Source organism: Triticum aestivum, chromosome 4B, assembly GCF_018294505.1.
Source record: "Triticum aestivum cultivar Chinese Spring chromosome 4B, IWGSC CS RefSeq v2.1, whole genome shotgun sequence".
In the NCBI taxonomy this organism is placed as follows: Eukaryota; Viridiplantae; Streptophyta; class Magnoliopsida; order Poales; family Poaceae; genus Triticum; species Triticum aestivum.
Genome location: NC_057804.1, coordinates 27,390,854 through 27,462,765, shown reverse-complemented (window position 1 = coordinate 27,462,765; position 71,912 = coordinate 27,390,854). Strand labels below are relative to the sequence as shown.

Here is a 71,912-nt window from a genome sequence, read left to right as displayed (position 1 = left end):
GAGTTTTCTGGGCCTCGGCAATGATGGCAAGGACACGTGCAACTTTGCGCATCAGGTGGCCATGGCAGATCGTCCGGTGTCCACAAAGCAGCAAGGGCACACCCAGTCCTACTTTGTTGATCCTCACTGGTATATGGACTCTGGGGCAACGGAGCACCGGCGAGTGAGATGGGAAAGCTCCATACTCGCGAACCCTACCATGGCTCTGACAAGATACACACCGCCAATGGAGCAGGTATGCATATATCTCATATTGGTCAAGCATCTCTTCTCACTAGGCATGCAAATAGGAGTCTTCAGCTTCGTAATGTGCTTAGAGTTCCCTCTGTGACACGTAATCTTCTTTCTGTTCCTAAACTCACACGTGATAATAATGTGCTTTGTGAATTTCATCCTTTTGATCTTTTTATTAAGGATCGCGGCACGAGGAACATTCTTCTTAGCGGGCGGTTGTGCCAGGGCCTCTATCGTCTGGAGCATCCTGGTGTCGCTCGTGTGTTCAGTGGAGTTCGGGTATCTCCGTCACAGTGGCATGCTCGTCTTGGTCACCCGACCACACCTATCGTTCGTCATGTTTTGCGCCGTCATGAGCTTCCTAGCATGTCTAGTAATAAAGATGTAGCAGTGTGTGATGCTTGTCAGCAGGGGAAGAGTCATCAACTTCCTTTTTCGGAGTCCAGTCGTGAGATGAAACATCCTTTAGAACTTGTTTTTTCAGATGTATGGGGTCCTGCTCAGACTTCTGTCAGTGGTCACAATTATTATATCAGTTTCGTTGATGCTTATAGTCGCTTTACCTGGCTTTATCTTATTAAACACAAATTTGATGTGTTTGACATAGTTGTTCAGTTTCAAAAACATGTTGAACGCCTTCTCAAGCACAAAATTGTTCATGTCCAGCCGGACTGTGGGGGGGGGGGGCGAGTATCACAACCTCAACTCCTTCTTTCAGTCGCTTGGGATCACTCACCGTTTAGCATGTCCACATACACATCAACAGAATGGTTCTGTGGAACGTAAGCATCGTCACATTGTTGAAACTGGTCTTACTCTTTTGGCCCATGCATCGGTTTCGTTTCGGTACTAGAGTGATGCTCTTACCACTGCATGTTTTCTCATAAACCGCACTCCCACTCGTGTTTTGAATATGAAGACTCCCATTGAAGTTCTCCTTAATGAACAACCTGATTATACCTTTTTTAAGGTTTTTGGGTGTGCTTGCTGGCCGCATCTCCGCCCATATAACAAGCGCAAGCTTGAGTTTCGTTCAAAGAACTGTGTCTTTCTTGGCTATAGCTCTCTTCATAAAGGCTACAAATGTCTTCATGTTCCCACAAATCGTGTCTATATATCTCGAGATGTCGTTTTTGATGATCATGTTTTTCCCTTTGCCAAGCTTCCTGTGTTGTCCACTGCTGAACCACCATCTTTGCATTCATCCTCCGTTGCATCTGACCAATTTGATGATGTTGCATACTCTCCTATATTGTTGCCTAACCATGATGTAGGCACTGGACGTGGGACTCGGTTGGAGATTTTGGAGGCGCCATCGTCTCCCTCGTCGGTCTTACCAGCGGTTCACGACGATCACGGCGTGCCCCTGCATGGACTCGGCCCTCATGCCCATGCATGTCGGACCGAATCTCCTGCCACACCGTGTGCTTCGGCGCCCCCGGCCTCTGGACCGGCGCCCTTGGTCTCTGGGCCGCCTTCGTCGGTGCCTGGGTCGACCGGCTCGGCGCCCCTGGCCCCTGAGCCGGCCTCGCCGCTTCGCCTGGCCACGCCGGCCCCGTCACCCTCTCGGCCTGCCACGCCGCCTGGGCCGTGCTCACCTGGGCTGTGTTCGCCTGGGCCGAGCTCACCTGCCCCCGGTGCACTCTCGCGGTGCTCACTGAGGCATCTCCGTTGATGGCTGAGGCGTCGTCCTCGCCGTCGCCTCCTTCATCACCTGAGCCCTCTCTGGCTCATGTGGCTCCTGTGGCTCCTCAACGACCACACACGCGGAGTCGCAGTGGTGTGTTTCAGCCCAAACTGCGCACTGATGGTACTGTTGCTTGGTTGGCTGCATGCCTGGCTGCTGCCCGTGCGGATCCTACCTCTGAGCCTCGTACGTACCAAGCTGCTCTCAGTATACCTCATTGGCGAGAGGCCATGGAGCAGGAGTACCATGCTCTTCTTCGTAACAAGACATGGACCCTTGTTCGACCACCACCCCGTGTTAATGTCATCGATTCTAAATGGGTTTTCAAAGTGAAGAAGCATTCTGATGGTTCTAATGTGCGCTACAAGGCGCGGCTGGTTGCTCGAGGTTTTCGGCAGCGTTATGGTCTTGATTATGAAGACACCTTCAGTCTAGTGGTTAAACCTACTACTATCAGGCTTCTTCTTTCTCTTGTAGTTACTCGGGGTTGGTCTGTTTGTCAGCTTGATGTGCAAAATGCCTTTCTCCATGGTGTTCTGGAGGAGGAGGTCTATATGCGGCAGCCCCCAGGGTTCTCTGATCCTGATCGTCCTGATTATCTGTGTCGTCTCACTAAAGCACTCTATGGTCTGAAGCAGGCTCCCCGTGCTTGGCATGCTCGTCTTGCGACAGTCCTTCGTGCTCATGGTTTTGCATCATCGGCTGCTGACTCTTCGTTATTTCTTCTACAAAGGTCCGAAGTTACCATGTATCTGCTGGTCTATGTGGATGATATTATACTTGTCAGTTCTTCTCAGTCGGCTGCTGCTGCTCTTGTTCGGTCTCTTGGTGCTGACTTTGCGGTCAAAGATCTTGGGAAGCTTCACTATTTCCTTGGTGTGGAAGTTGCTTCTCTCTCTGGTGGTCTTGTTATGACGCAGAAGAAGTACTCTTTGAACTTGTTGCAGCGGGCTGGAATGCTTAAGTGCAAACCAACTACTACACCTATGTCTGCTACTAACAGGATCACTGCTGTAGATGGCGAGCTCCTTCCCTCTGCTAATGCGACACAGTACAGGAGTATTGTTGGTGGGTTGCAGTACTTGACGATCACCCGTCCAGATATCTCCTTTGCCGTCAACAGAGTATGTCAGTATCTCCAGGCACCTCGTGACACTCATTGGTCCGCGGTTAAGCGCATCTTGCGCTACATTCACTTCACGTTGTCCTATGGTTTGCACATTCGACCGAACCCCTCTGGGGTCATTTCAGCGTATTCTGATGCGGATTGGGCTGGCAGTCCGGATGACAGGCGATCCATCGGGGGCTATGCTGTGTTTTTTGGTTCTACTTTGATCGCCTGGAGTGCTCGGAAACAAGCTACTGTTTCACGTAGCAGTACTGAAGCTGAGTATAAGGCTGTGGCTAATGCAACTGCAGAAATTATCTGGGTACAGTCTTTGCTTCAGGAGTTGGGTATATCTCAATCACAGTCTCCTATTCTTTGGTGTGATAACATCGATGCTACATACCTATCTGCTAATCCGGTATTTCATGCCCGAACGAAACACATCGAAGTGGACTATCATTTTGTACGGGAACGGGTATCTCAGAAGCAACTACAGATCAAGTCCATCTCTTCTAAGGATCAACTTGCAGACATCTTCACCAAGCCATTACCTCTACCACAGTTTGAGAATTGTCGGCGCAATCTTACCCTTCTAGATTCTTTAGGAAGTGGCTAAGATTGAGAGAGGGTGTTAGATTGTATAACTTATATATATGTGTACGTATGTGTACGTATGATGTAACGTAGTACCCCTTCATTATATAAAGGGTTGAGCCGGTTCCCCCAAACCTATTGTCTCACACTAGGCGTGGCCCTTGTGTCCATGGTTGGACTTGGGCGACTGCGACGCTGCATCAGAAACGGGACGGGAGGCTTCTTGCCGCGGCGTACCTAACCTACCGTGAACCTGACCTGAACCTGCTCTCAAATATAGTGTCTTGTTTTGTTTCTCTTCGATCGATCGACGACTTGCCAATAATAGCACGTTCCAGCAGAGAGCGGATTCTCATTGGCTACGTGCGAGCCTGATGAGTGAGCAAATCAATGGCAGATCGATATCTCAACACAGTTTAAATATTCGCGAGACGCCAGCGAAGCAACGAAAACATGCATTGTTGTCAGTGACAATCAACGGACCTGTTGTGCCGAAGAGTCAGACTTTCTGACCGTGATCCATCCAGCGCATGCACCGGCCCGCCTCTCCCTTTCTCCAGGTCTCCCGAGTACCCGGCCGGCTGGCCCCTCCACCAGTTCACGTCCCAGCAAGCACCCGACCATGTGCCGTGTCAACTCGAAAGGAACAACATTTTTAGGGAGTGCTGTTGCAAGGCACCCTGTTACAATTTTACTAGCTCGTACTTTGACTAGCATATGAACATTGTAATAGAGGTTGCGTTAATTAATACGGATCGAATGGAGTGTTAAATTTGTGTTCAAAAGGAAGATTTTTTAATTTGACTCATACTTCATTTTATTAGCCAAAGTTCGACCTAAAATACTACCATGCCTTACAAACCATGAGGGAGGGAGCATATGTCATGTAGGCCTGAGTGCATTTTACTCGCAAAAATCGCTAAAAACTAAACTGGAGCACGGCCATTGCCCATGGCTTTTACACATCTAACCTAAACGTCATTATGTTTGGTGTTTAGCAAATGCGCCGATCATGCTGAAATTTAGAACACATTTTCATGTTTACAAATTTCAAATTTTAGGCTACACATTGCTATTGTTTCAAACACCAATGGCTAGCCCTTATTCAGTTTTCATCCTTTAAACAGAACTGGCTCACGCCCTGGCCCGTCGAGCTATCTCTATCCCTTCTTAGAGCATCTCCAACAGAGGCGCAAAAATATCAAGCGCTAAAATAGTTTTACAGTGCAACTGTAGCACTTTTAGCGTGCCACAGCCAACCTTAATTTTCCACATGCCCAAAAACGCGCGCCCAAATATACACACAGTGCGAATTATGAAGTGCGCATAGTCCGGCGTCCAACATTTGCAGTGTGCAATAGCGCTTTTAAGCGCATGCGTTAAATTCTTTTGCGCGTGCACTATTTTGCAGCAGCTGCTGGAGCATCTCCGGCGTCCAAAAAATAGTTTTTAGCGCGCAGAGCTGTTTTTGTGTGCCCGTTGAAGATGCTCTACACCCTAGAACCAACACGTGGTTGTATTTCTGTTCCACCAGTGACCGCGTCGATAGCGAAATCCTTGCTGACTTTGCCATTCTTGAAGCTCTTAAGACTAGAATCATTGCACGCTTACACCCTCACTTATCCTACCCACCTTGCCATTTTTCAAACATATTGCCGACCTCTCCAAGGACCTCTCTTAATCTTCATAAAACACTAACCAAATATTTATAATATCTGCACAAAGATTGCTCGAACTGATATTTGTGCGTGACTCCCTCCGTTTTCAAAGTACAGGTGTGCTAGGCTTTTGAAAACTCAAACTTCTTAATCTTTGACAAAGTTTATTTTGTTATTTTCTAAAAGGTGCATTAATCTTTTGAAAAGTTAACAAAATACTATAAAGTGTATTGATTTTTCTAAAAGTCAAACCTCTTAACCTTTCTTAAAAATAAAGTATCTTCAATATTTTGAAACGGAGGGAGTATGAATTAATAGTTGTGGGTGCTGATGTGACATTTTTTTTTTGAAAAGGGGGACTCCCCGGCCTTTGCATCAGAACGATGCATACAACCAACTTTATAAATAAGCAAATAAGTTCAACAAGGTCTTAATGTCTGAAACCAAAGAAACGGCAAGCTCACAAAGAGCCACAATGCCAAAATACATAAGCCAAAAGGCAACAACCGACTGGCATCACAAAGACAGAAAAACTAATTGCCTATCCTATTACATGACCGCCATCCAAACCAGTTGAAGATATCCCGTGCTACCATCTCCCACCGGATAGATCCAGTAACCAAACGCTTCCTGGCCTCCATTGGAGTGAGTAACGACCACATACAGATCAGCGCAATGGCTCGGAAGATAACCTGCAAAAAAGAATATGTATTGTTCTGTTAAAAACTAAATCATTTCTGCAGTAATAATATGATTTTTTTGCATGAGTACTTATATGAACTAATGCCATTTTTGCCTGAATTTTCGAATCCTAGACAAAATCAAGATCATCGTTATGTTGAGTAGAGGTGTGCACGAATCTTGTGAACATCTGTTTCCAAGCGCAATAATCCATTGAGATAAACGTCCTCATTGTCTCTGTTCGCAGGTCCCATTTTCCTTAGCAGTCTGTATGGCCTTGACTTCATTTACATCACAAGGTGAGATCTAGACGCCAATAATATCAGTACTATACTATATCCTCAGCAAAATAACTATGCTTCCAGTGTTCACACATGTGGCATATGCATGCGGTGACGACATGCACAACTAGCACCATGCATGCACTGATCACGTCCCTATATAAAAGACTCCATATGTGTTGGGATATCCTTCTCATATGGGCTGTAAGGAGATGACCATTTGAGGCCTTTTAGCCAGGCCAAAGAGGTGCAGAAGCCCACTACCCATTAGGGTTATGACTTAGGGTCATTTTGGACTTTGCACATGAGTGGATGGGGATGCTTTACCCTCCATCCAGCAGCCACCACCAAGGGTGACGAAAATCAGTTCATCCTCCAAGAGAGAAGAGAGAAAACCAAGAGAGCAAGGGAAGAAGAGAAAGATTGAAGGAAGAAGAAAAGGGAGCTCCTCCCCAGGGTTGTTATGGTCCAGATCCACTACCTTGTCTCCTTCAAGCTTCGGTTCCACCATCTTTGGTGAGATTGTTCTAATCCCTAGTTCTTGAGCCCCAAATCTTGTTGTGTTCATTCAAGATTCAGAAATCTTTATGTATGAGATCCTCTAGTGCTGTCTAGAGAAGAATTTGTTGTATCCCACATTTGATAATAGTGAAAGAGGATTTGGGTGGCTTCGGCCCGTGGTTTTTCCCTTCAAGTTGAGGGGTTTTCCACGTAAAATCTGGTGTCTCTTTGTTGATGCTTGGTGCTGTTCAAAAACTTACTCCTACCACAATCTCACCATATATGTTGCTTAACATTTTGTCTTGTCTGCTGCTTAACATTTTCTGCCTCCATATATGTTGTTGCATATGTTTCCTTCCATGCTAAGCAACAATCCTTGAGTTAGTACATGATGTAGTGCTGAGATTATTTTTGTTTCCACTGCAGTTATCAGTTAACCACAAGTGCATTTGTGTGCTAATTCCCAACAGAGTGGCATCAGAGCCTTGGTTGCTTAGAAGGTTGCAAATCCCAGTTGCTTGATTGTTGCTGGAAGTGCTGCTCACAATGGCTTTGGAAGAAAGCGCTACTGTGGCATGATAAAACTTGATTCTTCCAATTACTCATTATGGAAGCCCATGACGGAAGACATCCTTTATTGCAAGGATTTTTATGAGCCAATTGTGAAAGACAAGATACCCACAGGTGTCACGGAAGAAGAAGAATGGAGAGTGTTGCACAGAAAGGCAGTATGTATGATTCGGTTGTATATCAACCACAATATTTTCCACCATGTTGCAAATGACACAAATGCTTATGAGATGTGGCAGAAGTTGGAGTCTATGTATGAGAGGAAGACATCAAAGCCTCGATGATAAAAAGACTTGCAAAGCTTGAGTACCGAGATGACACAAGTGTGATTGAGCACTTGAATGTCTTCCAATGCCATATAAATCAACTTTCAGCCATGAAGATCAACTTTGAGGATGAGGTGCAAGCATTGTTGCTGCTGAGTTCCATGCCTGATAGTTGGAACACGCTTGTTGTGTCACTTAGCAATTCAGCTCCGGATGGGAAGTTGACTTTGGAGATGGTGAAGAACAGTATGCTGAATGAAGAAGCCAGAAAGAAGGAAAAGGGCGATGCCTCTTCTTCTTATGCGTATGTGGCTGAAACCCATGGGAAGAATGAGAACCGTGAACGCAGCAATACAAGATTTCAACAAGGCAAAAACAAATCCAGGGATAGATCAAAGTCAAAACAAAGAAAAGATATTACTTGCTTTCATTGTGGCAATCCGGACACATAAAGAGCGAGTGCAGGAAGTACAAAAAAAGAGCTTGCAGAGGGGAAACTCACAAAGAAAACCGAGCAAAAGGCTGAGAGCAGTTTATCCATGACCGTAACAGATGAGGACTATCTAGTCATTAAAGATGAAGATTGCTATGGTGATGTTCGTGATGATGCCATGAGTTGGGTTGTGGATTCAGGTGCGTCCTTCCACATCACATAACACAAGGAGTATTTCACATCTTACACTAGTGGTGTTACTGGACAAGTGAGGATGAGAAATAGTGGTTCGTCAGCAATTGTTGGCAAGGGCTCTATATGCATTGAAACAAACATAGGTTGCAGATTGGTGCTCGATGATGTGAGGCATGTTCCCGACATAAGGCTGAATTTGTTGTCAGTGGGCAAGCTTGATGATATCAAACCCTAGTTATTTTGGTGAAGGAAAATGGAAGCTCACCAAAGGCTCTTTGATTGTGGCTCGAGGAAGTAAGCAAGGTAATCTCTATGTGACTAAAACCAAGTTGTGCAATAAGGTGTTGAACATTGTTGAAAAAGACACTTCGGTTGAGTTGTGGCACAAGAGGCTTGGGCATATGAGTGAGAAGGGCATGCACGCTCTTGCTCGCATGGAGTACCTTCCTGAGTTGAAAGGTATATCCTTGACACTTTGTGCACATTGTTTTGCTGGCAAACAACATAGGGCTGCATTCCGTACACTCCCTTCACATCGTGTAGAAAATGTTCTTGATATTGTGCACACTGATGTTTGCTCCATGACTAAAAAATCTCATGGTGGAGCATTATACTTTGTGACTTTTATTGATGACCATTCTAGAAAGGTTTTTGTGTATGTGCTGAAACACAAATACCAGACGCTTGAAGCCTTCAAGGAGTTCCATGCCAAGGTTGAAAGAGAAACTGGCAGGAAATTGAAGTGCGTGAGATCGTACAATGGTGGTGAATACCGAGGTCCGTTTGAAAGGTATTGCAGAAATTTTGGCATCGGGCTTGAGAAGAGTCCACCAAAGACACCTCAGCTCAATGGTCTTGCAGAGAGAATGAACAGGACACTCACAGAGAGGGTCATAGCTATGCTCTCTCATGCTCATTTACCTAATTCATTTTGGGCTGAAGCATTGATGAATGCTATGTATGTGGTTAACCTATCTCCCTCAGTTCCTCTTGCAGGTGATATTCCTCAGAGAGTTTGGTCAGGGAAGGAGGTATCATACAAGCACTTGAAGGTCTTTGGTTGCAGGGCATTTGTACATGTTCCAAGGGACGAGAGATCCAAGCTTGATAGCAAGACAAAGCAGTGCATCTACCTCAGCCAACCAAGTGAAGAGTTTGGCTACAGGTTGTGGGATCCAGCCAATAGAAAGATTGTGAGAAGCCGAGATGTGGTGTTCATTGAAGATGAAACAATAAAAGATATTGGGAAACCAGAGAAGCCAATGACCAGCACACCTCAGGTTGATATGGATCCAATCCGTCCTCCTCTCGTGCATGACAATCATGGGGGAGATGATGACACTGAAGACAGTGGAGATGCAACTGATCAAGGCAGTACAAGTCAAAGTGACGAGCAGCCATCAAGTGATGATAATGATGAAGTTGGTAATGATGATGCCAACGAAAATCCACCTGATTCACCACCAGTGCAGCAGCAAAGATGAAGTGAAAGAGTTCGCATTCCTTCTTCTAAGTATCCACCACATCAATATGTGTTGATGACAGATGCAGGTGAGCCCTCATGCTATGAGGAGGCAATGTCTGATGAGAACAAAGAAGAATGGTCAGAAGCCATGCAGGATGAGATGAATTCCCTGTATGAGAATGATACTTTTGAGTTGGTGAATCTGCCAAAAGGCAAGAAAGCACTCAAGAACAAGTGGGTGTACAGAGTGAAGACTGAAGAAAACACCTCACATCCAAGGTACAAGGCCAGATTGGTTGTGAAAGGATTCAGTCAGAAAAAGGGCATTGATTATAGTGAGATATTCTCTCCAGTGGTCAAGATGTCTTCGATCCGAGTTGTGCTTGGCATGGCTGCCACCATGGACTTGAAAATTGAACAACTTGATGTGAAGACAACATTCTTACATGGTGACCTAGAGGAGGAGATATACATGGAGCAGCCAGAGGGATTCATGGTTGCAGGCAAGGAGCACTTAGTTTGCAAATTGAAAAAGAGCTTGTATGGCTTGAAGCAAGCTCCTCGGCAGTGGAACAAGAAGTGTGAGTCTTTTATGACTGGACTTGGTTACCATAAAGCACAACTTGACCATTGTGTCTTTATGAAGAGGTACGCCGAGGGTGACTTCATTATTCTCTTGTTTTATGTTGATGATATGCTGATTGTTGGAAATGGCACAAAGAGGATTGCTCTCCTCAAGAAGGCATTGAGTAAATCATTTGCCATGAAGGATTTAGGACCAGCTAAGCAAATACTTGGCATGAAGATCTCCCGTGATAGATCAAAGAAGCTGCTTTGTCTCTCACAGGAAAGATACATTGAGAAGGTACTTGAAAGGTTTAATATGAAAGATGCAAAATCTGTTATCTCTCCGCTTGCAGGCCATCACAAACTAAATTCAAAACAATGTCCTACAAGCAAGAAGGAGAAAGAAGAAATGAGGAAAGTACCTTACCAATCCGTTGTGGGCAGTTTGATGTATGCCATGGTATGCACTAGGCCTGACATTGCCTATGCAGTTGGAGTTGTTAGCCGGTTCATGTCAAATCCAGGTAAAGCTCACTGGGAAGCAGTGAAGTGGATTCTCAGGTATCTCAAGGGTACTTCTACATCTTGGCTATGCTTTCAAAATGGTGATTCTGTGTTGCAGGGCTATACAGATGCAGATTACGCAGGTGACAAGGATCATAGGAAGTCCACATACGGATACCTGATGACTTATGCAGGGGAAGCAGTGTCATGGCAATCAAGATTGCAGAAATGTGTTTCTACATCAACTATAGAAGCTGAGTACATTGCAGCAGTTGATGCTGGCAAGGAAGTTTTGTGGATGAAGAACTTCTTGCAAGAGCTCGGCATGAAGCAAGAGAAGTATGTTCTGTTTTGTGACAGTCAGAGTGCTATTCATCTTGCCAAGAATTCAAGCTATCACTCTCGAACCAAGCACATTGATGTAAGGTATCATTGGATTCCAGATGTCGTGAGTTCCAAGTTGCTGAAACTTGAGAAGATCCATACCGACGACAATGGTTCAGATATGATGACCAAGATATTGCGAAATAAGAAGCTACAAGCATGTTGCAAGGTAGCGGGCATGGCGGTGCCCCCATCATGAGTCGGAGGGGGAGATTTGTTGGGATATCCTCCTCATGTGGGTTCTGAGGAGATGACCATTTGAGGCCTTTTAGCCAGCCCAAAGAGGTGCAGAAGCCCACTACCCATTAGGGTTATGACCTAGGGTCATTTTGGACTTTGCACATGAGTGGATGGGGATGCTTTACCCTCCATCCAGCAGCCACCACCAAGGGTGACGAAAATCAGTTCATCCTCCAAGAGAGAAGAAGAGAGAAAACCAAGAGAGCAAGGGAAGAAGAGGAAGATTGAAGGAAGAAGAAAAGGGAGCTCCTCCCCAAGGTTGTGATGGTCCATATCCACTATCTTGTCTCCTTCAAACTTCGGTTCCACCATCTTTGGTAAGATTGTTCTAATCCCTAGTTCTTGAGCCCCAAATCTTGTTGTGTTCATCCAAGATTCAGAAATCTTGATGTATGAGATCCTCTAGTGCTGTCTAGAGAAGAATTTGTTGTATCCCACATTTGATAATAGTGGAAGAGGATTTGGGTGGCTTCGGCCCATGGTTTTTCCCCTCAAGTTGAGGGGTTTTCCACGTAAAATCTGGTGTCTCTTTGTTGATGCTTGGTGTTGTCCAGAAACTTACTCCTACCACAAGACACTAGGGGCCAGTTCTTTTGGGAAATTCTCCCAGAATTGACCCTCTCCCCAGCTTCTCCCAGAATTGTCACTCCATTTTTCTTTACAATTCCTAGCTAGTTAAGGTCTAATTAGTTAGGAATTGTAAAAAAATATCAAGTGGCAATTCTGGGAGAAGCTGGGGAGGGGGTCAATTCTGGAAGAATTGCCCAAAAGAACTGGCCCTAGGCTGAGGAGTGTCTTGCCTGCTGCTTAACATTTTCTGCCTCCATATATGTTGTTGCATATGTTTCCTTCCGTGCTAAGCAACGATCCTTGAGTTAGTACATGATGTGGTGCTGAGATTACTTTGTTTTCGCTGCAGTTATCAGTTAACCACAAGTGCATTTGCGTGCTAATTCCCAACAATATGCCACCCGCAACTCATCCACCATAGCTCAGCAGCAACCACCAATGCCATAGACACTCTCGGTAAACAACCTGTAGCTTATCAGTCTAGCTAAGCGTGCTGCATAGCAAGCAATGGGGTACTCTAAAAACATAGCGTCCGGCATGTTTGCCATGCTGCTCCTTGCTTCAGCCGTCCTGTCCTCCAACCCTCACCCTCTCCAGGACTTCTGTGTCGCCGACCTCGATGGCAAGGCGGTCTCGGTGAACGGGCACATGTGCAAGCCCATGTCGGAGGCCGGCGACGACTTCCTCTTCTCTTCCAAGCTTGCCAAGGCCGGCAACACATCCACCCCGAACGGCTCCGCTGTGACGGATCTCAACGTGGCCGAGTGGCCTGGTACGAACACACTGGGTGTGTCCATGAACCGTGTGGACTTTGCACCAGGGGGCACCAACCCACCGCACATCCACCCGCGCGCCACTGAGATCGGCATCGTGATGAAAGGTGAGCTCCTCGTTGGTATCCTCGGCAGCCTCGACTCTGGGAACAAGCTCTACTCCAGGGTGGTGCGCGCTGGAGAGACGTTCCTCATCCCGCGCGGGCTCATGCACTTCCAGTTCAACGTCGGTAAGACGGAGGCCTCCATGGTCGTCTTCTTCAACAGCCAGAGCCCCAGCGTCGTCTTCGTGCCACTCACGCTCTTCGGCTCCAACCCGCCCATCCCCAAACCGGTGCTCACCAAGGCTCTCCGGGTGGAGGCTGGGGTCGTGGAACTTCTCAAATCCAAGTTCGCTGGTGGGTCTTAATTCCTGGGAGCCAGCCCTGAAATGATCAATATATAATTCGATATATGCATGCTAGCAAAAATTAATGATTCTCCACAGAAGACATGTATTCAAGCTTCTGGTTAAGCTCCATGCAGTTGTAATAAGATTGAATAAGTTAACCTCGCAGTTCAGCCTTCGGAACCAATACGATGAATTGAAATGTACTGCTTTTTATTTTTGTCTTTGTTATTTTCATTGAACGGAATATATAATTATCATTTTTGCAAGTTTTTCATGTTGCCTTTTTACAAGTCAAACATGCTCTCAAGTTTACGCCGCGACGGCGTGGTGCGCAATCTCCAAACCATTTAGTAAACATGTTCTCAAGTTACAGAAATATATTGTCAAAATGTAAAATGTGTCGGTTCAAATTTGAACTAAAACCACGACGAGTAAATTGGAACGGAGGGAGTAGCAATCTAGAAAATGTACGAAAATATGAGAGTGGGGTTTTCTACCATGCACGGGGTATCACGTATATATTGGTCCATCATCCGTTGTTGCTTTGAGATTCGGGCTACTTTTTTGGTTGTTGTCAAATTAATCTTGTTTCATAATGTTTTGTTTAGGTTTCTTTTTCTTGTTTCAAAGTGTATCACCCTACCTCAGTATGTACCAATAATAAAATGCACTTGTCTTAGATTAGATTTGCTGATAAACGGCGATACACAACAAACCATTATGGTACACTTCTGAACAAGAGGAAAAACCTAATGCAACACTTTGAAAGAAGATAAATTTTAACAACAACCAAAAAGGTAGCATGAATCTCAAAGCAATCATTGATGGTGGATCCATGCATGGTAGAACATCATTTCTTGAAAAAGCATGCTCTCAACTTATTGAAATGCACTACAAATATATCGATTCAAGCTTTGCGCATATATGTAAATGCATCCACCTCTTTCTTTCATTGTTTCATATTGAAAAATACCAATTTCCCGGACAAGGCGCTAGTGGCAGAGGGCATTTTTTCACGCTTTTATCAGATTTGTAGGTCTATTATCAAGGATGCACTTATGGTGGCAATCCAGCAGATTTCTCGTTATAATGGTACGAATTTTCATTCTCGCAATTCATTCACGCAATTAGGCCTACATTGCTCTCCTCCCTAAGAAAGATGGGGTGGCCGATATTGCGGATTTCCATCTCATTAGTCTACTTTATGGGATCCCCAAGATCTTTTCCAAGGCCCTTGCACTTTGTCTGGGCCCTATGTTGGATCATCTCATCGCTGACAATAATCAGAGACAATCCAAGGTAATTTCATGTTGGTTAGCAAATCTATCAAGTAATTCCATCAGAGGAAGATTGCTATGCTATTCCTGAAACTCAATGTCGTGAGGGCTTTCGACATTGTTTCGTGGCCATTCTTGCTGCACAAATGTTGATTGCGGCTTTGGGGCCAGGCAGTGGCGTACTCAGGGGGTGTGCCAGGTGTGTCATGGCACACCTAGATTTTTGGAAAACATTTTTTCATCGTGTAAAAATTAGCTTATTTTAAGGCCCATGCAAGCTAATTGAAATAGACTTCAACTTTGTTGAAGTGTGCAAACCCTTCATTTTATTTCTAGGTCCGCCACTGGGGCTAGGTATTGCTATTGGATTTCGCTTATGCTTTCTTTAGCCGGTATGGGAGTTTTGATCAATGGATACCATGGCAGTAAAATTTGGCATGCACGTGGGTTTAGGTATGGCGATCCATAATCGTCGCTTCTATTTCTTCTAATATTGGATGTCACGAATTCCATGGTGTTGAAATTTGAGAGAAGCAGCATACTGGGAATTTTGGTGCAATGGTTTGCTCGGCATAGGTTATCGCTTTTCGCTAATGACATGGCTATATTTATCAAGCCTTTACCTAATGAGCTCCTTGCGGTGCAGGAGACGTTTGGTTTGTTTAGTGGATCATCAAGCCTTGTGGCGACTTTGAATAAGACATCTATTGTTTCAATCTGACGTGAGTTCAATGAGGTGCAAAGGCTCGCCGCATTTTTCTCGTACTAACCGCAGCTTAGATTAAACGAAGCCCGGAAACATGGATGATGCAACCGATCGACGAGGCTCGGACAGGAACTCGCAGGAGGCTATCCACCGTTGGGCTTGGACGAGCGAGTGCGATGTGTGTTGCTAGCTATTTTAACCTTTGTTTATTTTCTAACACAGTAAAGACATAGACTTAATTTTATCCATACGCAAATACAGTCATCTTTATGAATGCATGCACGTATGTCTTATTTCTATGGGCACATTCGAGAGACTGAGTTAGCATATTATCTTAAAATTGACGAAGTCGTCACTGACGCCTTCGTAGTCAACAGGAATATCTCCTTCCAGTGAGCACACGTCACCAGAAGGGCTGAAATAAATCTAAAAAATACAAGCACCGGCATCAAGTCTAGGATTTAAATCTTGATGGGTGGGATAACCGTCCTAATCATGTAGCCACAGGTTGGTCGCTATTTCAACCTTTGCTAATTGGTCTAGCCCAAGCAGCAACGTGCAACGCAGCCGTTGGGTGGCGGTGGCGGACTTGAGCTATCCGCCGGTTTATCTCTTGTTCTGTACTCACTGAAGAGAGAGACATCTGTTAAGTAACGTTCAACGTATAGCATGATCGTACCAACCCTGAACTGAACCTGGCTCCGGTCTCTTTCAAATAGTTTCTTGATTCATTTCTCGATGACTCGTTGCCAACAGTATATTTCACGTTCGGGCAGTGAAGGGGTTCTCATTGGCTACTAGTACAAGTGAAGTAGGCGCCTGATCGATCATTCAACAAACCAACGATTGATCACAGTTTAAAAATTCGCGAGACGCCAGCGAAACAACGAAAACGTGCTTGTCACTTGTTAGTGACAATCAACGAGCCTGTTGTGTTGAGGAGTCAGACTTTCTTTCTGACTGATCCATCCAGCACATGCATCTGCCCGCCTCTCCCTGTCTCCAGTCTCCGGTGTACCCGGCCGGCTGGGGTGGCACCTCCGCCAGCTAGCGCCGCATGGGTGCATGTCTCCGACCCATCAATCATCATGATAAATTTTTCTAAACACTAAAATTCTGATGTCAGATTTTTGGCACGACAAATCTGACGTTTTTCATGCCAATTTATATTGACGTGATGATGATAAATTTAGTTTGCAAGCACGGCAATTTTCTAATAAAAGAATGAACTGAGACAGATTTGTCATTCTCATCAACTAAACTTGCCATCCTCAAGACAAGTTGAACTCCACAAAAAAAGTGGATCTCGCTCCCATGCGACTCCAGCGAGTCGCACCGGGGCGTTCCGATCCGGCAGCGCAGGCATCCACCACCGGCTCTTGTTCTCCCCTCACCGCCACCGAAGGGCATCGTCGGGCAAAGCCCGGCCAACGTTGGTGGCGGTGGGGCCATATGAAGGTGCAGAGGGAGGCCGATTCCGGCTGGCTCGGAGCTAGGTCGCGAATCATGGTGCTAGGTGCAGCATGGGAAGGAAAAGCATGGAGGCTCCATTGTGGTTTCTCGCGGGGCTAGTTACGATCCCGACTGGCGCGGTGCCGGCATGCTAGGTCCTGCCGCTCTGCCAATGCGCCGACTTGGGGCAACGTGGAGCCGTGAATTCAGGGGCCGGATAGGCCGCTGATGCTCGATGCTGCAGGCTATAGGCTCTAGCCATGGCGGGCCGTCGCGAGGTTGCCGAGCGAGCGGGTGACCATCATGTGCGGGCTGGACTCCGGCTAGTTTTGGAAATATGCCCTAGAGGCAATAATAAATTGGTTATTATCATATTTCCTGTTCATGATAATCGTTTATTATCCATGCTAGAATTGTATTGATCGGAAACTCATATACATGTGTGGATACATAGGCAACAACGTGTCCCTAGTGAGCCTCTACCGGACTAGCTCGTTGATCAAAGATGGCTATGGTTTCCTAGTCATGGACATGAGTTGTCATTTGATAACGTGATCACATCATTAGGAGAATGATGTGATGGACAAGACCCAAACTATGAATGTAGCATATGATCGTGTCAAGTTTATTGTTATCGTTTTCTGCATGTCAAGTATATGTTCCTATGACCATGAGATCATGCAACTCACTGACACCGGAGGAGTACTTGTGTGTACCAAATGTCGCAACGTAACTGGGTGACTATAAAGGTGCTCTACAGGTATCTCCGAGGGTGTCTGTTGAGTTGGCATGGATCAAGACTGGAATTTGTCACTCCGTATGACGGAGAGGTATCTCAGGGCCCACTTGGTAATACAACATCACAAGAAGCTTGCAAGCAATGTGACTAATGAGTTAGCCACGGGATCTTGTATTACGAAACGAGTAAAGAGACTTGCCGGTAACGAGATTGAACTAGGTATGGAGATACCGACGATCGAATCTCGGGCAAGTAACATACCGATAGACAAAGGGAACTACATACGGGATTAGCTGAATCCTTAACATCGAGGTTCGACCGATAAGATCTTCGTAGAATATGTGAGAACCAATATGGACGTCCAGATCCCGCTATTGGTTATTGACCGTAGAGGTGTTTCGGTCATGTCTGCATAGTTCTCGAACCCGCAGGGTCTACACACTTAAGTGACGATATAACTATAGTTGAGTCATTATGGTGGTTACCCGATGCTCCCCAGAACAAACCAAATATTTTTGCATGAGTCCCTCCGTTTTAAAAGTACAAGTGTATTAGGCTTTATACTTTCAAACTTCTTAATCTTTGACCAAGATTATATGGAAAAATATTAATATCCACAATAAGAAGTTAGTATCATTAAATCCACCATCAAATATATGTTGTTTATTTGGTATTGCTAATATTTATATTTCTTGCCATAAAATTAGTCTAACAAAGAAATGTTTGACTTTTAGAAAAAAAATACACTTCACATTTTGAGACGTAGGGAGTATGAATCATACGTGTGGGTACTAATGGGATATTTTTGTATGAATACTAATATGTTATTTTTGCGCTAGTACTTATGTGAACCAATAGTTGTGGACGGGTAGGTTACTTATAGTTGTGCTTATCCTTCTACATTTCCATTTTTTTCCTGAAGACGAAATCAAGATCTTCGTTGAGTAGAGGTGTGCACGAATCTTGTGAACATCTGTTTCCAAGCGCAATACTTCATTGAGATACACCTCCTCATTGTCTCTGTTCGCAGGTCCCATTTTCCTTAGCAGCCGGTATGGCTTGACTTCTGACCTCGGGCCATCTTCATTTTCATCAGAAGGTGAGATCTCGACGCCAATAATATCAATAATATACTCTATCCTCAGCAAAATAACTCTGCTTCCAGTGTTCACACATGCGGCATATGCATGCGGTGGCAGCATGCATAGCCAGCACCATGGCATGCATGCATGCACTAATCATAGCCCTATATAAAGGACTCCATATGCCTCATCGCTAACTCATCCACCACAGCTTAGCAGCAACCACCAGTGCCTCAAAGACTCTTGATCAACAAACTCTAGCTGACCAGTGCTAGCTAAGCTTGCTGCATAGCAAGCAATGGGGTACTCTAAAAACCTAGCGGCTGGCCTGTTCGCCATGCTGTTCCTAGCTCCGGCCGTCCTGGCATCCGACCCCGATCCTCTTCAGGACTTCTGTGTTGCCGACCTCGATGGCAGGGCAGTCTCGGTGAACGGGCATCCATGCAAGCCCATGTCGGAGGCTGGTGACGACTTCCTCTTCTCGTCCAAGCTGGCCAAGGCCGGCAACACGTCCACCCCGAATGGCTCGGCCGTGACGGAGCTCGACGTGGCCGAGTGGCCCGGTACGAACACGCTGGGTGTGTCCATGAACCGTGTGGACTTCGCGCCGGGAGGCACCAACCCGCCGCACGTCCACCCGCGTGGGACCGAGATCGGCATGGTGATGAAAGGTGAGCTCCTCGTTGGAATCCTCGGCAGCCTCGACTCCGGAAACAAGCTCTACTCCAGGGTGGTGCGTGCTGGAGAGACGTTCCTCATCCCGCGCGGGCTCATGCACTTCCAGTTCAACGTTGGTAAGACGGAAGCCTACATGGTTGTCTCCTTCAACAGCCAGAACCCCGGCATCGTTTTCGTGCCGCTCACTCTCTTCGGTTCCAACCCGCCAATCCCCACGCCGGTGCTCACCAAGGCGCTAAGGATAGAGGCCGGGGTCGTCGAACTTCTCAAGTCCAAGTTCGCTGGTGGGTCTTAATCCCTGGGAGCTTGCCCTGGAATGATCAGTATATAATTTGATATATGCATACCAGTGAAATTTAATAATTGTTCAGCATAAGACACGTATTCAAGCTTCTAGCTAAGCTCGCATGCAGTTGTAATAAGATTGAATAAGTTAGCCTCGCGGTTTAGCCTTCAGAGCCAATACGAGGAATCGAAATGTACTGCTTTTTATTGTTGTGTTTGTTCTTTTCATTGAACGGAATATATAATTATCATTTTCGTATATTTGTCCGCTTATGATTTTATAAGTCAGACACGCTCTCAAGTTTGCACGGTGATCGCGTGGTGAGCAATCTTCAAATCATTCAGAAAACATGCTCTCAATGCATTGTCAGAATCTTCAAATCCTTCAGAAAACATGCTCTCAAGTTACGGGAATACATTGTCAGAATGCAAAATATACCGGTTCAATGCATTGTAGCAATCTCCAAAATGAACAAGAAAACATGAGTGGTTTTTCTATAGTGCACGGGATGGAGTTTTTCTATAGTGCACGGGATGGATCCACCGTGCGTTGTTGCTTTGAGTTCGTGGTACTTTTTTGGTGGTTGTCAAAATTTATCTTGTTTCATTCAGTTTTTTTTTTCTTGGTTCAAAGTGTATCATCAATTCGTCATATTCATTATGTACCAACTAGAAAATGCACTTGTTTCAGGTTGGATCTTCTGACAAAGGATGATACACAATGAACCATTATGATATTCCGAGGAACCATTATGATACACATTGAGTAGTCTTTTGAACAAGAGGAAAAACCTGCTTTAGCACTTTGAAATAAGATTTAAAAAATCCCACAAGGAAAGAAAGAAGACAAATTTTAACAACAACCAAAAAAGTAGCACAAATCTCAAGCAATCACTCAATCAGGCCACCATACAAAATTTCATATTTTTCAAACTTCATTCACCTTTTTTCTTAAATTGAACAACAGATAAATGCCACAAATCAGGCCACCATACAAAAAAGTAGCACAAATCTCAAGCAATCACTCAATCAGGCCACCATACAAAGTTTGTATTTTGCCAACTAGCTGTTTTCCTTTTCATACGTATCTCGAATAGTATCTCCCAAAATACTTAAGAAATTAAACATGACTAGAATTTTTCTTCCAAATAGTAGGCATTTTACAATATACTTGTAGTTCCGGTTTTAATTATATCCATTAAATACCTATAAATTAGTTTGAATGCCTAAAGATAGCAAATCAATTCAGAACAACGCCTAATTCCAATATGAACTTTGTAAATTTTGTAGGTTCATATAAAAATATTACGAGCCTTCAAGATCAATATTTTTTGTACATACTTTGTATGGTTCCTTGGCTGTTTTTTAAAAATAGAAAATTCAAAGTATTACATAATAAGATGAAAAAATGAAGGTACATTATTAGTGTAATATCAAAGTTGTAATACAAATTTTAAGTTGGGGTGCTGGAGATAGGGTGTGGTGGGCCGGTGCGCTAGGTGGATCACGGTCAGAAAGTCTGACTCGTAACAGGCCACTGACAACCATGTTTTCGTTGTTTCGCTGGCGCCATATCTTCTTGGCCAGTCGAATATTTAAACTGCGAGGAGACAGACAGGGCGCCATATAGTAGTATATCTGAACTTGATTTGCTCAATGATCTGTCAGGCAGTAGCCAATGAGAATACCTTCTCTGCGCGAACGTTCTAGTACATACTTCCTCCGTTCGGAAATACTTATCATCAAAATGAATAAAAAAATGTATTTAGATGTATTTTAGTTCTAGATACATTTCTTTGTACATTTTGGTGACAAGTATTTTCGGACGGAGGGAGTATTATTGGCAACGAGAGAACTATTGAGAGAGACGGTAGCCAGGTTCAGGGTAGGTACGCCGCGGCGAGAAGCTTCCCGTTTCTGACCATCATGCTATGCGCTAAACATTAGCATGGAGCGAGTACAGAACTACTACAGATAAACCCAACGATGGACGAAACGGCTGGCCTGGCGGGTGGATGGACCGCCGAGAAATGCAAAACATGCATAATTAACCTAGCGTGCGTAGGAGAAATATTCGCATGCTCCCTGCATCTAATTAAACTCGCTCACTTGAAGAGTTTAAAAGTTCAGTCGAGACTTGAGGGACACGGGACGTAGCTATAGCTTATTCTTTTTACATCTCCTCTCTTTTGCTGTTGAATGAAGAGAAGACCCTGGCATTTCACCATCACTGATTGAACTTCATATGATTGAAGAGTTGAGGTGTGCACGAATATTATGAACCCGCCTTTTCCAAGAGCAATACTCCATTGAGATACACCTGTCCTCCTTGTCTCTGTTCGTTGGTCTCATTTCCTTAGCAGCCGGCAGTGGCCTTCACTAGTAGAAAACAGGGATTTGGTTCGAGTCTGGCCAGCCCATTAGTCCCGGTTCTTTATGAATCGGGACCCATGGGGAGCATTAGTCCCGGTTCATGAGTCCAGGGGCCCGGCCGGGGCCTCGTGGGCATTGGTCCCGGTTCGTTTGGATTCATTTGTCTCGGTTCTAGGCACGAACCGGGACCAATGGTTCTCACTCCTGGCCCACAGTCATTAGTCACGGTTCGTGGCTTGAACTGGGACAGAGTGCCGGGCTTCAGTCCCGGTTTCTACCATGAACTGGGACAAATGAGTTGACTATATATACTCCATCGCCACAGCAGAGCACTCCATAGTGCTTTGTTTTTTCTGGCCGGCGAGGAGAGGGCATTTGGGTGCTCTAGCTCACCTTCTGTGCATATGAGGTGTTCGATGAAATGTCCAAGCCACACTAGTTAATCTTTCTCCTCTCGAAACTCGACTTCCGAGCTCCATTTTTCTCGAGATTTGTCTAGGTTTAGCGGTATGTCACATCCCGTCACCGTCTTCACCGTCGTCGATCGCCCGCGCCGATCTCGTCGCCGGCACCACCGTGGTGAGCCTCTTGTTCTTATCTTCTTTCTGAAAGAAAAGATTCTTACTTCAGATAGATACTTGTCTAATTTTCTTACTTTTATTATTCCTTGTTATTATATAGTGCGATAGTTTTGGTATCCGCCCCCGTCGGTCCTCGTCCTGTCTATGATTCAGATGTGGTATATATTATCTTTTGATAACTATTTGGTTCATTTATTGTTTATGGCAATTATGCCGAACAATGTGACATAGATTTTATTTATCTAGGAGGTGGTTGAACCGGAAACTCCAACCGACCCTATTGTCGAGAGGCTAAATTTAGTTGAAGAAGAAAACAATTACTTGAAGGAAAAAATAAGAAAAATTGAGGAGGAGAAGATGATATTGGAGTTGCATGTTGCGGATGTCGTCGATGATCACAAGATCAAGATGGATGCAATGCGGTTGAAAATTAGAAAAATTAGAAAATATGCCATTCATACTGAGGCTTGATATCATTATGCAGTTGGATCAGTTGTTACCTTGGTTGCGATTATGATTGCATTTGTTGTTGCATTAAAATGTTTTACATAATTTTAATGTATGGTTTAATTAGATGCTCTGGGGAGCTATATGTTGTTCAATGAGAACTATGTATGTATTTTGGTTTTAATGTGATGATGAACTTCTATTAATTTGATCACTTATCTATTCATGAGAGGGTTGAAAATTGATGATGTGGCTTTGAATGGTGTATTTTGAACACAGAAAAACTATTGAGTTCAAATAAGTTTAAAAAAATGAAACCCCTTTGTAACAGACGAATTTCCGTATGAAACCCTGATACTTTGAAAAAGATTGTCCGTTTTGTACACGAAGTGCATCCAGTTTTTGACGTAACCCTCTCTACTTTCTTGCACATTCTATGTGGGTGAAATGATGATACCATGCCAACTTTCAACCTTTTCAGAGTTCATTTTAAATGCTTTTCAATTTCATGGTCTTATAGCTCAAAATAATCAGTAAATGCATGAAAAATAACAAATGAAGTCAGAAAGGATTGAAAATTGATGATGTGGCTTTGAATGGTGCATTTTGAACACAGAAAAACTATGGAGTTCAAAGAAGTTTAAAAAAAATGAAATCCCTTTGTAACAGACGAGTTTCCGTGTGAAACCCTAATACTTCGAAAGAGATTGTCCGTTTTGTACACGAAGTGCATCCAGTTTTTGCCGTAACCCTCTCTTCTTTCTTGCACATGCTATGTGGGTGAAATGATGATACCATGCCAACTTTCAACCTTTTTAGAGTTCATTTCAAATGCTTTTCAATTTCATGGTCTTATAGCTCAAAATAATCAGTAAATGCATGAAAAATAACAAATGAAGTCAGAAAGGGTTGCAAATTGATGATGTGGCTTTGAATGGTGCATTTCGAACACAGAAAAACTATGGAGTTCAAATAAGTTTTAAAAAATGAAATCCCTTTGTAACAGACGAGTTTTCGTATGAAACCCTAATACTTCGAAAGAGATTGTCCGTTTTGTACACGAAGTGCATCCAGTTTTTGCCGTAACCCTCTCTTCTTTCTTGCACATGCTATGTGGGTGAAATGATGGTATCATGCCAACTTTTAACCTTTTCAGAGTTCATTTCAAATGCTTTTCAATTTCATGGTCTTATAGCTCAAAATAATCAGTAAATGCATGAAAAATAACAAATGAAGTCAGAAAGGGTTGAAAATTAATGATGTGGCTTTGAATGGTGCATTTTGAACACAGAAAAACTATGGAGTTCAAATAATTTCAAAAAAATGAAATCCCTTTGTGACAGACGAGTTTCCGTATGAAACCCTGATAACAAAAACGAAATCTCTTTGTAACAGACGAGTTTCCGTATGAAATCCCTTTGTTTCAGAGTTCATAATTAACTTTTTTGTTACAAACTTTAATAGCAAAAAGAATTATCATAAAATAAAATAAATAAGTAATTTGAAACAAAATAATATAAACTTTAATAAAATATATAAGCAGAACAAAATAAAATAAAATAAAATAAACTTTAATAACATAAATATAATTTATGAAACTAAAACTTTAGTAGCAAAAGGAATTTTCATAAAGAACTTTTTTTAGAAACTTTAGTAGCAAAAGGAATTATCATAAAATAAAATAAATAAGTAATTATAAACAAAATAAAATAAAATAAATAAGCATTTTGTTGTAAGTAGACAAAATAAAATAAATAAAGAAAACAACGAAAATAAAAAAAACTAGGAAAAAATAAAAAAATTGCCACCTACTGGGCCAACACGGCCTGAATACGACTAGAAACCCAGCTAGTTGGGCCAGGAATCAGGCCTGCAGAAGGCCTAGCAGGCCCACAGGCAAAGCAGTTTCAGATTAGGCCCATAGGCCTGCAGTTCGTAGGAGCTCGAAAGAGAGGATACAGCGGAGCTTATAAACAGGTCACCGGCGCTCCCAACTAGCGAGGTGGGACTAAACTTCCACCATCACCCCGCTGTGCAAGGCCACTGGTCCCGGTTGGTGGCAACAACAGGGACTAAAGGGTGGTTTTGGTACCGGTTGGTGGCACCAACCGGTACCAATGCCTCCCCTTTAGTCCCAGTTGATGCCACCAACCGGGACCAAGCGATCCCATGGTATGGTAAGCATTGTCAACACACGAAGGGTAGAATATGTATTGAGAGGGATCAAGCGATCCCATGGTATGGTAAGCATTGTCAATTACGCTTTGTCTACTAACCCATGATATTCGTGAGAGATTTTTGTGGGGTTAGGTTGTGGTGTGCAAGTTCAAATGAAGCATCACGAAGAGATCAAATGCTTGAAGCTTGCCGTCCATTGTGGTGACAATGGACTTGTGAAGATGTGTGGAAGAGTGGCTCACCCATAGTGGAGTATGGGGGAGCAATCAACTAGTCTTCATCGAGCCAACGCAATCAAGAAAGGTGGTCCAACTTGAGGGAGTCAAGATCGTCATCATCTAGCTCAAGTGGACCATGTGCAAGGCAAAGGTTTGCCCTTGATAGGTTTTTCTTTTTACCGGTCTCACGATGGTAGTTGGGAGACCGGGTTATAGGTTCGATTGCCGTACTATCAAGGGGGGCTCTCGATGAGTAACTTGATCGTATCATTCCTAGAGAGCTCAAACCATCGCATCCTTGCATCATATTTCTTGGTTCTTGTTTGGTTCTCTTTGTGAGTTTTGGAGCTTTTGGTCATCTTGATGACAAGCTCGAGTTCATCGAAAACGGAGTTCACATGCATCTTCTATGATGTTTTCGATGTTGGAGGTTCTGTCGGTTCTTCTCTGTTGGAGGTTTCTCTCCTCTTTTTGTTAGGCATACCTCCCCTGCCTCTTCTTACTATAACCTCGTTGTTTTGATTCTACTCGTTGTCTTGTATCCAACAAGCTTGAGTTTGCTCAATTCGGAGCTCATTTACAGAAGTTATGGCAGTTCTGGTTTTCCTTGGAGGGTACTTGTTTTCGTGGAAGTGGCATAAGGTTGGCGCCAGCGGTAGTACCACTGGACCGGAGCGGTAGTACCGTGTATCGCCACAAGCGGTAGTACCGCTGTCCCACAGTGGTAGTACCGCCCATGGCCATAAGCGGTAGTACGGCTCCGGTTCCGCGCTGGTACCGCCTCGACTCGAGACGTGTTTTTCTCGTGTCAGGTTCAGCGGCAGTTGTAGCAGCAGTAAGGGCGGTAGTACCGCTCGTGTGCGGTAGTACCATGGCTACGACCGCCCCTAGTACGGCTGGGCCAAGCGGCAGTACCGCTGCTTCCAACGGTGGTACCGCTGGCTCCAGCGGTAGTGCCGCTCATTCGGCTCTGCCTCGCCCTCTGTTTTGCTCCGGTCTCTGTGTTTTACCGCCCGGGCGGTAGTACCGCTCTCCTGAGCGGTAGTACCGCTCGTGCGCGGTCTAAGCACATAACGGTTGGATTCGGGAGCTCCTATAAAAGGGGATCTTCTTCCCCATTCAACCTTATCCTTTGAGCTCGTGTTCTTCCCCCATTGTTGACCTTCTCCGAGCTTGCTAACTCTCAATCCCTCCATGGATTCTTGCTAGTTTTTGAGGGAAAGGAGAGAGGAGATCTAGATCCACATTTCCACCAATCACTTTCTCCTCTATGTCCTCTACCTCACATGCATATTCTATGATCTAGATCCACATTTCCACCAATCACTTTCTCTTCTTACTATAACCTCTTCTTACTATAACCCCTTGGATCTAGATCTTGGTGTTCTCCTTCTTGTTCTTCCTCTTATTTTCCTCTCTAGCATTAGTTGCTTCGGTGGGATTTGAGAGAGAAGGACTTGGGCACTCCGTGTGCCCTTGCCATTGCATTTGGTGCATCGGTTTGAGTTCTCCATGTGATACATGGAAGTTACAAGTTGAGAAGCTTATTACTCTTGGGTGCTTGGTACCCTTGAGCTTGTTACTCTTGGGTGTTTGAACACCCTAGAGCTTCTTCCTCTTGGGTGCCTAGCGCCCTAGACGGTTGGTGTTGTTCGAAGCTCAATCATTATGGTGTAAAGCTCCGCGCAAGCGTCGGGGTCTCCAATTAGATTGTGGAGATCGCCCCGAGCAATTTGACGGGTACCAGTGACCGCCCCCAAGGGTTGCCAAAGTGTACGGGTTCGGTGACCGCTCCCAAGGGTCACCATTTGTACGGGTTCGGTGACCGCCCTCAAGGGTCCCTTAGTGGAATCACGACATCTTGCATTGTGCGAGGGCGTGAGGAGATTACGGTGGCCCTAGTGTCTTCTTGGGGAGCATTGTGCCTCCACACCGCTCCAAACAGAGATTAGCATCCGCAAGGGTGTGAACTTCGGGATACATCGTCGTCTCCGCGTGCCTCCATTATCTCTTACCCGAGCCCTTTACTTATGCACTTTACTTTGTGATAGCCATATTGTTCTTTGTCATATATCTTGCTATCACATAGTTGCTTATCTTGCTTAGCATAAGTTGTTGGTGCACATAGGTGAGCCTAGTTGTTTTAGGTTTTGTGCTTGACAAATTAACCGCTAGGTTTATTCCGCATTTGTTCAAGCCTAAACCATAATTATTTTAAAGCGCCTATTCACCCCCCCCCCCTCTAGGCAACATCCTCGATCTTTCACTTGTTGCATAGCAAGAAATGGGGTACTCTAAAACCCTGGCAGTTAGCCTGGTCGCCATGCTGTTCCTAGCTCCCGTCGTCCTGGCATCGACCCTGATCCTCTCCACGACTTCTGCATCACCGACCTCGATGGCAAGGCGGTCTCGGTGAAAGGGCATCTGTGCAAGCCCATGCCAGAGGCCGGCGACGACTTCCTCTTCTCGTACAAGTAGGCCTAGGCCGGCAACACGTCCACCCGAACTACTCGGCCGTGACAGAGCTTGATGTGGCCTAGTGGCCCGGTACCAACACGTTGGGCGTGTCCATGAACCGCGTGGACTTCGCGCCGGGGGGCACCAACCCACCGCACATCCGCCCCCGTGCCATCGAGATTGGCATCATGATGAAAAGTGAGCTCCTCGTTGGAATTCTCGGCAGCCTCGACTCTGGGAACAAGGTCTACTCAAGGGTGCTGCGCGCTGGAGAGACCTTCCTCATCCCGCGCGGCCTCATGCACTTCCAGTTGAACATTGGTAAGACCGAGGCCTCCATGGTCGTCTCCTTCAACAGCTAGAACCCAGGCATCGTGTTCGTGCTGCTCACACTCTTCAGTTCCAACCCGCCAATCCCCACGCCGGTGCTCACCAGGGCGCTATGGGTGGAGTTCTGAAGTCCAAATTTGCTGGTGGGTTTTATTTCCTGGGAGCCTTCCATGCATGCTAGGGAAATTTAATAATTCTCAGCAGAAGACATGTATTCAAGCTTCTGGTTAAGCTCAGTCGTAATAAGATTGAATAAGTTAGCCTCATGGTTCAGCCTTTACAACCTATGTGAGGAATTATGAAATATATTGCAATAAGGTTGAATATGTAAATTATAGCATTTTTGGTATATTTGCTCCATTACCCATTTGTATTTCATTCTTTATCACCTTTTTTATGGTGAATTGGATGTTCTAAATTCAATCAGCCGTGTTAGAGATACAAAGATGATAAGCGCAAACCCAATATCTCGCCTACAGCGAGAGTATTTTTTATCTCGCATGAACCTTTTTCAAGTGTTGTACTGCCTCCATCCCATAATGTAGGATGTTTTACATTATGGGACGGAGGGAGTACATTACTAGGCCAGTCTGTTCTTAACGCTCGCTCCTTCGCTGGTAGTTGTGTACAATGTGTTCTTCTCTGTTTTTTTCATTCCATTTGTTCATTAGTTTTCTTGTTTCTCCACGGGTTTATTCAGATTTTTTGTTTTGCCATTGTTTTTTCACCCTCTTTCTTCGTCTGGTTCCTGGTTTTTTCTCTTTTCTTTATTTTTTTCTTCAGTTTCTTTTTGTTTCTTTCCCGATTTTCCCTAGTTTTTCTTATTTTCTTCATTATTGAGGAAATTGTTAACTGGTAGCAGGTTGGTTGGCTGGCGAGTAGGGGATTAATAGACTAATTAGCCAATTAATAAATTAATCGGTTGATTTCTCAGTTTATCAGCAACTCAGTGACCCTATGAGTAGGGATTAATCGGCAAATTAACTAGTTAATCGGATGAATTCTCAATTAGGGGTTTTCTATGATTCCTTTTGTTCATTTGCACTGTTTTTCTCATGTTTTCTTTTATATTCGTTGGTTTTATTTTATTTCTTAGCTGGTCTTCATTTATTTTTCTTTGATATGCTTTGGTTCTGTTTTTGTTTCTTGGTTTCCATTATGTCTCTTTCTCGATTTCAAACATTTTCTATTTTTCTTCAAAAATATTTTTTTCCAGTGCTCAATGTACATTTTCAGCATACACGTGAAAGATTTTTTTTTGATACACATCGTACATTTGTCAAATACATTATGTGATTTTTTTTCTTAAATACATGTTATTAACACTTTTTGGAATACATGGGCAACATTTTTTTTCAAATACAAGCTGAATATTTTTATGGTAATAAACATTTTTTCAAATATATGATTTTGGCGTTTACTTATTTTATACACATTCGTACATTTTTAGTATACATCAGGAACATTTAAATACACATTGAACATTTTTTAAATATGTTAACAACATTATTTCATACCCATTGTATATTATTTGTACACTTTTTTTACGTGAAAAACATTTTTATACGAATTTATTATTTTCAAGTTCTTCATTAACATTTGTATACGTGCAAATTGTTTTTTCTATACACGTTTTAATTTTTTCAAATGCTTGATTGCACTTTCAAAATATTTTATTAGCATTTTTTCACATACTTGATATTTTTAGATAAATGTTCTCCATACAAATTATATTTTTTACATTGTTTGTATATATGATAAATATTTTTTCTATGCGCATTTTACATTTTTCAAATGCTTGCTTAACATTTTTTAAACATTTTATTAAATTATTTTTTTATTATATACACATTTATATTATTGGAAATGTAAAAAATTTAAACTAACAAATAAAAGAACATAAACAAAAATATGACGAAAAAGAAGAGTTGTGGTCTGTGGCCTCGCTTTGGGAACGCCCAGTCCAGCGTTCAGTTGAGGCGAAGTTGCCTACGTCCACGTTGACAATATCGGGGAGCAATTAATCAAAGAGCGCTCCTTCCGGTAGGCTAAGAGCGCTCTAGGCGCTCCCTTTGAATTTTATTTTTCTGCACACGCTTTTTGCTTTTAGATAACTTTTTCGGTTTTTTGGCTTTTCGGTTTCCCCCGGCTTTTCTTAAGTTTTGGACAAAAAGAATTGACACGAAGAAACGTGTTTTCATTTTTTTTTCTTTTTGTGAGAGGCACGGAGAATTACTTCTCGCGGAGGCACGGATTTGAGGCACGGCCGTGCCTCTCGCAAAAGGGAAAAGACTTGTTTTTTCTTTTTTTTCCTACAATGAAGACACGGATTTACTTCTCCTAGAGGCACGGATTTCCTTTCACGAAAGGCACGGTCGTGCCTCTCGAAAAAGGGAAAAGGTATTTTTTTCTACCACGGGAGGAACGGATTTTCTTCTCATAGAGACAAGGTTTTGCTTTTGCGAGAGGCATGGTATAACCGTGCCTCTCGGAAAGGAAAAAAATGCATTATTATTTTCTGATTCCGCGAGCGGCACAGTCGTGCCTCTCGCAAAAGGGGAAAACACGTTTTCCTGTTTTTTCTACAATGAGAGGTATGGATTTGCTTCCGCGTGGGGCATGGTCGTGCCTCTCGAAAAGGGAAAACGTGCTCCCAGTTTGGGGTTTTCTGTCCTTTTTTCTGAAAAAAATTTGTCGAAACCTATCAACACGGGAACTAGTTTTGAAAATCATGACACGAGAAATCGAACAGTGAAAACGGTTCGAGATTTGGACACATGGTTTGAGAGATAAAAAATTTAAATCATGTGTCTAAATCTACGAAAAAAGGACTCTCAGGTTGCGATAAGTGGCGTGCATGCAGTGCGACACTGGTCGCAACCTGGGAAGGTGAGACTGACATTTGCAAAAAGTACTCTGTAACTAGTGATTTTGACAATATCGTGTTAGTTCTTTTAGATGTAACTCTATTTATACCCATAACAATTAACTACAGGTGCATTGATTTGGACATAAAATCCAAAAAAGTACAAAATAACTCCTATGATTAAGAACTACAATGAAATCTCTTAAAAACACCTTTTTCGTGGTATCAATCTTTATTCAAAGAAATACTCCAAAAACATCGGTAAAGAGGCTGGAATTAGACTAGAGCAATAATGTTGTCACTCTTTCGCCTGCACGAACATTATCAATAATGGTTTTGAAAGTGCCTTGAGTTGTCCATCTGAAAAGATGGGAAGCCTTGATCAATGAACTTATCTGGCCTGGGGATGATCCTCTAGAAGTGCAGGACGTCGAATCACTATATTTTCACCATGGTGTCGATGATGATTTCACCTCCACAAAAAATCAGACCAACAAAAAAGACTGATACAACATGAGAAAGCAGAAGATTACGTGAGCATCTATGCTCACATCTTGTCCACCCGAGTAAGTGAACCTTCTTGTATCCTTTTGCATTTTGTTGTTCGTTCTGCAAATGACCTTGAGTTGTTTTTCAAAGCTTGCCATAGCAGCTCAAACCTCCGATCGGGAAATGGGAGTTCTAACCGGTCCTAACCCCAATTCAAAACAAATTGATTGGACCGAGGTTCGTTAAACTCCCCAGATCCGAAATCGGATCTGCGAGGACAAAAAACTCTGTAACGTCATGACAATATCTTGTTAGTGAGTGAGAGTACTCCTCCCGTCTTGTTGAAGGATTCCCTTCCACCTATATGGCCCATTTTCGCTGTTTTTTTCCTTGGCTGGATGTCAATTGGGTTCGGTATGTTTTCTCGCTAGGTTGGCTTCGCCTTGGTTTCAATTTCTTTCTTTCTTCAATTCTTCCGTTTTTCTTTATGCATTTTCTAGATTTCTGTTTTTCTTGTTTTTCAACATTTTTCTTCACTTTTTCATGGTTCTTGCCATTTTTTTCTGTTTCTTCAAGTTCTTTTATTTTTCTTATTTTTGTCAGTTTTCTTGATTTTCATTGCCTTTTTCTTTCATTTCTTTTTTTTGTTTCTTTCTCGGCTATCTTTGTTTTTTTGCTTGTTTCTTCTTTTTATTTGGTTTTCAGCACACATTCAACATTTTTTGTATACATTAGAGAAAAATTTATATACACATTTAATATTTTGAAATACATGATTAATAGATTTTTGGTGTATATCTAATACATGTTTAGCATTTTTGGGTACATGGTCAATATTTTTTACAGATTTCAAATTATTTCAACTGTTTGATTGACAATTTTTTAAAAATACATCGTCAACATTTTTTTCCCATACACATTTAACATTTTTAAATGCTTTATTAACATTTTTTAGTACGTGGTCAACATTTTTTTTCCATACACCTTTCACATTTTTTTAGATGCTTGATTAATATTTTTAAATACATGGTCAACATTTTTCTATACACATTTAACCTTTTTCAAATGCTTGATTAACATTTATAAAATACTTGTTTAACAAAAACATTCAAATGCTTGATTAATATTTTTAAAATACATGATCAATATTTTCCATACACATTGTGTTTTTTTGTATACATGAGAAACATTTTATCAATACAATTTTTAAAAAATGGTTGGTTAACCTTTTTTCCAAATGGTTTTATGTAAAGTGTTTTCCATAATAACTTTATCTAGAATATTTGGAATTTTTTGTATACATGAAATCAAGGGCGAGGATATGGTAGATGATGGTGGCCGTGAGGGTGGAGTTGATAAGAATCAGTTGGTCGCTTCTCTTGAGCGTGGAAGCCTTCCATGTCGGGATATGTCCAGCCACTTGAATAGTACTATCAGATTCTTAAAAAAAAGTCAATAATACTACCTCCGTCCCATAATATAAGATGTTATTACAAACAATATACTCGAAGCAATATTTATCTGTATACCTGTCTAGCCTTGACTTATTGTACGCAGCATGGGCTGATTAATTTCATCACATCTTTGCTAATTTGTTTCTGTTATCAATCATGTCGTCAGATTTGCAAGATATTCCTATCCATTCCGAATCAAGATAACCTCATATCCATATTTGTATTGGAGTAACATCCACTCCACGTTGGTATTCGATATCATACATATTTACATTTGTATTCGTTATAGAAAATATGAAAACAGAATGGAAAGTGCACTATCTAATCCGCATCCCGTGGCATTCTTTCCAAGTGTTGATGGTTTTATCCAATAAAATCTATGAAAATGTTATCTAGCGAACATCCTTTCTACAGTTGCACGAATCTCGGTGCAAGGCCACTGCCAGCCTGCCATGTAGATTTTCTGGAGTTGTTCGCTGTAATCCTCTCTCTGGCGAACACTACCTTGTTAAACTCTCCAAAAAAAAAACCAAAGACGTGGGTTGGGCCGGACTCGATATCACGCCCACCCACATCGGTTGTAGGTGGGGGTACCACTTAGACTGTAGAGCGGTTTGTGCGCACTTGCGACAAACCTGCTATACGTATATGAAGCTATTTTGTTTGAAATTTGTTTTTTCATTTGAAAGTTTGACTAGAAAATAATCATAAAATCCCGAATTTTCTTCTTCACTATAAGATAAAATGTTCCTATTTGTTTTATTTTGCCATGTGTTTTTTACAAATCCCAAAAATTGCCATGCTTTAGAGAACATGTTTTTAAAAAACTTGCCATGTTTATGTAGGTAACATGGTATTTTTTAAATTAATAACATGGCATTTTTATTATTTAGAGGATGGCAATCTTAATATGAAGAGGATGTTGGTTTATCATTGAGAGGATTTTTCTTCAATGGTATGCTATTTTTATTGAGAGGATGACAGTTTTATCATGGAGAGAATGGCATTTTTATTATTACTGGCATGTCATTTTTTGTAATTAGACCTAGTAGTTTCAGTGTATGTAGCATGATAGTTTTACTTAGGTAGCGTGGCGTTTTTATTATTGTTGGCATGAAATTTTTATTATGAAGATGCCATTTTTATTAATAAGAGGTTGTCAGTTTTATTATTAAGAGCATGCCAATTAAATAATAAGGATTGCATTTTAATCAATAAGAGGAGACAATTTTATTACTAAGAGCATGACATTTTAATAATTAAGAGGATGGCAATTTTATTTTCAGTGGCACGGCATTTTTTATGAACTTTTGCACAGCAGACCAAAATAAAGTTAAGTTTTATAGCATGGTATTTTTGTTTTTTGGTCCATAGCAAAAACAGATATTCACTGTTTATACATCATGACAAATTCTTTTTTTTAGATCATGGCATTTTAATAAAAAATAATATTCATGGTATTTTTTGAAATGAAACAGTTAAATGATATCTATGGGCCAATCGGGGTCGCCGTGGACCCCCACCACAGCGAACAATCGGGAAAGGATGAAACGTTCGCTTGATCATCCTTCATCGTTCGATGGCATCCTCCTCCTATTGGGGTCCAAAATCTAAGCGCTCGAACTTCGTACTAAAGCAACGACACTTTGAGACGGAGGGAGTGTTATCAGTACAACTTTGTTTCCGGCAGAAGAGGGTTCGTCTCCAGGACAAGAGTCGGAAAAAACCCTGCAATCTGACGACTATATGGCCATCTTGCTAATACAAATTGACTATATGGCCGCCAGTCGCGAGGCCGACCCCATCACCTCCGCCGGTGATCTCAGAAGATAACACCGGGGATGATGAGATCCGGGTCATGGCGGATCAGTGGGTGGTTCGTTTCTCGGATCCGAACTGCGGATGGATCGAGGGACGGCTACAGCACTCTCCGTCATCGCGCTGGACGTCTCTTCGTGATATGGATAACGACATCCTTGCCGGCGATTACCTGACGGCGGACGTTCAGATCGAGGTAGGGATGCGTTTTCTTTTACTTGACTTCGATGTCCATGTGTTGTCAGTTTTGCAGGAGGTTCACACAGAGAAGATCGAAATGATCGATTTGACGGCGACGCCTGAGACGATGCGGGAGGCGTCCGCGGCCATTGCACAGGTAATCCACCTTCCGAGCGACCGGGGCGACCGGGGCGACGCAACCACCCGGCCGACGAGCGCCGGGAACATGCACTCGGGGGTGGTGGATCGGGTCGGCGGCCGGTTTTGGGTGCTGGCCGGAGCCGACGAGGATGATGCGGACGGTGCCGGTGACGAGCCGGACGCTTCTCCACCAACGCCGACCCCATCCGACCTAGTCTGCGAATTCTTCCATGCGGGCTATGATGAGGACGAGGTGGCCTCGACGGTGGATAGAGTGCTGCCAGTTGAAGATCCGGCAAGGGTGGGGCTTCATGCGGGAGAGAAGAAGGAGATGGTCCGGCGAGTGGTTCACCGTCGAACGGCGGCGACGGCGGTCCGACCATGGAAGGGTCCCCTTCCAAAGGTTAGTCTACCGAACCTGACTCTTTTCGATATGATTCATCCGGACTCTTGGATTCAAGTTAAACGGAAGAAGAGGCTTGTTCGTTCTGGCGGTGTGCCGGCGGCGGCCATGGTGAGATCGCCGGCGAGTCGGTTGATCTCGATCTCGAAACAGCGGGCGACGCGTTTGAACGCTCTCCTGGGCTGTGCGCTTGAGGGCCTTCCCGACGGGCCGGTTCTGAGTGAGCCGGGCTCTGTTTTGGGCGGGCCTGAGGTAACCGGGAATGAGGCCCAGGTTAACTTGGATAGTGTTAGAGGGCAGATCGCTACACCCCCATGCACGATCGACGGGTCGACAGAGGTTCCTCGTTCGAGGCGGCCTAGGGTTCTGCTGCCCAGGCTGCGCTCCTGCTTCTCTGATCGTGGGGCGGGGCGCGCTCGTCGGGTGCCCGCGCTTCGTTGTATGGCGGGCGGAGGCCCTCCTCCGGCCAAGGCCGGCGCTCAGGCCGGCGTCCCGGGCAGCGTGGGGCGCGGAGGCTTGCCTCAGCCTGCGGGAGGCGGCCGGGGCGGAGAGGCGGCCTCTATGGCCGCGGGTCGGGGCCGCTCGGGTCTGCGCGCGGCCGCTCCTCCGGCCTCAAACCAGGTGGCCCAGGGGCCAACTGGCGCCCGACAAACGCTGCACGGCGGCCTGCCCAGGCCAGGAGCGATCGGCCGCGGAACTTTGCCGGCGGGTAGACCCCCGCCTCCTGTCGCCGGTCGGGGCGGACTTAGGCCACCGGCGCCTTTCCCTACGGCGACTGCGGGCCAGGGTCATCGGCCACCTGCTCCAGCGCCGGCTGGACAGCCGCGTCCTCAGGCGATGCAGGCCGGGGCCCGACCGCCGCTGTTCGTGCCTCGGCAGTCGCACAATCTGACGGCACCGGCTTTGGAGCATGCGCAGCTGCAGTTGGCTCCGGTGAGGGGGGGTGACTCGTCGGTGCCCCGTGCTCAATGGGGTGATGATGGTATCAATGCGTATGGTGACGGACAGCACGGGGGATCCTCGTCCACAGGTGGTGGGCGGGGGCATGCTTGGCAAGGTGACGGCTCGACCGAGAGACCTTTCCTGGGGCCTACGGGAGGTTTCGTCGAAGGGCCGGCCGGACCAGCTCATAGGAACCGTGGTGGCTTTCGTGGTAACCGTGGTGGACGGGGCGGCCGAGGTGGTCGCTATCGCCCAAGGCAGCAGCATGTTGTCGTTGATCAGACACCGATTGGTGTAAATACCGATGATACTGAGTTGACTTGTCAGGCTATGGAGGTCGTTACAGCGCTGGCGGAGGCGGTTCCTACTAATAATGGCGAGGTTGAGGTAATGTCAGTGGAGGGATCTGAAAAAGCTGAGCTGGACAGGGCGGCAAAATATGCGCGAAAAAAAGAAAGAATGTTATGCTATCGCTGTGGCAACAAAGGCCACTTCATTGCTGAGTGTGTGGCGGTCTTATGCGATACGTGTGGTAAGCCGGACCATGAGTCAGGGGCTTGTCCACTTTTGAGGGAGCAGCTACCAAAGTTGATGATGTATGGTGTGTTCTGTTCAGAGCTCACGTTTTTCGAGTCTCCGATGGAGCAGGAGGTCTCGGATGAGGTGTGCGGTGGGACGTCTGGGATAGTAAAAGTGACTAGAGGTGAAGTCTCTGAGGCCCAAATTGTGCAGCGGCTCCGGGAGCTGGCACCGGGGGACTTCCTATGGGAGTTAGTCAGTCTTGAGCCAAACTCGTTCAGGGTGGAGTTTCCATCGGTGGAGGATCTACAGAGGTTATTGAGTTTCGGGATGTGTAAGGTGCCAGGTACGGAGGGCATTCTGGAGTTCCACGAGTGGAAATTGAGTGAGCCTCAGGGTACGCCACTTACCCAGGCCTGGTTGCGGTTTTCGGGGGTACCACACAGGCCCTTGCAGGATGCCAGGGTTGTTGCTAGTATGGCTGTTTTGGTGGGAAAGCCCGAGCGAGTAGATATGGCTTTCACCAGAGCTCAGGGAGTGGCTCGCATCCTAGTCAGTATCCTGGACATTGAGTATGTTCCGGACGTGGTGAAGTGGGCTTATCGCGGTCAGGTGTATAACCTTCAAATTGAGTTTGAGGATGACAGTCTGTTTGCCGACACACCTGCTTCAGTGGACGTTGATATGCACGAGGGGGATGATGACAGGGGGCGCAAGGAGCTTCCGGTAGATGATCCTGGTCCAGAGGCCAAGGGACCGGGGTCTCGGGTCAAGACCACCGGCGGGGATACGGCGCCTCCTTCTTCGGTGCCGACGACCACTCTGAGGTTTGGTACCTTTGAGCCAGCTTCGGCACCCCCGAGACTATGGAGTGAGCGGGTGGAGTCTTCTGAGGTTTTCGAGCATTCCTTACCTGCGTTGGACCTTGAGGGTCCGAGAGTGGAGGTTTCTGGACTGGAGGAAGGCCCGGAGATAGAGATCTCGCCTACCTTGGATACTGTTGGCACGTCTGAGGTGCAGGTAGTGACTACGAGCTTGGAGGGGGGTCGCAGGCAGGAGGCTTCGATCCCTCATCACCTGATGGCTGCGATCAGGGTTCCTGAGAGGGACGAGTCCTTGTCGGTTGGGCGGCTGACTGCTGCTTCTTCTGCTGGGCGGGTGGGTGCTTGTCTGGGGCAGGTGGCCCCGGCAACGCCTACTGCGCTGGCGCTGGCCGGCTCTGAGGGAGGATGTCTGGGGCAGGAGGCCCCACACTCTTCCCCTTCGGCTTCGACGGAGGCGGCTTCGACTGCCGTGATTGGAGGGGGTCCGGGGAGGGTGCTCCCGGGCCATCCCTCATTCTCGGCTGGCGGGATGACGACTCCAACAGCACTGAGGGTCGGGGCGGAAGGAGAGCTTGGACAGGTGGTCCCGGTACCTTCTACCCCTGGCCCCCTGACAGCCGGAGGTGGGAGCCGTCCGGCACTTCCTCTCGTGACTGGTGCCTCTCGGGAGGAGGTTGTGGCGTTTGGCGGAATCCCTGATCCGGTCTCCGAGGGGCGGCGGATGAGTTCCCGTCTCCTGGATCATCCGGAGGTTGACGACATGCAGCAGAGGTGCGCTACGAGGGCGGCCAAGCTTCGTGGTATCGAGGCCACTTCCGGTATGTCGGTCAATTTATCCAATTCCATTATGCATTTTTCTACGGATGAGATTATTCATAATGCGACTCAAGTAGGGATTTTGCTAGGGAATAATAATGCTGAAATTTCCAACTCGGTTAATGATCTTTTGGATCTGGAGGCGGATCGCGCATTAGAAACCATTCGAAACCTAGCGGCTGTGCGTCCTATGACTGACGCTGAGATTGGTGCGTTGGGAGTGAGAGTGCTAGACACCTTGTGTGCGGACCTTGCACCATCCTGTAATGAGCCAGACGAGGAGGACACCAACGTAGAGGTTGAGGTCCTTCAACCACCACTGCCCGGTTATGAGGACCGGATGGTGGACAATGACAAATCTAAACGTAAGTGGAAGCGAAAGGTGTATCCAGCATCCGCGGTACGTAGAAGCGCTAGGATTCGTACGGCAAAAAAATTCCATGATGAATTATGAAAGGAATCTTTTGGAATAGCAGAGGTCTTAAGGACTTGGCTAAAAGAAGGTTTCTTGCTGAGGCATCTTTGGAGCACAGATTAGATTTCATTGCTCTCTCCGAAACTGGAAGAGACAATTTTTCATCGCAGTTTCTTTCTTCTCTTGCGGGTGGTGTTGATTTCGACTGGCATTGCCTACCGCCACGAGGACGATCGGGAGGCATCTTGTTGGGAGTGAGATGTGATTCCCTTGAGGTCAGGAGTGTGGTAATGGGTGACTTTGCGGTTAAGTTTCGGGTTAGGTCAAAGGTTGATGGGTTCGACTGGGCTTTGGTGGCGGTGTATGGAGCTGCACAGCCCGAATTTAAACCGGAGTTTCTGGCGGATCTTGTTCGAATTTGTGGGTCCGAACAGCTTCCAATGTTGGTCGGGGGTGATTTCAATATCATTCGGAGGAAAGAGGAGAAGAATAACGATAACTTTGACGGGAGATGGTCCTTTATGTTCAATACTATTATTGAGAGTTTGGACCTGAGGGAGATTGAACTTTCTGGTAGAAAGTTTACTTGGGCTAATGCGTTGCCAAACCCGACTTATGAAAAGCTAGACCGAGTTCTCGCCAGCGTGGAGTGGGAACAGAAGTTCCCTCTGGTGACGGTACAAGCTTTAACGCGGGGAATTTCAGATCACACACCACTGTTTGTCGCCTCCGGGGATTCCAACTATGTGGGAAACAAAAACACCTTCTCTTTCGAGATGGCCTGGTTCGAACGAGAAGGGTTCTTAGACCTCGTTGCCAGGGAATGGGCTAAGGGGGTCGGGGGTATGACGGCGGTCGAGCGTTGGCAGAATAAAATAAGACATCTAAGAAGCTTTTTACGGGGGTGGGCTAAGCACCTAAGTGGGGTGTATAAGATTGAGAAGGATAGACTCCTTTCTCTTATACAGGCCCTCGACACTAAAGCCGAATCTATGATTCTGCTGCTTGCTGAGATCCAGGTTAAACATGAGGCTGAAAAGAGGCTGAAAGAACTTCTCCGTGAGGAAGAGTTGAAGTGGGCGTTGCGAGCCAAGGTCCACAAAGTGGTTCAAGGGGACGCTAATACTCAATTCTTTCACCTCATTGCTAATGGCAAGCACCGTAAGAAACGTATCTTCCAACTTGAGCAGGATGAGGGTACTATTGTTGGGCAAGATAATCTAAAAACTTACATCACCGAGTATTATAGGCAGTTATTTGGACCACCAGAGGTTAATTGTGTAACTTTGGATGAGTCTCGAACTGAGGATGTTCCTCAACTGTCGGCTGTCGAAAATGATATCTTGCTAGCCCCATTTACGGAGAAGGAAGTGTTCGATGCGATTGCACAGATGGAAAACAACAAGGCTCCCGGTCCGGATGGGTTTCCGGCGGAGTTTTATAAAAGGTGTTGGCAGATTATTAAGGGGGATCTGTTACCTATGTTTCACGATCTTTTCTCTGGACAGCTTCAACTATTTCAGTTGAATTTTGGAACTATCACATTGCTTCCTAAGAAAACGGAGGCTGTGTGAATTGAGCAATTCAGGCCAATTTGCCTTCTTAACGTTAGTTTCAAAATCTTCACCAAGGTCGGGACAAATAGGCTCTCACAGATTGCGCTTTCTGTGGTACAGCAATCCCAAACTGCTTTCATGCCGGACAGAAACATCCTCGAAGGGGTAGTTGTCCTTCATGAAACGCTCCATGAAATTCACTCTAAAAAATTAGATGGGGTAATTTTTAAGGTGGATTTTGAGAAGGCGTATGACAAGGTCAAGTGGCCGTTCCTTCAACAGGCATTGCGTATGAAAGGTTTTGATGAGGCTTGGCGCCATCAGGTTGAATCTTTTACGCAAAAAGGGAGTGTGGGTATTAAAGTCAATGACGATATCGGCCATTACTTCCAGACTCATAAGGGCCTCACGCAAGGCGACCCAATGTCCCCCGTTCTGTTTAACATCGTGGTGGATATGTTAGCAATATTGATCGGAAGGGCTAAAGACCATGGTCAAGTGGGTGGTTTAGTACCTCATCTGGTGGATGGAGGTGTATCCATTCTTCAATACGCTGATGATACAATTATCTTCATGGAGCATGACTTGGCCAAGGCGAGAAATATGAAGTTGTTGTTATGCCTCTTTGAACAATTATCGGGGTTAAAGATTAATTTTCATAAGAGCGAATTGTTCTGCTTTGGTAGGGCTAAAGACGAACAGGACTCTTATAGGCAACTGTTTGGGTGCGAGTTGGGAAGTCTGCCCTTTTCCTACCTTGGCATTCCGATTCATCATCGTAGGCTAACAAACAGAGAGTGGAAGTGTATCGAGGATCGATTTGAAAAGAAACTGAGCTGCTGGAAGGGTAAGCTCATGTCATATGGAGGCCGATTAGTTTTGATAAACTCGGTACTCACGAGTATGCCTATGTTCCTCTTATCGTTCTTTGAAGTTCCAGTGGGAGTGAGGAAAAGACTGGACTTCTATCGATCACGATTCTTTTGGCAGGGTGATGAGCTTAAAAGAAAATACCGGCTTGCTAAGTGGGATATCATCTGTCGACCCAAAGACCAAGGCGGGCTTGGCATTGAGAATCTTGAGGTTAAGAACAGATGCCTTCTTAGTAAGTGGTTGTGGAAGCTCGCTAGCGGTTCGGAAGCTATGTGGGCGCAAATCATTCGCAGCAAGTATCTCCAGACTAGGACTTTGTCCCAGGTAACAGTTAGGCCGATGGATTCGCCTTTCTGGAAAGGGCTCATGAAAGTCAAGCAATTAATGTTCAATAGGACAAAAGTTGTCATTGGCAATGGGGCCACTACACGTTTCTGGGAGGACGCTTGGCTGGGCGACTCACCTCTGGCCATTCAGTATCCGTCTTTATATCGTATTGCTCAACGACGTGAGGTACTCGTGGCAACGGTATTTCAATATATCCCCCTTAATATTCAGTTTAGACGGTCATTAGCGGGTAATCGTTGGGAGGTTTGGCTCCAGTTAGTTAGGAGACTAATGGAGGTTCAACTTTCTGACCAACCGAATAAATTACGCTGGAAGTTGACTACGTCTGGGGTATTTACAGTCAGGTCTATGTATACTGATGTTATTAATACAAGCTCCATTCCAACGTCCAAGAGTGTCTGGGATGTCAAAGTACCTTTGAAAATAAAAGTGTTTATGTGGTTTGTTCATAAACAAGTTATTCTAACAAAGGACAACTTAATAAAGCGTAATTGGACAGGACCTACTAGGTGTAGTTTCTGTGATCGAGATGAGACAATTAAACATCTCTTTTTTGATTGCCCGCTGGCCAAGGTTCTCTGGCGGACGGTCCACATTGCTTTTAATATAACTCCACCGAATACTGTTAATGCTTTATTTGGGAATTGGCTATATGGGTTTGACTCTACAATAGGAAGACATATTCGGGTTGGAGTCTGCGCTTTAATATGGACCATCTGGCTGTGCAGAAATGATTTGGTTTTTAACAGATCATCACGAATTCATTTTTTGCAGGTTATCTTCCGAGCTACGGCGCTGATCCGTTCATGGTCATTACTCACTCCGATGGAGGCCAGGGAGCATTTGGCTACTGGATCTACCCGGTGGGAGATGGTTGCTCGGGATATCTTCAACCGGTTTGGATGGCGGTCATGTAATAGGATAGGCAATTAGTTTCCCTATCTATATAGCCAGCCGGTTGTGGCTCCTTTATTGGCTAGTTAGTGTTTCTAGCCTTCTGCGCTCTGTGTGGGCTGCTTTTTATTGTTTTCAGTTAGAGACTTTGGAATTTTGTACTCACTTTTTGTTGCTTCTTTAATAAGATGGCTGTATGCATCACTCCTGATGCAGAGGCCGGGGAGTCCCCCTTTTCCAAAAAAAAAAGATCACAAGTGAATGAAACCGAAACGTGCTGATTTACACATATTTCCCACGTTTTTCATAAGCAGAATGGCATAAATCCGATCCATGCACATGGATAAACTCTTGTCAATACATGGCCTTGTGCCCTTGTCTTTTCTACTAAAAAAGAAGGGAGTTATTGGAATTAATGGTGCCAGGACAGAGCAATAAACCTCCTTCATTTTTCGCCATATGCATGTTAACCTTCGAATGTTATATAATCGGGTGATCTGATCCGCAGTAACATTGTCAATTTAGCATTAGCAAGCAAGCAACCAAGAAGCAACCAAGAAGCAACCATGTCCATGGCCAATGTCCTGCTCATGCCCTACCCGTGCCAAAGCCACATAAACCCCATGCTACAGTTTGCCAAGAGGCTGGCGTCCAAGGGCGTGCCCGCCGCCCTCGTCGTCACCCGCTTCATCGCCAGAACTGTCCGATTCGACGCCGGCAAGGTGCGCGTCGAGTCCATCTCCGATGGCCACGACGAGGGCGGCCTCCCGTCGGCGGCAAGCGTCGACGAGTATGTGGAGAGGCTGGAGTCCAGTGGGTCGGCGTCCCTGGCCACGCTCATCGAGGAAGGCCACTTCACGCACGTGGTGTACGACTCGTTCATGCACTGGGTGGCGCGCACGGCGCGGGGGCTGGGTCGGCCGGTCGTACCCTTCTCCACCCAGTCCTGCGCGGCGAGCGCTGTGTACTACTACATCAACTCCGGGCTGCTGGACGTGCCGCCGCCGGAAGACAACGCGGGGGTCAGGAGCGAGCCGTTCGCCGGGTTGCCGGGGCTGGAGAGGTGGGAGTTCCCGTCCTTCGTGTTCCACGACGCGCCGTACCCGGCGCTCACCGCCCCCGCGCTCGCCCAGTTCGCTGATCAGGACGTGGGGGACTGGGTTCTCGTCAACTCGTTCGATGAGTTGGAGTTGGAGGTAGTAAGATCTAACTTATTAGGATTCAAATGATGATGTTTTTATCCAAAACAAAAGATGTTCATTAGTTGCATATTGAAGATCAAGAAACATGATCCGTGAAATTTGAACTTTCGATTTGTGAGGTTTCCTTTCTAGCCCCATACTAAGTCGAGCCACCCTGAAAAAGTTTCCGGAAAGAGTGAAACCTTCAGTAAGAAAGAAACTGCACGTGGGAAAATTTCGAATGAAAATTTAGAAAGTTCTACAGGTTCCATCTTTCTATTTATTCTGGATTTTCCTTTTGTTGAGTTTTCTTTACCTTTTTTTTAGAAACTTTTGAGTTTTTTTTTCTTTTTGAGATGGATCTTAGACATATTTGATGGGCTTAAAATGAGTCACATGAGTTGGGCTTAAAGTGGGTTGGTGTTTCTGTTCTCAGGTTCTGGATGGGCTGAAGCGCCACTTCAAGGCCCGAGCCATCGGGCCGTGCGTTCCTCTGCCGGCCGTCGATGATTCCGGCGACGTCGACCGCTTCACCTACGGCGCCAATCTGCTCGACCCGGAGGACACCTGCATCAAGTGGCTGGACGCCAAGCCTCCCCGCTCCGTCGCCTACGTCTCCTTCGGCAGCAACGCGTCAATCGGCGCCGCCCAGATGGAGGAGCTGTCCCGCGGCCTCCTCGCCGCGGGCAAGCCATTCCTGTGGGTCGTCAGGACCAGCGAGGAGGCGCAGCTCCCGCGCCACATCCTAGACGAAGCGACGGCGTCGGGCGACGCGCTCGTCGTGCGCTGGAGCCCGCAGCTGGACGTCCTGGCGCACCGCGCCGTGGGCTGCTTCGTCACGCACTGCGGCTGGAACTCCACACTGGAGGCGCTCGGCTTCGGTGTGCCGATGGTGGCGCTGCCGCTGTGGACCGACCAGCCGATCAACGCCCGCCTCATCGAGGAGGCGTGGGGCGCCGGCGTGCGCGCGCGCCGCGACGCGTCCGCGGGGGTTTTCCCGCGCGGCGAGATCGCGCAGTGCGTGCGCGCCGTGATGGAAGACGAGGACGGTAGGGCGGCTTCCGCCCGCGCGGCGGCACGGCGTCTGAGAGACGCGGCGCAGGGGGTGCTCGCCCCCGGCGGCGCCTCCGACAAGAAACTGGGGGATTTCTTGGAGTTCGCGTGCGCCGTCATGGACGATGGCGCCACCGGGTCCGAACCTTCCCCGCGCGAGGCAGCACGTCGGTGGAGCGAGGCTGCACGCGCCGCGGTCGCTCCCGGCGGCAGCTCCGACAAGAACCTGGACGAGTTCGTGGACTATCTGCGGGCTAGCGCCGGGGAGAAGTGAAGGAAGTCTCACTCTATCTGGCATGCATGGTCTCGTCTCGTCGATCTGCATTACTTCGTCGTGGCGTGGTTTCGCTGGAGCTTTTATATTTTTTGACTGAGCAAACTGCATTTGATGGACCATAAGAGCTAGATTGATAAACGACGTGTCTCACCTTGATCTAGCATAATGATGTTTTCCACAACCAGTTAATTATGGTACAAGAATAGACATAGTTATGTATGAAGGCAAAATAAACAATTAGTCATTTTTATATAGCTTACAGAAACGAACCCATAGGATGTTGTGTCAATATTTTGAGTCTCAAACACGGAAACCTTTTTCTAACCCGACGCGCGAGGGATTAAATAAAATCGTAACACAATCTCTACGGATCCCCTAATAAAACCTTTATGTAAGCGACGGTTTATTTTGTTCTTTATTTACATATCTGTTTTAATTTTTATGAATATTTTTAAAAAAATCATGGTCAATTTTTAAATAACCGAATATGTTTTGAATACAAGATCATTTTTAAAAAATCATGTACATTTTTATTTCACAGACATTGTTTATTTCACGAACATTTTTTTGAAATCATGTAATGTATTTATAATACACGAACAGTTTTTTTGAAATCATGAACATTTTATTATTTCTCGATAAATTTTCAAAACTCACAATTGTTTTGTGAATATTTTCAACATTTTCATTGTCATTTTTTAAAATTACTGAATATGTTTTGAATACACAAGCATTTTTCAAAAATCATGAAGATTTTTTGTTTCACGATTTGTTTTTTGAAATCATGTAATTTCTTTATAATATGTGAACACTTTTTCTAAATCATGAACATTTTAGGATTTCTCGATAAAAAAATTCAAAACTCGCAACTTTTAAAATTTTGATTTTTTGGAAATCCGGAATTAATTAAAAAAGGAAAACAAAAAATGGAAATGATAAAGGAAAAACAAAAAATAATAAAAAATAGGGGCGTCAAGACCGGGCCATTGGCCGGCCCATTACTGTGCGGGGAGTATGAGGAAGGGGGGGGGGGTACCAGGGATCAAACCCCGCTCTTCTGTGTAAAAGACCAGCGCCTTAGCCACTGTGATGCTTCTGTGCTCGCTTCATATAAGTATATTAGCGTCTCTGAACCGAACCTGGCGTGTTTTTCAAAAATGATCGTTATCTTAACTTATAGGTGGCATAGTGGTAATATTTTGTAACTTTGGGGGCAATTTTAATGATGTACGACCAGAAGCAATAGCCCTTTTATTATTAGGGAGAGATGTTGGACCAAAAAATCTGGAAGTTTTATCCCACATTCTAGGTAGAAAGCTTTATTGTGCTGCAAAGTTTGAAGTACAAGACGTGTTTTATATGTGAGAAACAAAAAAGAGAAATTTACATGTAGTAAGTTAGTTGTTAAGGCATGTCTCTCTCTATGTAGTTTTGGTGATTGATGACAACGCTTTTGTGGACAAATTGTGTGCATTGAGTATTTCAAAGATTCATCCTTTGGCACGAGATGATTTCTTCCTTTCGGAGTTTTTAAGCGAAGAGGGTGTAGCTCTTTCGGTTCAGTTTTGGTGGACTTGTTTTGTAGGAGTCACCGTACTATCAAGAGGATCTGCATTGGTAATGCTAGGGTGGAATCAACACGTACACATCCTCTTTGCACCCACAGAGCCTTCCCGCTTCGATGGAGGATCCCTCCTTGCTTCCTAAGACTTTTGGTCCCAGCGGTAGTACCGCGGACCCCAGCAGTAGTACCGCTCAAGAGCCACAGGCGGCAGTACCGCTACGCAGCGGTAGTACCGCCTGAGGGCTCTCAGCCGTAGTACCGCTGATGTTCGGTTCTCCTACCGCCTCGACTCGAGGGTGTCGCCCCTCGTGTCGGGTTTTGCAGCACTGGCAGCGGCAGTAGAGGCGGTAGTACCGCTCGCAAGCGGTAGTACCGCCCCTACCACCGCGGCTAGTACCGCCCTGGGTCCAGTTCCTGCTCTGCCTCTGGCCTTCCCGGTCTGCACGGCAGTACCGCAAGGGGGAGCGGTAGTATCGCTGATCTCAGCGGTAGTACCACTCTTTGCGGGGCTGAATGGGGGGTAACGGTTGGATTGTTTCCCCCCTTATAAAAGGAGGTCTTCTTCTCCAAGTTGACCTACCTCTTCCTCCCCAAGCTCCATTGATGCTCTAAGCTCCATTCTAGCCCGATCTCTCTCCCCAGCCAATCAAACTTGTTGATTCTCTAGGGATTGGTTGAGAAGGCCTCGATCTACACTTTCACCAAGAGAAATTTGATTCCCCCCACTAATCCCTTGCAGATCTTGTTACTCTTGGGTGTTTGAGCACCCTAGGTTGAGGTCACCGCGGAGCCATAGTCCATTGTGATGAAGCTTCGTGGTTTCGTTGGGAGCCTCCAATTAAGTTGTGGACATTGCCCCAACCTTGTTTGTAAAGGTTCGATCGCCGCCTGGGCACCAATAGTGGAATCACGACATCTCGCATTGTGTGAGGGCGTGAGGAGAATACAGTGGCCCTAGTGGATTCTTGGGGTGCATTGTGCCTCCACACCGCTCCAATGGAGATGTACTTTCCTTTAAAGGGAAGGAACTTCGGTAACACATCCTCGTCTCCATCGGCTCCACTTCGGGTTATCTCTCTCATTTACTTGTGCAAGCTATATTGTGGTATATCCTTTGCTTGCTTGTATGCTTATTGTTGTTGCATCATATAGGTTGCTCACCTAGTTGCATATCTAGACAACCTACTGATGCAAAGTTTAATTTGGTAAAGAAAAGCTAAAAATTGTTAGTTGCCTATTCACCCCCCTCTAGTCAACTATATCGATCCTTTCAATTAGTATCAGAGCCTCGTCTCTTTAATAAGGACTTTATCGTCCAAAGAGTATGGTTGACACCATAGACGGTGAGGAGGAGCACCCCGGTGTGAATCCGTCTTCGTCTACGGCCGATGGGGGATCCCCGGTCTCACGTGAGGAATTCAATGTGGCTTTGGACACATTGAAAACCTCCATGACGACCGAGGTCAAAGGCATGTTCAAAGAGTTTCTTAATGGCCTTGAATTATCCACCGCACCTTTGGAAGTGGCCGCTCCCACTAACAAGGTGGCGGATGCTAACTCCGACAAGGGGGAAGCTTCTTGTGATAAAATTCCTTTATCTAGTGGTAGAAATGGTAGCGGCATCTTTGCCCAAGTGGAACCTCCACTTACTTATGGAGGACCGGTTACCTCCACTCATTTGAATCATGTTGGTCCTCCTCCTAAGATTGTGAAAAATGGGGATTCTGACTCTTGGGTCTATCGCTTTAAACGTCATTTAAACCATGTTAATACTAATCTTTGGAGAAGTATTGATCAAGGTTTCTATCCGCATGATCCAAGCAACTTCACCCCGAGAGAAGCCGCGGACCATCAATTCAACGAGAATGCTCTCTTCATTATCCAAGATGCAATTCCATCCGAAGATATTGCACATCTACGACCCTTCTCCATGGCCAAGGAAGCATGGCACCATGTTGTTTCCATTTACAAGGGAAGTGCAAGTATTCAACGCTCCAAGTATGAAGTGGTGCAAGATGAAGCCGATGAGTTTGCAATGAATGAAGATGAAGAACCTTGTGAGCTTTACCGAAGATTAACCACTCTTGCGGTCTCTCTCCGAGATCATGGGAGCAAGGATACGGATGATAATTGGATCAAGCGCAAATTCCTTAAGGCCATGATGCCTTACCACAAGGCCATGTCCTCCGTCATCCGTCAAAGGCTGGACTTCCACACCTTGTCCTCAAGTGAAGTGTTGGATGAGTTTGTGGTGATGGGGATCTTGGACAAGACCGCCAACAATGTGGTGTTGCGTTCTCAAAGAGCAAAGAAGCCCAACCTTGCCTTGAATGCCAAGGCTAGTGTGGAAGAAGAGGATGAAGAGGAAGATGAGGAGAGCAACCCCGAAGATACGAAATATGATTACCATGAGCACATGGCTCTTGCTTCAAGGCAATTTTGGAGCAAGAAGAACTCAAGGTCCAATTTCAACAAGAACAACTCAAGTGGCTTCAAGGGCAAGCAACGTGTGAGAACATGTTACAATTGTGTCAATGTGAGCCACTTTGTTGCGGAGTGCCCTTATGAGAAGCGGGAAGACAATTGTGGCAAGCTCATCCGAAAAGACATAGCCAATTCCTTCCCCAACAAGAACAACTTCACCAAGAAGACTCCGACCAAAGGGTTGGTGGCACAAGAAGAATACAATGAGGATGATGATGATGATGAAGATGGTGAAACCATGGCCATGGCCTCTGTTGCCATTGTCACAACTCCACGGGTGTCTCTCTTTGATTCACCCAACGAGAACATCACCGTCAAGTGCCTCATGGCCAAAGCCACCAACAAGGTGTTTGCTTCTGGTGGGGGATCATGGTTGCTCGATAGTGGAGCCACAAATCATATGACCGGAAGAAAGGACTTGGTGGTGGACGTGCACAAAATCCCATCTATACCCACCAATGTCGAGTGGGGTGATGCCTCATCTTCCAAGGTATTGGGTCTTGGCAAGGTTGTCATTTCTCATGATCATGATCGAGAAAGTCATGCTTGTTGAGTCCCTTGCATACAATTTACTTTCCGTTCGTCAACTTGCACTCATGGGCTTTGACACATTCTTTGATATTGATATCATGGCCCTCTTGTGGAGCAAGACTCTTAAAGTAGCCTTCGTTGGGCATGTCGAGAACGGTCTTTATGTGATTAACCTTTCGGAGCGACCCACTAAGACCGCGATATGCCTAATGGCTAAAGTTGATGTGGGGTGGCTTTGGGATCGCCGCTTAGCCCATGTCAATATGAGATCTTCGCAAAGTATTATCAAGGGGGACCATGTTCGTGGACTAACCAACATTAGCTTTGCCAAAGATCGTGCTTGCAGTGCTTGTATCGAAGGAAAGTTACATGAAAAGGCTCACGCACCCACGACTATCATCTGCTCGAAGAGACCCTTGGAGCTCCTTCACATGGATCTCTTTGGGCCTCCATCCTTTGATAGTCTTGGGGGCAGAAAGTATTGCTTGGTGATTGTCAATGATTACTCAAGGTACACTTGGGTGTATTTCTTCAAGAGGAAGAGTGAAACTCAACAAACTGTCATCGATTTTGCAAATGAAGCTCAATGTCAACACGATGCAAAGATCTTGAAAATAAGAAGTGATCGGCACCGAATTCAAGAACTACACCTTGGATGAGTTCCTTAGTGATGAGGGGATCAAGCATCTATATTCAGCACCATACACCCCTCAACAAAATGGTGTAGCGGAGAGGAAGAACGCACGTTGATGGACGCGACAAGGACCATGATGGCGGAGTTCAAGTCTCCTTACAACTTTTTTGGCCGAAGCCATCAACACCACATGTCATGCATCCAATCGGCTCTATCTCCGCAAAGGCTTGAACAAGACTCCATATGAAATACTCACCGGTAACAAGCCCAACATCAAGTACTTCTGGGTGTTCGGTTGTAAGTGTTTCATTCTCAAGAAAGGTGTTCATTTGTCTAAATTTGAGGCTAGAGCTCATGAGGGCATATTTGTTGGTTATGCTACCAAATCTCATGCTTACCGTGTCCTCAACAAGTCCACGGGACTCATTGAGGAGACATGTAATGTGGAGTTTGACGAGAATAACGGCTCCCAAGTGGAGCAAAGTGGTACTTGTGATGTAGGTGATGAAATTCCTTACCAAGCCATAAGAATAATGGGTGTTGGTCATATCCTACCCATTGAGGAACCCCTTGTGGCCGAAGGAGAAGGACAATGCTTCATTCAAGTGGAGCCATCACCAACCCAAGACCCACACGCTTCCGAAGAACAAAGGGAAGGACCTCAACCGAATGAACAAGATCAAGGGCAAGATCAACCTCAATATGGTGGTGAGCCACCAAGTGATGACCAAGATCGAGGGCTGCCTTCCGAGCAAGCTCAAGATCAAGAGCAAGCTCAAGATCAAGAACAAGCTCAAGACCGCGCTCAAGATGATCAAGTTTCCACTCCTAGTCTCACTCCTAAGGAGGAATTGGAGCGTCGTGCTGCTAAGATTGCTTCCAAGATCACAACCAAAGATCATCTCATGAAGAATGTGCTTGGAAGCCTAAGAAAGGGGGTAAGCACTCGTAGACAATTAGCAAACTATTGTGAACATCACGTGTTTGTTTCTTGTGTCGAACCCCAAAAGGTCTATGAGGTGCTCGAGGATCCGTATTGGCTCAATGCCATGCATGAAGAACTCAACAACTTCGAGCACAGACATGTGTGGAGATTGGTGCCAAGGCTAACGGGGAATCATAATGTCATTGGAACCAAGTGGCTATTCAAGAACAAGCAAGATGCTCACGGGATTATTGTTCGCAACAAGGCTCGTTTGGTAGCACAAGGCTATTCCCAAGTCGAGGGTATCGACTATGGTGAAACCTTTGCTCCCGTTGCTTGCCTTGAATCTATTCGTTTGTTGATTGCTTATGCTTCTCATCATAACTTCAAGCTACAACAAATGGACGTGAAGAGTGCTTTTCTTAATGGTCCTATTAATGAGTTGGTGTATGTCAAACAACCCCCGGGGTTTGAGGATCCCTATTTCCCCGTTCATGTGTACCAACTCGACAAGGCACTCTATGGCCTTAAACAAGCCCCACGTGCGTGGTATGAGCATCTTACCGAGTTGTTGCAAGATCGTGAGTTTGAAATTGGGAAAATTGACCCCACTCTTTTTACTAAGAAGGTCAAAGGGGAGTTGTTTGTATGCCAACTATATGTTGATGATATTATCTTTGGTTCCCCTAACAAAGCTTTCAATGAGGAATTTGCCGCTCTCATGACCTCAAAGTTCAAGATGTCCATGATGGGAGAGTTGAAGTTCTTTCTCGGGTTCGAAATCAAGCAAGGAAGAGAAGGCTCCTTCATCAACCAAGCCAAATACACTCAAGACATGCTCAAGAGATTCAAGCTAAGTGATGTCAAGCCGTCCTCCACTCCAATGCCCGTCAAATGCCAACTTGACATAGATCCCAATGGTAAAGCAGTGGATCCAAAGGTATATCGCTCCATGATTGGCTCCTTGCTTTACCTTTGTGCATCTAGACCGGATATCATGTTGAGTGTGGGGATTTGTGCATGGTTTCAAGCCGCACCTAAGGAAAGCCAAGCGAATCTTTAGATATTTGGCTCATACCCCAAACTTTGGCTTGTGGTACCCCAATAGGAGCCAACTTCAACCTTTTGGGCTATTCAGACTCAGATTGGGCGGGAGATAGAGTGGATAGGAAGTCCACCTTTGGAGGGTGCCAATTTCTTGGTTGCTCATTGGTGAGTTGGTCTTCTAAGAAGCAAAGTTGTGTGTCTCTCTTGTCCACCGAAGCGGAGTATGTGGCTCCCGGTAGTTGTTGTGCTCAACTTCTATGGATGAGGCAAACTTTGAAGGATTACGGTGTCATCTGTGACGAAGTGCCTCTTTGGTGTGATAATGAAAGTTCCATCAAGATCTCTCTCAACCTGGTGCAACACTTCAAGATGAAGCATATTGAGATTCGGTATCACTTCATCTAGGATCACATTAGGCAAGGGTAGATCAAGCTCAAGTATGTCAGCACTCATGATAACCTTGCAGATATTTTCACGAAGCCCTTGGATGAAGCAAGATTTAGCGAGTTAAGGCATGATCTAAATATCATTGATTCGAGCAATGTAGCTTGAAATCTTGCACACCCCACCATACTCAACTTGATATCTTGTTTAGATGTAGGTATGGACATATGGGGAGTGTTGTTCTCTCTCCCTCCCCCATTATGCATAAATTGATCAAGTCTTTCACATTAGCCATTTTTATGGTACTTGTGCTTCAAATATGAGTTTTGGTCATGGGCCCAAGGTTAAAATCTTCGCGGTGCCATACCTCCTGACTCAAACATAGGTGGCCTCGGCCACCGCCCTCTCTTGGTGAGGAGTGTATTTCTCGTCTTCTCTTTGGTGTTTTTCTTCATGTTTGTTTGCTCTCCTTTCTCGTCGGTTCTTTCTCCTTTTTGAGCTAAGCCCTTTTGTGTGTCTAGCCTTGAGTTTGTGGTTGAGCGGTACTACCGTTGGTCGTGCGCGGTACTACCACTGATGGTCATCAAGCGGTACTACCGCCCACCCCAGTGGTACTACCGCTGCGGGGCGGGCCTTGGGGGTTATGTCGGGGCAGGGGGAGTTTTATTCTCCCCCATACCCATTCGCACAACCCACTCGTCCTCTTCGTCTCGCCAGCACCGACTCGCCGTGGGAGGGCTCCGGCGGGCCGCCGTCTCCGAGCTGTCCCTTTCCATTCCCTTCGGTGGAATCGATCCCCACCTTGTCCTCTTGCCATGGATGTCGGTATTGCCCCCGTTCCCGTTCTCTCTGTGCCAAGGTTTCAAATCTAGTCTTTAGGGGCAATAGGCGTCGCTTTTCTCGATTTTTGGCTAAATCAAGGCTTGACTAGGATGGAGAAGGCGTCTAGACTGTTTGGATTGGTATTTGGTAGGAGTATTTTTTAACTTGGCATCTCGGTAGTGCCGGATCTGTCCACGGCAGTAGGGAACCACCGTTCCTGTAACACACGGATAATTATGCAACAGTAATCACGCTAATGGTGCCATGTCATCGAGAATTACTGTGGTTAAGTTCACGTTGTTACGAAGTCGGTTCCATTTTCATATTTAAAATGAGTAAAAAAAGGAAGGCAGAAGTAAATAAAATAAAGGGAGAAGGCAACCAAAAAATAGAAAAGAAGAACCTCCCCGGGCCTCGGCCCACTCCCACTGGACAACACACCTAAGGCGGCCCACTCCCCCGCTTCCCTGGCCTATTAGGCCACCCCCACTCACTGAACCCTAACCATCTCCCGATCCCCACTCCTCCCCACTCGCTACCTCACCTCGCCCTCGAGCCAACCCGCAATGCCCGTCTGTGTCGCCCCGTTCCCGATCTGGAACTCGGGCTCAGCCCCGACGCCACCGCCGCTCAGAGCCTTCCTCGCCGGAGCCACGACCTCGTCGAACCATCCCCGTCCTCCTCCTCAACAGCTGCCAACACGCCTCGATGCCCCCTGCTCACCAACGCCGGTGAGGACCCCGGCCGTCCTCCCCTCCCCCTGTCCGTCGTCGCGGTCGCCGTGCTCCGTGTGCACACTGGGCCGCCTTGAACGCGAGCCGCGTCCTACAGCCCCGCCACCTCCGGCGCATCACCACACCCTCACTCATGCGCCGCACGGCGCTCCGCCTCGCCCTGGTCCATTCTGCCGCGCTCGTCGCACGCTGTCGTCCCCGTCCCGCACCCGCCACGCGCAGCCCGCGCGCTGGCCGCGCCGTGGCCGGCCTCTGCCATGACCGGCGTCACCGCCCCTTGGTGGCCTCGGGCGCACACGGGCGCCCACGCCCGCGCCCGCTTCGCCCGCCCCGCTAAGGCCCCCATGGGCCACTGACATTAGGGGCCCACGCCCCTGTTAAAAAAACGTTTCAAAAAAATATAATATTAATAATAATAATAATTAATTAGTTTAATTAATAATTTAACTTAATTACTTCTGTTTAATTTACCTAATTAACTGGTTTAGTTAATTAATACATGTTAATTAAACTATGACTATGACAACGGGACCCACATGTAAGTTTGACCTAGTCAACAGCCTTGTTGACTACTGACATCATGCCGACATCATGATGATGTCATAACCCTGTTTTCCATTTATTTAAATCTGTTATTCCAAAATGATTTAAAAAAACTTTAGAAAATCATTAAAATAATCCATAGCTCGGATGAAAATGTTTAATACATGAAAGTTGCTCAGAACAACGAGACGAATCCGAATATGCCCTCCGTTCGTCTATCACACGTCCCTAGCATAGCAAACATTGAACTTTTCCCCTCCGGTTCATTTGTCTGACAAACGTCCGGAACTGGGAAAACTTCCCGGATGTTTTCCCCCTTCGCCAGTATCATCTAGCACTGTGTTAGAACACCTCTAGCACCGCTTATTGTCTTGTTATGCATATGTTTGTGTGTATTTACGGTTTCATCCCCCTCTTCTCTCCGGTAGACCTCGAGACCGCTGCTGATGCCACGGTGATCGACTATGTCGACAATGACCCTCATTCTCGTATGAGCAACCAGGCAAGCCCCCCCTTTGATCATCCCGATATTGCCCATTCCATTATCTCATGCTTGCATTAGATTTTGCTACTGTAATTGATTGCTCCTATTCTGATGCATAGCTTGCTTTTGTAACCTGCTATTGTACCTTACCTGCTTATCTTAAGCTGCTTAGTATAGGTTGGTAGTGATCCATCAGTGACCCCCACCTTGTCCTTGTTGCCCCTGCTTCATCACTGACGACTCGATCTACGTGATCGGCGACCAGAGCCCAACAACTCACATCACATCATGCCAATTTTTGTTGCTCGACTCTACAGAGTTACCATCGAGTGTCGAGGGTGGAACCTCATACATCACTCCTGATGAGATCTCTGTAGCCAAGCTATTCGGTGTGGTCATTGTCGGTTCAATATCCGGTGTATCTCATAGTAAGGGTCCTAAGCTAGGCGTCTTGGAGCGATGATAACATGGACACAGGGTTTTACCCAGCTTTGGGCTCTCTTGATGAGATAATACCCTACATGTTGCTTTTGATTGTATTCATATGGGTGTAGTGCAGATGTGTCTACCACGAGATTGTAGTAATGAATATGAGATTGTCTATTGACTAGCCTGGCCTCGGTTTATATAAGACACTGGAGGCCTAGGGTTTAGGAGAGTCCTTGTCTTGGGCGCCAAGTCTTGTGGAGTCTTCCTTGTATGCGGCAGGGGTTGTCTGAACTGGCCCATGAGTATATGGCCATGGGGGTCCTCGGCCCAATCCAACTGATCGGGAGACGACATGGTTAGTACCCCCTAGTCTAGGACACCGTCAGTAGCCCCCTGAACCGGTCTTCAAGTTGGGGACGCTCCTCGATTCTTCCGGATGGTTCTTTATCTTCGGCCGTTGGTCTTGAAAACTGGTTCAACTAATCTTCCCATCTTCGATCTTGAGGATCGCCGGAGTGAATCCGAAGAGTTTACACGTCGGGTATCCGAGGAGCCCTTGAAGTCTTCGGCCATTATCAATGCCTTGTTATTTTTATGCCATGTCTCGGGTTTGATGTTGTTCCCGCGCGGCGGTGTCCTCTTGCATCCGAGCTCCAACGCCGGACTGCTTCCGAGGTATCTTTTGCAGCCGAGCACCAACGCTGGACCGCTTCCGAGCTCCAACGCCAGAATGTATCCGAGCTCCAACGCCGGAATGTATCCGAGCTCTAACGCCGGACTATGTCCGAGCTCCAACGCCGGACTGTATCCGAGGTGTCATAGATCACCTTGGTTCAAAAAGGTTGCAGGAGTTTAGCCGAGCTTAATGCCGGAAATGCCCTTTATGGAGCCACCCACTTGCATCCGAGCTATATCCGAAATGCTTTCGAGGTGGTTCAGCACCTCGGTCATGGGCTGATTGTTTGCGGCTTTTATTTCCGATGCGTGCAAATTTATTTGCTATTAATATGTATAACCAGTATCCCACAAGGTGTGTGTCAGTCTAAAACCCAAGATGCACCTAAAGGATGACATAATACCGCTGATCCCAGTAGCCCCTGAGACTCAGGTTGATTCGCAAAATTGGACTGAGGATCAACTCCCAGCTCGGCAACATACTTAGGAAAAGAAACGCGGTGTGCAAAGTCCTCGAGACTTAGGTTGGGTGCGGCCAACCAACCTGAGGATAATAATCTCCTCGAAAACTATATTGCATTTTAAATTTTCTGCATTGGATTGTCAATGCAGTAGCCCCTGAGACACTGGTCAGTTGGCAACGCCAGATCAGGGGATCAATGTGCCCTTTTAATATTTGTAAATAATAAGCCCGAAGCCCAGTAGCCCCCGAGCCTTAATGCGGGCACGGGAGGCCAAATTAATGATCGATATCCATAGTAAAATCACAAATTATATGTAATGACTCTATGTATCCAAGTACTTTACGTCATTAATGCTCGGATCCGCATTGTACAAAACTTTGTTGACCGACCATCAGCTTCAACCTCCTCGGCCAGCAGCCGAGGGGTGTTTGTCCTACTTTATAAAGCCTTTATGAGGGCAAAGATTTATGGCAAACAAGGCAATTCGGCCATACGGTTTTATAATCAAAGGTACGTAGAGAGACATGTTATATTTATTGTTTAACATAAGAAACATCGTCCAAAGAAAATAGTCCCGCTATCGGTTCCTTTCTTTGGTTTGTCATGCTAAGCATGATCATGAAACCTCAGCTCCGATCAACGTGGGAGGAAAATACTGAGGATTTAGTTCGGGGAAAGCTTCCAAACTCTGTGGTCTAAATGAACCCAAATTTTTACTTCCACTGCGACCATTTATAATCTGAAAGTGGCCCATCGTCGGCTTCTACCCCCTTGTAAATGCTACGTAGGGTGTTTCCGAAATAACAAAACAACCCTTAGCCGACGTCTCGGTGCCCGAAGGCGGTTGTGTTGGCGGAAACGAGGCAATCAGATATGCGGGCTTTATAACTTTCACTTAGTCATAGGAGCTTAAAGTTGGGAGGCCAGCAAGTAGCCCCCCCGGTTAGTGTTCGGCGACAGCCGAGGTCAAGCCGTAAACACTTCGGCCAAAGTTATGAACGACCGGTCATTTAATACAGTCATCGGACCATTGACCAGTTTACGCTTATTGTGACAGACAATTTTCGGCTTTCTCCACTGAGGTGCTTAACCATGCGAGCTGGAAGCACAATCGCATTGGTTCTCCCTTTGCACACCTAGTCGAACAAAGCGGAACGTAGAGGCAAGCATGGGAGCCGGGCATCCCAACTATTGACCAAAGACACAATTCGAAACTGATGCATATATAGCAATATCCGAGAATTTTTGCCGAATCTCTAAAGGTGTCCGGCGTTGCACTGCGAGACTTATGAGGAAAACACACAAATAGTTGAAAAGTGCCAAAAGCTTGGAAAACCAAAAAACGTCAGTAAAAACATGACGTCCGAACAAGATCAAGTGTTCGGTGCCAATCCAAAAATTGGAAAAAATTGTGCTTCTGTCGACCAAGAAGAAAACACATTTACAGCTCATATATAAATTTTAAGAGCCCCCAAGTGACTTGGGCAAAAGGATTTTACGTATAATGATTGTATGTACCGAAGTACTTATATCATATCTATGTTCACCCAAACTTTATACGCGTCTTAAGCGACTGTCGGCTTCTCCCTCTTCGGTCAAGGAACGAAAAGTGTTATGTACTCCCCTTGTCGAGAATATCGATGGTGTTTCCGATAACCGGGCAATTAGGCCATAAGGCTATAACAGACAAAGTGCGCTCAGCGAACTTATGCTATATTACCGACGAAGTGTAAGAAGCATCTTCGAAGAAAACAGTACCCCCACCGACACCTTTCTTCGGTTGCTCACTATGAGACTTGTGCAATAGATTTTTTGTACTCATGAGTTCTGTTGTGTGCCGACCATTATTGAAAACAGTAAGAGCACTAGCTTTTGGCTTCACCCAGTCTGAGGTCCGGCTCGGGTGACCCGATCGTGACAATCGCAGAGGTGCTCCCTTTACTCCCTAGCCGAACAATCGGGAACGTAGGGGTAAACACAGGAGCAAGGCAACCCAGCTTGCAAATCACTTAAGTCAACATGGTGCATATTGTGGCGTAATACACGAACAAGGGACGAAGCCGTACAAGTATAATCATTTGCAAGAGGAAAGGCTTCATAAAGGAAGCCCCCAAGTAAACGAGGTGTTTGAATTTGTGTGTCATAGACAAAGTTTGGACAAGGAAGTTCTTCACAAAAAACTTTTTGCCAAAAAAGTATAATGCTTGGTCAAACCGAACAAAATTTAAAACTGGGAGTTTTTGAGCATGAAAGTGACTTAGCTGGTTAATGTGTTCAGCATTGATGACGCGGTCCGAGCTTGGTGCGGGACAAGGTCTCAACCCCCAAGCCCGATGTGGCCGAGCGAAGAGCTCGGCACTCCGAAGAGGTGAAGCCCCCAGTCTAGCCGAGGTGATGGAGCAGGTCACCGGGTGACACTGGAATCTCCGGCCGAGTAGGTTGATGAAGCGGCGATGTGGGGTTGCCAACTCAGGGCAGCGCTCCAAGGCGACGACACAATTCGGTCGATGGAGGTGGGCGACGAGAACACCACACCGAGGGGATAGTGCGGCCCGATCTAAGTCAATTGCCTGCATAGGTAAAATAGTGCAAACCAAAAAATAATAATGAAAAAAGGTGCATAATTAATTTATGCAAAGTGAGCCATAAAAGAAATATGGCTTGTGTGTCGAACACTCGATGAGGTAAAGCTCAGAAAAATCTTCTACTTAATTAATTTAAGTGAAGTAAATATGGCCTGGGCGTCGAGGTCGGCCTGACGGAGTGGTGGCACAGAAGAGCCGACACAGGGACGCGCGTTGAGGCGGGCCATGCCTTGGCTGACGCAGGGGGGAAGTCAACATCGACTTGCCGAGGTGTTAGCGCAGCCTAGCCTAAATAGATTGCCTGCACACAAAAAATAGTGCAAGCCAAATAAAAAAAATCCCTTGCATAGTTAATTCATGCGAAGTTTATATAAACAATAAAATAAATACGGCCTCCATGCCGAAGTAAGATATACAACACGGGGTCATCGACGTGGGTCGGAGGTCATCAGCTAGAGTCAATAATCTGTGTGCAAAATTGTACAAATTACCAGTACAAAGGTTTTTGATAGTACTAATCTGCATGAACAATTTTAATAGGAGAAAAACACCTAATTGTTCGTATTGGAAGCTGCGACACCAATCATTAGTACTAGTGTATAATTTACGTGGAAAGCACCAATTGTGCTGGTGTACTGGTACCAAGCGTGCAAGTATTTGGATGATCTTTTGTCTCACGCCTGCCGCCACGGTGCAAGGACACTGTATGATTCAACAGGAACTAATGGCCCGGGAATGAGGGGTCCGTCCTGTAGGGTGACTGAGGGAGTCCTGGATTAGGGGGTGTCCGGATAGCCGAACTATCACCATTGGCCGGACTCCTAAACTATGAAGATACAAGATTGAAGACTTCGTCCCATGTCCGGATGGGACCTTCCTTGGCGTGGAAGGCAAGCTTGGCGATACGGATATGTAGATCTCCTACCATTGTAACCGACTCTATGTAACCCTAACCCTCTCCGGTGTCTATATAAATCGGAGGGTTTTAGTCCGTAGGACGAACAACAATCATACCATAGGCTAGCTTCTAGGGTTTAGCCTCTTGATCTCGTGGTAGATCTACTCTTGTACTACCCATATCATTAATATTAATCAAGCAGGAGTAGGGTTTTACCTCCACCGAGAGGGCCCGAACCTGGGTAAAAACATCGTGTCCTTTGTCTCATGTTACCATCCGCCTAGACGCACAGTTCGGGAACCCCTATCCGAGATCGGCCGGTTTTGACACCGACATTTGTGCTTTCATTGAGAGTTCCTCTGTGTCGTCACCTCTAGGCCCGATGGCTCCTTCGATCATCAACAACAACGCGGTCCAGGGTGAGACTTTTCTCCCCGACCATATCTTCGTATTCGGCGGCTTCGCACTGCGGGCCAATTCACTTGGCCATCTGGAGCAGATCGAAAGCTACGCCCCTGGCCATCAGGTCAGATTTGGGAGTTTGAACTACACGGCTGACATCCGTGGAGACTTGATCTTCGACGGATTCGAGCCACAGCCAAGCGTGTCGCACTGTCTCGATGGGTATGATCTAGCTCTGCCACCAAGCAGTACCCTGGAGGCTGCACCAGCGTCCGCTCCGACCCTTAGCTCGGAGCCGACTTCGCCGATCGAGGATGAGTGGCTGGACACTGCCTCGGGGGCTATGATCTCTATGGCGATTGAGCCGAACACCATCCCTGTCCTTTGCAAAGCCCGTGACTCTGAGGTGCCGGACTCCTCTACGGACTCCAAACCTCCCGCACCCCTGCCAATCAAATCCGATTGTGCGCCGGTTATGGAGTTCACTGCCGCGGACATCTTTCAGCACTCGCCCTTTAGCGACATCCGAACTTTACTAAAGTCTCTCTCTTTATCAGGAGAACTCTGGCCGGACTGCGGCCAGGAAGGTTGGGATGCGGACGACAAAGAAATTCAACGCCCACCCACCATCCACTTTGTAGCCACTGTCGATGATTTAACCGACATGCTCAACTTCGACTCCGAAGACATCGACGGTATGGACGACGATGCAGGAGACATCCAAGAACCAGCGCCTATAGGGCACTAGAAGGCCACCTCGTCATACGACATATACATGGTGGACACCCCGAAAGACGGGAATGGCAATGGAACAGCGGAGGATGACCCCTCCAAGAAACAGCCCAAGCACCGGCGTCAGCGGCGCCGCTCTAAATCCCGACACAGCAAAAACGGTGATTCCGGCACGGGAGATAATAACACCCCGGACAGTGCCGAAGACAACCCCCTCCAGCAGGATTCAACACAGGAGGAGGGAGAAGCCAGCCCTCATGATAGAGCGGCAGACAGAGAGGTAGAGGACGATAATTATATGCCTCCCTCCGAAGATGAAGCAAGCCTCGACGACGACGAATTTGTCGTGCCCGAGGATCCCGTCGAACAAGAGCGTTTCAAACGCAGGCTTATGGCCACGGCAAGCAGCCTCAATAAAAAGCAGCAGCAGCTTAGAGCTGACCAAGACCTGCTAGCTGACAGATGGACCGAAGTCCTTGCAGCCGAAGAGTATAAACTCGATCGCCCCTCCAAGAGCTACCCAAAACGCAGGCTGCTACCCCAATTAGAGGAGGAAGCACCCAAACCTACATCACCAGCGCATGACGCGGCCGACCGGCCACCTCGTGGCCGCGACAGAGAGGCCTCTAGGCCCTCCACTAAAGCCGCACCCCGGCGTCGCTCAAAAAGTACAAAGCCGCGGGGAAATGCGCCAGACTTGCGAGATATATTGGAGGATAAGGCAAGGCAAATAAGATCAATGTACGGATCACGTGGGCACCCCACGACACGTGATGACAACCGTCACACCGGATACAGCAATTCCGGCCGGGCTGAACACAGTAGACAAAGCTCATTTGAGCTGCGTCGTGATATAGCCCAATATAGAGGCGCCGCACACCCACTATGCTTCACAGACGAAGTAATGGATCATCAAATCCCCGAGGGTTTCAAACCCGTAAACATTGAATCATACGACGGCACAACAGATCCTGCGGTTTGGATCGAGGACTATCTCCTTCACATCCACATGGCCCGCGGTGATGATCTACACGCCATCAAATACCTCCCACTCAAGCTTAAAGGACCAGCTCGGCATTGGCTCAACAGCTTGCCAGCAGAATCAATTGGTTGTTGGGAAGACCTGGAAGCCGCATTCCTTGATAACTTCCAGGGCACATATGTGCGACCACCAGACGCTGATGACCTAAGCCACATAATTCAGCAGCCAGATGAATCGGCCAGACAATTCTGGACACGGTTCTTAACCAAGAAAAATCAAATCGTTGACTGTCCGGATGCAGAGGCCCTTGCAGCCTTCAAACATAACATCCGCGACGAGTGGCTTGCCCGGCACCTAGGACAGGAAAAGCCGAAATCCATGGCAGCCCTCACATCACTCATGACCCGCTTCTGCGCGGGAGAGGACAGCTGGCTAGCTCGCAGTAACAACCTGACCAAAAACCCTGGTAGTTCGGATACCAAGGACAGCAATGGCAGGTCGCGTCGCAACAAGCACAAGCGCCGCATTAACGGCGATAATACTGAAGATACGGCAGTCAATGCCGGATTCAGAGGCTCTAAACCCGGTCAGCGGAAAAAGCCGTTCAAAAGAAATACTCAGGGCCCGTCCAATTTGGACCGCATTCTCGATCGCTTGTGCCAAATACATGGCACCCCCGAAAAACCAGCCAATCACAACTACAGGGATTGTTGGGTATTCAAGCACGCATGCAAGTTAAGTGCCGAACACAACGACAAGGGGCTGCATAGTGATGACGAGGAGGAGCCCCGGCCGCCGAACAATAGAGGACAGAAGGGCTTTCCCCCACAAGTGCGGACAGTGAACATGATATACGCAACCCACATACCCAAAAGGGAGCGGAAGCATGCACTAAGGGACGTATACGCGAAGGAGCCAGTCGCCCCAAAGTTCAACCCGTGGTCCTCCTGCCTGATCACTTTTGATCGAAGGGACCACCCCACTAGCATTCGCCACGGCGGATTCGCCGCATTGGTTCTTGACCCAATCATTGACGGATTTCACCTCACTAGAGTCCTGATGGACGGCGGCAGCAGCCTCAACCTGCTTTACCAGGATACAGTGCGCAAAATGGGCATAGACCCCTCAAGGATTAAACCCACAAAAACGACCTTTAAAGGTGTCATACCAGGTGTAGAGGCCAATTGTACAGGCTCAATTACACTTGAAGTGGTCTTCGGATCCCCGGATAACTTCCGAAGCGAGGAATTAATCTTCGACATAGTCTCGTTCCGCAGCGGCTACCACGCACTGCTCGGACGAACCGCATTTGCAAAGTTCAATGCGGTGCCGCACTATGCATACCTCAAGCTCAAGATGCCAGGCCCTCGAGGAGTAATCACGGTCAATGGAAACACTGAACGCTCTCTCCGGACGGAGGAGCACACGGCGGCCCTCGTGGCAGAAGTACAAAGCAGCCTACTAAGGCAATTCTCGAGTCCGACTACTAAACGTCCGGACACCGTCAAGCGCGCCCGGAGTAACCTACAACAAGACCGCCTGGCACGTTCCGAGCACGCGTAGCAATGCGGCCCCAACCCCAGCCCTTGCGAAATCAGAGACCAGTACCACGAGTACATAACTACGCTCTGGAGATACCATGGGCATAGGGGAAGGGGCATGACCATGGCATGCCCAGAATGCGGCTCAACCGCACAAGGGGCTCCCAATTGTGCCATTCTTTTTTTTCTTTTCTTCTTATTCGCAGGACTCCGTTTTCTAGAAGCCCTGTCCGGCAGTAGAAACGCCGAACTCGTGATGCAACAGCCAGGGAAGCAGAAAAACTACGTCGAGTATCCAGGTGGTCTCTATTACGAGCAGTATACCTGTTTTACATACCACCCCGTAGCTTACCCCTGGAGGGGGACATGTTAAATAGTCCCATCCCTTGCTTATCGCACTATTTGTATCATTTTGCTTTCATTGCAGTATCTTTTGAATAAACAATACATAGCTTCTGCTTATTATTGCTTTCCTTTTTCTTTATAAATGTTCATCTATGACATGTTGCACCCGTACAAACTTGGTACGGCCAAATACACCAGGGGCTTAAGTACCCCAAAACATGGTGTGATAAGTCCGAACACTTTCACAAGTGCGGCACCCCGAACTTATAGCATTATATGCATCGGCTCCGAATCATGTCTTGGGTCAATAGTTGGGTTTGCCCGGCTCCCATGTTTTGGTACCTTACGTTCCGTTATATCGGCTAAGGTAGCGCTGGGAGAACCACTGCGATTGTGCCCCGGTTGAGCTGGGTTGAGCACCTCAGTGGAGAAAGCTAAAACTGACCGTCATGATAGGGCGAGAGCCGGTCGCTGTTCGAGAGGTTTTTCGGGTCCCTAAAGACTCATGCCGCTTAGAGCGAGGAGTCGGCATTGTCCGGCCAAGGCGTGGATAGCGCCCCGAACTCGGTCTTCCGAATACAGGGGCTTCGCCGAAATTTAAAATTATAGAATTCTATGGCTAAGTGAGAGTGTTCAAGCATTATAGTCCGGTTGCCTCGTTCGTTGTGTTGAACGCCTCCCTCGAAGGACCCAAGAATGGGAACAAGAGCGCTCAAGTTTATCCCGAACACCCCAGCACTCGTGGCATGGGGGCTGAAGCCAACGACTCGCCATCTCTCAAATTTGATAAACGGCCGCACAGAAGGTAATATTTTAAATTAACAAGCGTTGCTTAGCGCATATGAACAAAGTTTTCAGCGTACAGGATAACAAATGCGAGTCTACTCAAAAATTACATCTTTGGAGCATTCACCCGCTATAATGCGGGCACCCTTCAGGACGCCCTTATAGTACATCTCGGGCTTGCGATACTCCTTGCCCGGCGGTGGCGCGTCCGTCACAAGCTTCTCAGCGTCCATCTTGCCCCAGTGCACTTTAGCACGGGCAAGGGCCCGACGGGCACCTTCAATGCAGACGGAGTGCTTGATGACTTCAATCCATGGACAGGCGTCCACCAGCCGCCGCACCAGACCGAAGTAGCTCCCAGGCATGGCTTCCTTAGGCCACAGCCGAACTATGAGGCCCTTCATGGCCTGTTCGGCCACCTTGTGGAGCTCGACCAGCTGCTTCAGCTGGTCGCTCAGGGGCACCGGATGTCCGGCCTCAGCATATTGAGACCAGAACACCTTTTCCGTCGAGCTCCCCTCCTCGGCTCGTTAGAACGCGGCAGCATCAGACACACTACGGGGCAGATCGACGAACGCTCCTGGAGAGCTCCGGATTCGGGTAAGTAACAGATAATTCACTTTCACATGCTTGCTTTGCATAAAGAATGCCTTACCCGCCGCTATCTTCTTTATCGCCTCGATCTTCTAGAGGGCCTTCTGGGCTTCGGCCTTAGCGGCTTTGGCACTCTCAAGAGCCAAGGCAAGCTCGGACTCTCGAGTCTTCGAGTCACGCTCCAACCCCTCGTGTTTTTCCATGAGAGCCTGGAGCTCTTGCCGCACCTCCGCCACCTGCGCCTCCTGCTTCTCTCGCTCGGTGCGCTCCAAGGCCGCACTGTTTTCGGCCTTGGACACCGCTTCCTTCAGGGTCGCCACCTCGTTCGTGGCCCCTGCAATACCCACGTTATTCCTGTCATTTTTGCAACCAAATCCTTTTTATAAGGTACTACTTTAATAAGGTATTACTTACCTTCCTTGTCCTCGAGCTGCTTCTTGGCAAGGCCGAGCTCGTTCTCGGACCGCTCGAGGCTCTCCTTCAATGCATTGACCTCCGCAGTCAGTGCGGCAGAGGTCAGCAGCGCAGCCTGCATTCCCATATTGACATATTTATGTTAGACTCCTGCGTATATCTTTTTAGATCCTCAGCTTGGCTTTTCTTTCCGAACCCAAACTGAGCATCAGGGGCTACTGTCTATGCGGTAATATTCTTACATATCTTAAAAACTTACCTCAAAGCCTGTTAGAAGGCTGGTACAGGCTTCAGTCAGCCCACTCTTGGTGGACTGAACTTTTTGGATCACCGCACTCATAACAGTGCGGTGCTCCTCGTCGATGGAGGCGCCGTTAAGCGCCTCCAACAGATTATCCGGCACCTCCGTTTCGAGGAGGCTGCCGGCGTTGCAGTCTCGCCCTTCTTACGAAGGGGCTACCTGCAGGACTCCGGAACCACTGAAGGTTCCGGTACGAAGTCCGGCACAGGGCCGGACTTAGAGCCCTCTGGGGTTTTGCCCCCTTTGCGCCCGGAGTCCGGGAGGTCGCCTTGTGGCGCCTCCAGGACCACCTCCTCCTGGTTGGGCCCCTTTTGGGACTCCACCGGCGGTGTCTTCTACGTCGCGAGGGGAGGAGGCCATCGAAAGTGAAGTGCTATTCACATCCGATGAACCCAAGGAGCCGCTCGACGAAGCGGGAAGCTCATCCTTGGGTGGGCTACATGGTTGTATTCGGCGTTAGAAGACATTATACGACAAATGAAAAATCATGAGTTATTCTGGAATCCGGACACTTACGATCTCACCAGGGGCTTGGCCCTCGGGGGCCACTCCTCTTCGCCATCGTCGGTGTTGGCGGAGTAGTCCGGAGGAAGGGTCCTTCCCTTCTTGGACCCTCCGGCCTCCCCAGTTGGGGAGGCCTTCCTTTTCTTCTCTCCCCCCGTTGGGGGAGAAGCCTCTTTCTTTTCCTCCTCGTCATCGCGGGAGGAGTCCGCCTCGGAATCATCAGATGATGAGTCTGATAACACCTGACGCCGGGAACTCTTTCGAGTTCCCGTGGCCTTCTTCTTGGCCTTCTTCTCCGGCACCACGTGAGGTGCCGGAACCAGCAGCCCCGTTAAGCGGGCGTCCGCTAGGTCTTCTGGCAAAGGAGCCGGACAATTAACCTGCTCGGACTTCTTCAGCCAGTCCTGTCAAGGGTAAGGGAGTTTAGATCCCGCATAGAGTCAAACTATGAAAAAATGTCCTATAAAGGGTAAAATAGCTTACCTCGTCGGCTTGACGCTGCGAGCTGAATCCGCGATCTTCGGTAGCGGATGTCGGAGCCTCGGCGCCCTTGAACAGCACCTTCCAGGCATCTTCGTACGTAGTGTCGAAGAGCCTGCTCAAGGTTTGGTGCTGTGCCGGATCAAACTCCCACAATTTGAAGGTCCGTTGTTGGCACGGGAGGATCCGGCGTGTGAGCATGACCTGGACTATGTTGACAAGCTTGAGATTCTTGTTCACCAGCTTTTGGGCGCAGGCTTGGAGTCCGGTCAGCTCTTCCGAATCTCCCCACGTTAGGCCCGTCTCTTTCCAGGAGGTAAGCCGTGTGGGGAAACCAGATCGGAATTCGGGGGCCGCCGCCCATTTGGGGTCGCGCGGCTCGGTGATGTAGAACCACCCCGATTGCCACCCCTTTATTGTCTCCACAAAGGAGCCCTCGAGCCATAGGACGTTGGCCATCCGGCCCGCCATGGCACCTCCGCACTCCGCTTGGCGGCCGCCCACTACCTTCGGCTTGACATTAAAAATCTTTAGCCATAAGCCGAAGTGAGGCTGGATGCAGAGGAAGGCCTCGCACACGACGATGAACGCCGAGATGTTGAGGATGAAATTTGGGGCCAGATCATGGAAATCTAGGCCATAGTAGAACATGAGCCCCCGGACAAATGGGTGAAGTGGAAAACCTAGTCCGCGGAGGAAGTGGGTAAGGAACACCACCCTCTCATGGGGCCTAGGGGTAGGAAGGAGCTGCCCCTTGTCGGGGAGCCGATGCGCGATGTCGCTGGATAAGTATCCGGCTTTCCGCAGTTTTTTGACTTGTTCCTCCATTATGGAGGAAACCATCTACTTGCCTCCCGCTCTGGACATGGTTGAGGAAGGTTGAGGCGAGATGTGCGGACTTAGGCGCTGGAGCTCTAGTGCGCGGAAATGGATAAGCGAAGGAAGAAGAAGGCGTAGGTAAAAAGGTGGATCCTTATCCCCTTATATGGACGGACGAAACTATGCGTCCCCACCAGCCTGATAAAACTCGCTTATCTCCCAAGCGCCGTAATCAATGACGCAGTTGGGTTACCCACGCCCGTATTGATGAGAATCCTAGAATAAGGGGACACGATCTCTGGTTTGACAAGACGTGCCAAGGAAACCGCCTCGCTAAATGCGCTGAGGTGGGACAGTAAAAACGATTCCAGTAAAGGCTTGGCTGTGATGTGACATCACACCGCAAAATACGTCAGCAGATTGAATTTGTGTAAAGATTATTCTCTCTACGGTGGTATGTGGAACTTATTTTGAAGAGTCGGACACTATCCTTGTGTTCAAAATCTTCTATGAAGTATTCGGAGGAGGAACCCGCCTTGTAATGCCGAAGACAATATGCGCACCGGACTCATCGTCATTGAAGCCTGGTTCAGGGGCTACTGAGGGAGTCCTGGATTAGGGGGTGTCCGGATAGCCGAACTATCACCGTTGGCCGGACTCCTAGACTATGAAGATACAAGATTGAAGACTTCGTCCGTGTCCGGATGGGACCTTCCTTCGCGTGGAAGGCAAGCTTGGCGATACGGATATGTAGATCTCCTACCATTGTAACCGACTCTGTGTAACCCTAACCCTCTCCGGTGTCTATATAAACCGGAGGGTTTTAGTCCGTAGGACGAACAACAATCATACCATAGGCTAGCTTCTAGGGTTTAGCCTCTCTGATCTCGTGGTAGATCTACTCTTTTACTACCCATATCATCAATATTAATCAAGCAGGAGTAGGGTTTTACCTCCACCGAGAGGGCTCGAACCTGGGTAAAAACATCATGTCCCTTGTCTCCTGTTACCATCCGCCTAGACGCACAGTTCGGGAACCCCTACCGGAGATCCACCGGTTTTGACACCGACAGTGATGGTTGGTCTTGTCCGGGAAATCTGGAGGCGATTGCGCTAGCGATCGCGATCGAGCCTCCTTGGTTAGGGTTTTCGTCGCTAGTTGTCGGTGCCTGATTCCAGCCGCCGTCTTCGTGCTTGCATTTCGTCCGCCCAAACCCCCACCCCATCCACCATAGGCCTTCTGCCCGTTCCCCAAGGGTGCATAGTCATAAAACACATAACCCTGGGTGGGAGAAGGGGGTCAGAGAGGGGGAGACGACATGGCGCTGGACGGAGTAGCGGGGATGTTGAAGGGACTGAAGCTTTCGGAGGAGGAGAAGAAGGGAGTTAGGGTTAGACTGTCATCTAAGGAGAAGGGGAAGGACGTGGCGATGCAGGCGATGGGCAAGATCATGTCAGAGAGGTTGGCTCACCGGGATGCGATATGTTTGTCCCTTGGTAAGGTTTGGTGCCCGATCAAGGGGATCGACTATAAGGAAATTGGAGCAAATCAATTCCTCATTACGTTCCTTCAGGAGTCGGGAAAACGCAAGGCGATCGAGGATGGGCCCTGGATGTTTGACAAAGATTTGGTGGTGGTAGAGGACTATGTGCCAAGCAAAAGACGGGAGGACTACGCCCACAACAATATCCCAATCTGGGTTAGGGTTTACAACCTACCCCTCGGTATGATGAATGGAGAAGCCGACGAGGATATTGGCAATATTATCAGTGATTTCGTAGAGGCAGACACAGGGCCGGATGGGCAGGCGATTGGAAGGTTCCTTCGGATCAAAATCAGAATGCAAATTGACAAGCCACTGATGCGGGGTTTTACTCTAGAAGAGGAGGGGGAGGAAACTGGGGATGCTAGTACGGGGAAGACAGCCATGGTGAGCGCGGAGGAAGAGGAGGGGAGGGATTGGTGCCGGCTGGAGTGTGAATATCTACCGGACTTCTGTTACACTTGCGGTTTCATTGGCCATGGAGAGAAGGATTGGTCAACTAAACTGAAGAAAGGAGAACACTCACAATTTGGCCGGTAGTTGAGGGCTGACGTGGGGCAACGTAGAGGAGGGATGGAGGAGCGGCCATGGAGGAATGGAGGACACAGCTACAACGGGCCCCGTAACTACGGGTATAACAGATCGAGTGGGAGATCTAGTGGGGGTAGCGAAAGTTTGTCCTGGAGGAAGAGTGACTCAAGGTCATCAGGAGGAGAGGACAGAAAGTCAGGAAGGGAGGAAGAAGTTACTAGTCCTATTAAGCAAGTCCCCGCGCTGACTGACAAAGGTACTGCAAGGAAACTGGACCTAGGTCAAGGGTCTATGGTGGTGCGAGAAGAGTTGCCGGGGCAACAGGAGACGACTGTGACCAAGGCAGGAGGCAGTGACAAGCTGACGGGCGGAAAGAAATATAAGAAGAAAGGTAGAGATAGGAATGTGAAGGGTGACGCAAAGGAGGTGGTTGCGATCTTGGGAGAGAAGAGAGATAGAAGGGAGGAGGAGGAGGAAGAGAAGGGGAGTAAGAAGGGAAGGGTTGACAGTAAGATCCAGGAGGTCACTCGGGGGACTGATGCTGAAGTGGTAGTTGCTAACGAAGAAACATCGGCCGGGCTGCAGGAGCAGCCCCGCCGGTCGCCATGAAACTTATCGGGTGGAACTGTCGGGGACTCAGGAACGGCCCGGCAGTTCGCAGCCTCCTCGACTTGGGGAGGGCGGAGGAGCCCGACATCCTTTTCTTGGCGGAGACAAAACTGATGGAGAAGGAGTTGGAACATTTTAGGTGGACGCTTGGCTTGGCTAACATGACGGCATGGAACCCGGTGGGGCGGAGCCGTGGGGTGGCGCTGTTCTGGCGACAGGGGGTGAATGTAGGGCTTAGATCTTATGGAAGAAGACATGTTGATGTGGATGTTACGGAGGAAGATGGACGGGTGTGGAGGGTGGCCGGAGTTTATGGGGAATCAGAGATGGAGCGCAAAGTGGAGACGTGGAAACTGTTGTGTATCCTCGAACAACAACACCAGAATGGGCGCCCTTGGTTGTGCTTGGGTGACTTCAACGAAATTTTGTCGTGTGACGAGAAGGTTGGCGGGGCGGTACGACATCAGCGATACATGGATAACTTCAGGGAGGCTTTGGAGGCTTGTGATCTGAGTGACCTAGGGTTTGAAGGGGACAAATACACTGGGAGGAATCACACTAAGGAGGTGGAGACATATATTTGTGAACGACTAGACAGAGCAACTGCAAATGCCAGATGGTGTGAGTGGTTCCCGGAATTCACTGTACACAATGGTGCACCCCGCCATTCAGACCACCGTCCCGTGATTGTGTGTACTCAGGGAGCCACCAGAAAGATGGGGGGAGGAGATCGCGGCTTTCGTTTTGAGGCATGGTGGCTTCAGGAAGAAGGTTGCAGCGCCGAGGTGCAGGGCGCATGGGAGGAAGGGTGTATGCAGGATAGAGGCGATGTTGCGACTGTAATGAAAAGTGTGGCGGGGAGGATGAGGAGATGGGGTAAGGAGGTGGCGGGAGAGCTTGAAGAAAAACTGAGAAACACTCGCATAGACTTGGAGAGATGTATGAGATCGCCGGTCTCGGACGCCAAAGTTAGGGAGGAAGGTAGGCTTCGGTGCTTGCTTGAAGAGCTGGAAGGAAAGAAGAACATCAAAGCAAAGCAGCGCTCTCACGTCACTTGGCTACGGGATGGGAATAGGAGTATGAAGTATTTCATGGCGGTGGCCTCAGCGAAGAGGAAGGCAAATAGAATTAAGAAGTTGAAGAAGGAGGACGGCTCGGAGGTGCAAGAAGG

General features: G+C 47.0%; 3 protein-coding genes across 3 annotated transcripts; all 3 read left to right on the top strand.

The window, feature by feature from the left end:
• The first annotated feature begins 12,445 nt into the window (after positions 1-12,445).
• LOC123094288 (oxalate oxidase GF-3.8) lies at positions 12,446-13,120 on the top strand. The gene has a single exon (XM_044516330.1). The coding sequence runs from the start codon at positions 12,446-12,448 to the stop codon at positions 13,118-13,120; it is 675 nt and encodes a 224-aa protein (XP_044372265.1).
• Positions 13,121-18,561: 5,441 nt separating this feature from the next.
• Positions 18,562-19,580, top strand: LOC543321 (oxalate oxidase 1). Its single transcript, XM_044512082.1, has one exon. It carries the CDS (start codon positions 18,657-18,659, stop codon positions 19,329-19,331), a length of 675 nt encoding a protein of 224 aa, XP_044368017.1. The 5' UTR covers positions 18,562-18,656; the 3' UTR covers positions 19,332-19,580.
• Positions 19,581-43,015: 23,435 nt separating this feature from the next.
• Positions 43,016-44,951, top strand: LOC123094287 (indole-3-acetate beta-glucosyltransferase-like). The gene is made up of 3 exons (XM_044516329.1): positions 43,016-43,639; positions 44,061-44,699; positions 44,838-44,951. Exons 1-3 carry the CDS (start codon positions 43,016-43,018, stop codon positions 44,949-44,951), a joined length of 1,377 nt encoding a protein of 458 aa, XP_044372264.1.
• Positions 44,952-71,912: the final 26,961 nt, after the last annotated feature.

Coding starts and splice junctions, on each gene's coding strand:
- LOC123094288 (XM_044516330.1), top strand. CDS start 12,446: ATGGGGTACTCTAAAAACATAGCGTCCGGCATGTTTGCCATGCTGCTC.
- LOC543321 (XM_044512082.1), top strand. CDS start 18,657: ATGGGGTACTCTAAAAACCTAGCGGCTGGCCTGTTCGCCATGCTGTTC.
- LOC123094287 (XM_044516329.1), top strand. CDS start 43,016: ATGGCCAATGTCCTGCTCATGCCCTACCCGTGCCAAAGCCACATAAAC. Junction 43,640..44,060: donor TCGATGAGTTGGAGTTGGAG/GTAGTAAGATCT, acceptor TTCTGTTCTCAG/GTTCTGGATGGGCTGAAGCG. Junction 44,700..44,837: donor CGGCTTCCGCCCGCGCGGCG/GCACGGCGTCTG, acceptor TCCCCGCGCGAG/GCAGCACGTCGGTGGAGCGA.